This window comes from Phyllostomus hastatus, unplaced genomic scaffold, assembly GCF_019186645.2.
Source record: "Phyllostomus hastatus isolate PE091 unplaced genomic scaffold, TTU_PhHast_1.1 phas_contig_150, whole genome shotgun sequence".
NCBI lineage: Eukaryota > Metazoa > Chordata > Mammalia > Chiroptera > Phyllostomidae > Phyllostomus > Phyllostomus hastatus.
Genome location: NW_025333611.1, coordinates 39,527,468 through 39,585,354, shown reverse-complemented (window position 1 = coordinate 39,585,354; position 57,887 = coordinate 39,527,468). Strand labels below are relative to the sequence as shown.

The 57,887-nt window shown below is 45.2% G+C and overlaps 1 protein-coding gene across 5 annotated transcripts; it reads right to left on the bottom strand.

Moving 5' to 3' along the window:
* Positions 1 to 4,239: 4,239 nt before the first annotated feature.
* On the bottom strand, positions 4,240 to 52,538 carry MAPK9 (mitogen-activated protein kinase 9). 5 transcript variants are annotated; one of them, XM_045820830.1, is made up of 12 exons: positions 52,312 to 52,538; positions 35,666 to 35,834; positions 30,609 to 30,738; positions 27,717 to 27,775; positions 25,115 to 25,253; positions 20,193 to 20,358; positions 19,206 to 19,277; positions 14,792 to 14,974; positions 13,466 to 13,590; positions 9,646 to 9,709; positions 8,395 to 8,466; positions 4,240 to 7,070 (listed from the first exon to the last, which is right to left on the bottom strand). In XM_045820830.1, exons 2-12 carry the CDS (start codon positions 35,785 to 35,787, stop codon positions 6,928 to 6,930), a joined length of 1,275 nt encoding a protein of 424 aa, XP_045676786.1. In that variant the 5' UTR covers positions 35,788 to 35,834; positions 52,312 to 52,538; the 3' UTR covers positions 4,240 to 6,927. The 5 variants fall into 5 exon arrangements, with proteins under 5 accessions (XP_045676786.1, XP_045676794.1, XP_045676779.1 ...); XM_045820838.1 differs by lacking the exon at positions 19,206 to 19,277 and adding an exon at positions 18,805 to 18,876 and having other exon boundaries at positions 4,240 to 7,075; positions 52,312 to 52,536; XM_045820823.1 differs by lacking the exon at positions 19,206 to 19,277 and adding an exon at positions 18,805 to 18,876 and having other exon boundaries at positions 52,312 to 52,535.
* Between the last annotated feature and the right edge of the window lie 5,349 nt (positions 52,539 to 57,887).

The window sequence follows — 57,887 nt, the reverse complement described above, 5'->3', positions numbered from 1 at the left end:
TGCAGGGCCCACCTGGCACCACACACCGCTGCTACGACATCATCGCCTCCATTTTCTGTGCCGCACTGCACACCTCGTGGCTGTTCCGTGACCGCCAATCTGCACTTCCTGCTCCCTTCCCCTTTTCACCCACCCCCAACCCCAATCTGGCAACCATCTCTTCGTTCTCTGTACCTATGAGTTTGTTTTGTTTGTTCATTTATGCTGTTCTTTAGATTCACACATGTGAAATATGGTAGCTGTCTTTCTCTGACTGATTTATTTCATGTAGCATACTGCCCTCAGGTCCATCTGTGCCGTCACAAACGGTAGGATTTCATTCTCTTTTACGGCCAAGTTGCATTCAGCTGTATTGTGAGTATGCACCAAGCCTTCTCTGCCCACCGCTCTCCTGATGGGCTGGCTCTTGGGTCTTCTTCCATTCAGCCATCCTATGTCTTTTGATTGGAGCATTTAATCTATCGACATTTAAAATGATTGTTGATAGGTATGTAGTTATTGCCACTTACTTATTTGTATTTTTATTTCTTCTTCCTCCTCTTCTTTTTCAAGAAGTCCCTTTGACATCTCCTGTACTGCTGGTCTGGTGGTGATGAGCTTCTGTAGCTTTATCTCATCTGGGAACTAGGCAAGTTTTCTAGGGCTCTGGGGGCTTTTTCATATGAGAGGGTTGGAACAACTTTGAGTTTAATCTAGAGACTGGAAGCTTTGGAGCTTACCTTTCCAACTAATGTCTTAAACCCTGTCTCATAAGATGGGTCCGACTCACTCTGTTTCACGCAAAGGAGACACCTGGGACTCAGGGGTGGAAGTTGTGGGAGCCACATTTCAATTCAAGGAAGAACTTTCTAACAGCCAAAACACCAGAAGGTTTAGTGGGAAGGGCATCCCCTGATAAAAGAAAGCCGTCTGAGCAGAGGCCAGGTGACCACTGCAGGTAGGGCCCTGCCCTGAATAGGGTGTGAGCCAGAGGACTCCTCCATCTGTCCTCACTCTCTGTGACATCTAAGTGTGTAAGTAAAATTAATTTTAAAGCACGCTTATAAAAATTCTGAGAAAGTCACAGGGCGGTTGTAGGAGAAGGGGAGTCAACACTTTAAAACAGGGATTTGGGTGTTGGGAGAGAGGGACGGCTACATGCGAAAAAAAAAAAAGAAACTTGACCACTAACTTACACCACACACAAAAATAAACTCAGGATGGATAAAAAACTTAAATATGTCCTGACACCATAAAAGTCCTAGAGGAGAACATAGGCAGGAAAACTTCATATTCCACACAGCAAATTTTCACCAATACGTCCCCTAGAGCAGGGGACATAAAGGAAAGAATAAACAAATGGGATCTCATCAAAATAAAAAGATTCTGCGTGGCTAAAGAAAACAGTATTAAAATAAAGAGAACCAACCGTATGTGAAAACATATTTGCCAATGATACCTCAGACAAAAGTTTGATCTGCAAAATATATAAAGAACTCACATAGCTCCACTCCAGGAAGACAAACAATCCAATTAAAAAATGGGCAAAGGACTTGAAAAGGCCCTTCTCTAAGGAGGACATACAAAGGGCCCAGGGATATATGAAAAGATGCTCAGCATCACTAGCCATCAGAGATGCAAATTAAAACTGCAGTGAGATACCATTTCATACCTGTCACAATGGCCATCATAAACAAATCAACAAACCACAAGTGCTGGAGAGGATGTGGAGAAAAGGGAACCCTAGTGCACTGTTGGTGGGAATGCAGACTGATGCAGCCACTGTCGAAAACAGTATGGAATTTCCTCAAAAAATTAAAAATAGAACTGCCTTTTGACCCAGCAATTCCACTGCTGGGATTATACCCTAAGAACCCTGAAACACCAATTCAAGAGAACCTATGCACCACAATGTTCACAGCAGCAGAATTTCCAATAGCCAAGTGCTGAAAACAGCCTAAGTGCCCATCAGTAAATGAGTGAATCAAAAAACTGTGGTGCATTTACACAATGGAATTCTACACAGCAGAAAGAAAGAAGGAGCTCCGACCCTTCACAACAGCATGGATGGAACTAGAGAGCATTATGCTGAGTGAAATAAGGCAGGTGGTAAAAGACAAATACTGTATGATCTCACCTATAAGTGGAACCTAATCAACAAAACAAACAAGCGAGCAAAACAGAACCAGAGACATGGAAATAAAGAACAAACTGACAGTGTCAGAGGGGAGGAGGAGGTGGATAATGGGGAAAGAAGGGGAAGGGCCAAGTCAAAGACCATGTATAAAGGACCTGTGGATAAAGACAACAGGGGAGGAGGGAGACTGAATGTGGGAGGTGGAGGTGGGTAGGGCAGGGAGAGTATTAGGGGAAAAGTGAGGACAACTATAACTGAACAATAAAAAAAAGTTAAAGAAATAAAATAGGGATTTAAATCAAGAGTTTATTTCAAAGCTTCATATGTGATGACTTCATTTAAAAAAATTTTTTTGATTCTCACCTGAGGATAGTGATTTTCGAAAGAGAGGAAAGGGAAAGGGGGAAGAGAGAGGGGGATGTGAGAAACATTGATCAGTTACTTCCCAATATACCCCACTGGGGATTGAATGAGCAACCTAGGTATGTGCCTTGACGGGGAATTGAACCCACAGCCTTTTGGTGTATGAGACTATGCTCCAGCCAACTGAGCCACCTGGACAGGGCCGTTAAGTACTTGTTGAAAAGAAGAGAATCACTTCATTCTGTGTTTCCAGGACTGTGAATTCAAGCCTCTATCATGTACTATGTTCCAGTAGGAAGGAATGATGGAAAGGACCCACATCACGACAGCTAAGCCCTTACATCCTCTTTCTGACCAGTTCTGGAGCTCCAAGAGAGGATGCCCTGTTCATACCCAGCACCGGTGTGCAGCTGTTGGTGCTCGCATGCACAGAAAGGCCCCATGCCCTCCCGCAGGCTCTGCTCCTGCTCAGCACACAGGTCTCGGGCTGCCGCTTGTAGGAAGGCACTCTAACCAGGCACCCCCATGTGCCAGGATTCTTCAGGAAATTGCCAAAGTTCTGTGCTCATGGCATTGACCTAGGAAGTGGGTCTGAGTTTTCCGCAGTGTCTCCAAGGTGTTTGTGCCTCAAGGAAGAGTGAGATGGACACTGCAGCCCCCTCTCAGGGCTGTGGCCTTCTTGCTCTGTGTGCCGCGGTGGGGTGGTGGGGGCAGGACAGTTAGAGAATGGATTCAGAATTTCCCCCAACTCTAGAGCACCAAGGCAGAGAAACCGGGGTTGCAGACACCCTTGCTGGTAAGGACCCTGGGCCCCGGAGCTCGGTCTTTCAGACTGTGAAGGGCTGTGTGGCCGAGGGCCTTGAGGGCAGAGCAAATGACAAGTTCCCAATGGCTTGGCAGGCCTGTTCCTCTAGAGCCTGGTTTTGTGAAGCCTCCAGCAGATGGGAGTGACCATTCTGTCACTATTATGATCAATTGACCAGGTTTCCTGATCAAAAACGAACATCAGAGAACTGCCTTACTGTCAAAGGTAGCCTCATGCTCAGATCACCCAAGTAGGCACTGGATGAACCTTCAGGCGTGCATCCAGATGTTGTGAAACATGGCCCCTCCCCTATCCCTGCCCCCCTGCCCCTGCTGACAGGTAGCATTTCAGTCAGTTAAGAAAAAGTATTTCAGTCCTGTCTACAATGAAAATGGGAAGGGGGTAAGATAGAGAACTAGATAGAACCCAGGCCAGTTTCAAGAGCAGTGCTTGCCTTCTGCAGAGCTTGTGAGAGTAAGATCGAGGCTGGCCCGTCTGGAAGGACCCCAGCCCTGTTAAGCAGAGGAAAGAGAGTGAGCGGCGGAGGGCTGTTCCGCTCCTGTGGTTTTAAGCAGCGAACATCCTCCAGTGCCTTGGAACCCACGGCGAATCTGAGCGCTCGCCCAGTGCACGGGACACAGCACCCGGGCGCCAGGGCTGGTCCACGGTGTCTCCGGGCTCCACCTCGTGAGCAGACAAGCGCACCGTGGCTCTGATTGTTTGCTTTTGGAATGCTTGCTTTTGAAAACTCATACCAGGGAATCTGCGGGCTACTTCCAGTAAGACATCTAACAGAAATGTTTTATCTTTCAGTTTAAAAACAGTTGCCTGTGTGACTGAAATGTCGACACTCCATCATCCACCTGTGATCATATTAAATGTGTCGTCAGAGATGGCGACGTAGAAATGTGGTCGACTGCCATTTAAACACACGCAAAGTAGACATGCCATACACTTCTCTTTTAAAATGTATCTGTATTATTTTCACCAATCAAAACACACATAACGCATTTCATTAGAAAACATCAGGCGACATTACTTTTGAGATATAGTATCTGAAAGGTCACATTTGTATCTCCTGCTGGCATGAAGCTTCAGAGGCACTGCCTGGGTGACAAAGCAGAAGACCCCTCCTTGCCCCCACACTCAGCCTTTCCTTCACTCAGGCTCTCCTGGGTGGGGGGCCCCAGCTGCAGGCAAGGGCCCTGCTGAGGGTGCCTGGACCCAGCTCTGCAGCTCTCGTTTGCATCCCAAAGAGAAGACCAGAGCTGGGTGAGCCTCTCCAGATCCCAGCTGATTAGCCATGAGTAGCATGTGTTTCTAGAATGCTCTCTCTCTGGAACCTGCACTGGAAGTCAAGACCCAACAAAGTCAAGGCAGGCATTTTGGTTTCGACCAAAAACAAACGAAACAAAACCTAGTCCAAATTCCAGGCTAGTGACAAATTACCAGGCTTATAAAAATATGGGTCCAAAATAGTTACTTCCAGGGTTGTGCACAATATAAATTATAAAAATGAATTGGAGAAGACTGAGCATGTTTCAGTTCTCATCCACATCAGTGTTCACCCTGAGCGCTGCCCGCACCCCGGCCCACCTCGCTGGCTCACTTGGGAGTGAGGGCTCTGCCATAGGGAGGCGCTCCCGCAGGACTCTGCGGTCCTCTCAGTGGTCTCAGCAGGAGACCCGTCCGCACAGATGCGGGCCCCACCACGGAGCACACAGAGGAATGGATGCCTGAGCGGGAAGCCTGTCTGCGGGGTGCCTGGTGAGGGGGGCCCCCTGCACCCTCAGCACAGGGAGCTGCATCAACATAGCTTAGGGCACACAGTACATTTAAAAACCTCTCCCCTTTCTTTGTTTTTCTTTTTCAAGATAGATTTACTACAGCTTTTAAAAAGAATGTAGGTCACAAACAAGGCCATTTTAAGATGCTTTTATATGCGTAGTAATAGCTTTCTTCACTATACCATCAGGCCTCCCAAAACAAAATCATCCCAAATCCCACAAAAGTTGCTTCTGCCTCGGTCGAAGTTAGTATTTCCTTCCTGTACCTGAATGTGTCTAAATCTCAAAATATAAAACTATTATTTCAATATTACATTTGCTCATCAAAGGTTCCATTTCCCAGTGATAAGGCCAACCAATAAGATACAACTGGTGCAGAGAGAATCATATATTTTAGATAATATTTATAAGCTTTCCCTCCTCAAAACAATCCTACAGGATGTTGACCCAACAGCTTCCAAAATAACTGAACATAAGACATGAACCTGAAACAGAATAAGCTCAAGGGGAAGCACCAAGCACACAGGGAACCGGCCGTGACCCCGGCAGCTCCACTTCTGCAGCGACACCTGGATCCTCAGCATCCCAGTGAACTGTCCTGCCCACACGCACAGTCTGAAAGTATCCATTTCAGGTGAGCAGTTTAAATCGGGGATATTTAGCAGTTAATCACTACTCTTTCAGGCATCTGCCCCACACCCCCATGAAGAGTTTTCCCAGAACACTCGGGATTTCCCCGAGGGCAAGGCGTGGCCACCACGTGGGGAACCACCATCAGGCACCAGGTCCGTCTGGTTCCTCAGACAGACCTGGGGAGGCTGACTCTCACACACAGGTAAAGGAGAACACAGCCTGTGACGTCATGCACACCGGGAGTAACGACGTAGGCAGGGACCTGCTGGGCTGCGGGCAGAGCAAGCACTCCTGGAGGTGCCCGGGGTGGCCTTCAGGGATCACTGTAAAACTCTGCTCTAAGGCAGGCAATGGGTTCCCGGAGCTATCTGCCATCATATTATTGAAATGGTGGCTAATACAGTGAATTTCTAGGTAGCATTTTAAGTTAGTAGTAAGTCCAGAAGACCCAGAGAAGAGAGTTAGGGAGAGTAACATTTAAAGGTACACATGTCTTGCACAGCACAGACCAAAGCTTGAAATGTTATCATGCAGTCAAGCTGAAGGGCAGCCCCAGCCTCAGACGCCTTGGCGAGAGCAGAGCAGAGTGCACCCAGGTGTCATGGTTTCAGCAGAGATCACTCTGAGCCCCAAACATGACACACTTTTTAAAAGTTCTATTTTTTATTTATTAAATAGATTTAATTATATTCCTTCTGAAATACAAAAGATAGAATAAATCATACCATAAAAGGTGAGATATGATAATAAGATGGTGGCCAATTAATACATGTACATCTATTTTTTTTCTGGACAGAGTGCCAAGTACTTAAGAGGATTAAGAGATAATTCTAGAAGCAGCACTACCTGGAAGACTATTGGGCATTTAAATACTGATTTCCAAAGTGACAGATGGCAAGTCGGAGCAAGCATTTGTGGTCACATGCATAGAAGTCCCAACAGTGACTGAGGATGAGAAATCGTCACGATGATCACCATACGACTTAAAAAAAAATTCATCCACTCTAATGGCTCACCTGAAATGACCGTGAACAAAATCTCTTCAGACACAACCTGCTTCAACCCTAGGCAGGCGATGCTATGAGGACTAGACAGGGCAGGGCCCCGGGTTTCTCACATGCAGAACACGGACTGTGTCTATTTGGTTCCATCAGCTTCTGGGCACCACAGGCCCACGGAGGCGAGAGTTCCTCACGGACGACGGGCTCGCCGTGCCTTCCGCATCATCGACACCCTTCGAGGGGCCCCGTGGAGGCGTCGAGGCTGCTGTCGGTGTCGGAGGCCAGCGTCTGCTCGGTGGACATGGACGAGATGTCGTTGATGGAGGATGACTGGGAAGGCGTGGCGGCGCTGCTTACGGCTGCATCTGTGCTAAGAAAAGCAAACGTAATGAAACCTGGCGCACGACCCTGCGGCAGAGTCAGGCAGTGCGGCCTGGGCACTCCCTGCTCCGTCCTGGGCGTCCGTGTCCATGGGAAGTCAGTCAGTCAGCTGCACGTCTGGAGCGTTTCCTGGAGTCTGTCCCGAGGCCCGGAATCTCAAACACCCCTGTCTTTCCCTGCGACACACCCCTTTTCTCCCCTGTGGCCAAGCATCATCTATGTCCTCCTATGTAATCATGTTAACTACTTAACAGCACCTGCTGGTTTAAAGAGGGTGTTAAAGAAAATCGCTGAATTTACTCTAAAATTATCAATATCTCAAAAGGCTTAAGCCCAAATAGGATTCAAACACAATCGGACATTTTAATAATAATTTCAAACACTTAATCCAAGGAAAACAGCATCAACCTTTGAAGAATTCTTCTGCAATAACAACACCTTCTAAAAGAAGGGCTGTATACAAATAAAAAAGGAAAAATGCAATGGCCTCTTGTTCATTTTATTTTTGTTTTAGAAATCTGCAAAACTGACATTTCGAGGCACACGAAATGATCCCGTTTCCTCTCTCCACATTCTGGTCTGGTCTGGGCACAAGTAAAACTCCCAGGCTGCAGAGGCCGGTGTCTCCAGCCTGAAAAGTGGGCTCAGCTCACAGGAGGCTCCTAGCTCCGTGCTGGAGTTGCAGGACCACCACCGGAGGTCAGGCGGGTCAGGCTGAACGAAAGCGTCAGTGTGCGGAGCGCACAGCACACGTGGGCCAGGAGCGGGGTTGAGGGAGCAGCTCTGGCTGCAGAATCCCAGTGACCAAGCAGGCAGCACCCTGTGCACAGGCATGAATACCACACACTTGCTGTCCCCGGAGCCACACAGTCGCCTCGCTGCCTGTCAGCTGCTCCCACTGGGAAGCTCAAGGGCAAATGGGGTAACTATGTGAACAATTTTCTCAAAAGAAAACCAATTCCACTGTACCTATGTTCACATTGATTTTCTTGTTTAGCTGGATGGGGCCAGTACAAAGTGGGCCATGCACACAGTAAAGGCTTTAAACTGTTTCCTCATCTACAAGTGGAGGGGCGGCAGCTGCTGCGAGGATGAACAGTAAGGTTTGTAACAAGGTTTGCTCACTGCCTGGCCGCTCAGAACAGTGTCAGCCGCCACCCCAAGGGCAAACCCAAATGGGGGAGCCTGACTCACAGAAGGAATTTTCAAGTCCAGTGCTGCTCAACCTGGCCCCCACACACTGCCACTCTCTGCAGAAGCTGTCCAGGGGGAGGACAATGTGCTCACACTCTGAAAGCGAGGACTAACCTGAAGGCTGATCTTTGACAACGCCATTCTTGCTTCTTTCTTCCCAGTCCATCACTTCTTTGTAAATCAGCTCTGCAAACACAAGTGCAAGAGAAAGGCTCTGTCAGCTTCCCCACGTTGCTGAGCCCCGCCCCCAGGTCCCTGGGAGCCACTCCTGGGCACTGTGCAGTGCCACTTTTCATTGTGACACATAGTCCGTTCATAAAGGTAGTTCACCTGGACCAAACTATCCATGTTTTGATCAATTATATCTTTTCAACCAAACAATATTAAGGCCACCAAAAACGTAGGTGGTTCTGGGTCCACAGAGGGGTTTTACACGGCAGGGGGAGGGAGAGAGAACGAGCAAGATGGCTTTCACAGAGCATCTCTGAGTGTTGGATGTTCTCACCTCCATTTGCACGTTTCTCTCCATTGTTACTGTGGTTTCTTCTCCACCCCTGACCAGAATCCACAGGGGCTGGATGCCTCTACAGACCGGCCAGAAATTAATCCAAATACCTAACTTTTTTCTTGGCTTCAACCTGTTTTCCTCAGTTTTCATTTATGAGAAAAACAATCACTAGTAAGTAAGCTATTAGGGGTCCTTGAAAGTTCAGTCTTCGTGAACTGACAGGAGCCAGGCTTCTGCACACAGCTCGGGGCACAGGCCCTGCTGAGAGTGGGTACAGTCACAGGCCCCCTGGCCCCTGGGAGGGAGGCCCCAGGAGGGGCTGCTACCGCTTCTGTGTGACCACAGCTCTCAGTTACCCCGACTCTCATCTTCAATGAAAAATTCTCTTTATTGCTGGTTTGCTTGGTTAATCTTATACTGGTAATAAAAATTATTTGCATATCTGTGATCCCCAATTTTGCCCAAATTGTATTTTAAAACACGCATCCAACTCCATGACGTAGGAATGCAGCAGAAGCTCCGTGCAGGCCCCAGGGAAGGCCCCTCATCTGCCTCTCGGGGACATGTAAATATGGGTTCCTCAACATTTTGCAACACGTTATCAAGGTAAGTGAGTTATCATTACTGCATTTAGTTTACAAACCAGGATTTGCTCATGTCAGGTCATGTGAAAAAGCCCTATTTTTCTCTTCTGAAGCCAATAATAAACAGCTCTTCTTTAACTCTGTTACTTTCAAGCTCTTTCTCCTGGGGAGCAAGGAGACAGAGGCTGGTGGCCTGAAAAGTGAAAGCTCCCCCTTCACAGGGCTTCAGGGCGTGTCCTAGGTAAGGGTCAAAATTAGTAAGCTCACCCTTACCTTTCCACTCTTCAATTGCATGTTCTCTTTCTTCCAACTGGGCATCATAAATTTGAGGTGGTGGCTAAAAATTAAATTCATGTAAAGTCAACAGTTTGCAAAATAATGAGGCATGAAGAAAAGGCAGAATCACTTGGAAGATTTCTCATATATTTATGACATGATATGTATTTTGCTGTGTATGATGTGCATTTTTTGCCCAAATTTTTGAGGTGGAAATAAGTATCCACATTATACATGGGTAGTACTAACTCCCATAATTATGAATTATACATGGGAATCACCATATTTGGCAGTGTATAATGCACACTCACATTTTTGGCCCAAACTTCCAAGAAAAATCTTTCATTTTAATTTTTTAATGTAATTATTTATTTATTTATATTTGGAAGCAAAACCATTATCATATTTCAGGGTATTATTTTGCATATGGATATTGCTACTGCTTCCTAGAATTATACTTTGAACATATTAGCATAAGTAAAAGAATTAAAACCATTTATATAGATACAGAATTAACACTAGCCATGTATAATGCACATCCTTATTTTTCCCCAAAAAATTTGGATAAAGAAGTGTGCATTAGGACTTCCAGCAAGATGGAGGCATAGGTGGACACACCGTACCTCCATGCACAACCAAGATTTGAACAACAACAATTTAGAGGCAGAATAACACCCAGAACTGACAGAGAATTTATCTGAATGGAAGTCGGACAGCCAAGAAGTTGAAGTAGACCCGTTCATTCAGACTGGTAGGAGGAGCGGAGACGAGCGTGGGTCGCAGCTCGCGGAGTGCAGGGAGAGCTGGGCACCTAAGGCAACTGGGAGCTCATAAGCCATCTGGGGCATGCAGCGGGTGGACCCTGAGTACCAAGCGGCAGCTGGCGGACCCAGTGAGGCTGTGATTGTGGACCAGGGCAGAGCGCACAGCCCAGGATCCCAGGGAAGGGACTGAGATCCCAGGAGAGTGGGGCTGCCGCCATTGTTCCCTCCCGCCCCCACCCCCGCCCCTGCCCCCACATACAACGTCACAATCTAGCGACTGGGGTGCCCACCCCGGTGAACACCTAAGGCTCCGCCCCTCACCGTAACAAGAGCGATCAGACCGGAAAAAAAAGAGAGAGCAATGGCTCAAATAGAGGAACAAATCAGTGCCCCAGAACTCATCCTTTTGAGCGACCAAGAAATAGCTAACCTATCAGATGAACAGTTCAAAACACTGGTGATCAGGAAGCTCACAGAATTGGTTGATTTTGGGCGCAAATTAGATGAAAAAAATGCAGGTTACCATAAAAGAGATGAAGGAAGATGCACGGAGAACCAACAGTGATAAGAAGGAAACTGGGACTCAAAACAATAGAGTGGACCAGAAGGAAGAAAAAAGAAACCAAACAGGAAATAATGAAGAAATAAGAATTCAAAAAAACGAGGCGAAGCTTAGGAACCTCCAGGACATCTTTAAACGTTTCAACATCCGAATTATAGGGGTACCAGAAGGGGAAGAGGAAAAGCAACAGATTAAGCACGTATTTGAACAAATAATAAAGGAGAACTTCCCCATTCTGGCAAAGGAGATAGACTTCTAGTAAATCCAGGAAGCTCAGAGAGCCCCAAAGAAGTTGGACCCAAGAAGAAACACACCAAGGCACATCATAATTATATTAGTCAAGGTAAAAACGAAGGAGAGAATCCTAGAAGCAGCAAGAGATAAGGGGACAGTAACCTACAAAGGAGTTCCCATCAGACTGTCAGCTGATTTCTCAAAAGGGACCTTATAGGCAAGAAGGGGCTGGAAAGAAATATTCCAAGTCATGAAAGACAAGGACCTATATCCCAGATTACTCTATCCAGCAAAGCTTTCATTTAGAATGGAAGGGCAGATAAAGTGCTTCTCAGATAAGGTCAAGTTAAAGGAATTCATCATCACCAAGCCCTTATTTTATGAAATGTTAAAGGGACTTATCTAAGAAAAGAAGATAAAGAAAAAACATGTATAGTAAAAGGACAGCAAACTCACAATTATTAACAACCATACCTAAAGCAAAACCAAAAGAAACTAAGCAAACAACTAGAACAGGAACAGAACCACAGAAATGGAGATCACATGGAGGGTTAGCAATAGGGGAGTGGGAGGAGGAGAGAGGGGGAAAGGTACAGAGAAAAGCATAGATTGCATAGAAAGCATAGATTGTAGGATGAAAATAGATAGGGGGAGGGTAAGGATAGTATGGGAAATGTAGAAGCTAAAGAACTTATAAGTATGACACATGGACATGAACTAAAGGGGGGAATGTGGGTGGGAGAGGGTATACAGGGGGGAAAATGGGACAACTGTAATAGCATAATCAATAAAATATATTAAAAAAAAAGAAGTGTGCTTTATACATGGCAAAATATGGTAGTTTCTTTCAAATGTGGCTCATGATAGGTTTCTTCATAAGGGTGATATATAAGTTTTAGAATCAAAGTACCACATTTTGCTGTATATAATGAACTGATGCATATAACGTGCACCCACGTGTTTGGCCCAAACTTTCAGGAAAAAAAGTCTTTTAATTTTTAAATTCAATTATTTATTTATTTATGTTTAGAAACAAAACCGATGATCATATTCCAGGGTGTACTTACTTTGCATATGAATATCGTTATTGCTTTCTAGAGTTACACTTTTAATACATATGCATAAATAATCAAAAACATCTAAATTTTTTTTTAGTTTATTTTATTTTTAGACAGAGAGGAAGGGAGGGAGAAAGAAAGGGAGAGAGACATCAATGTATGGTTGCCTCTTGTGCACTCTTTCTGTGGACCTGGCCTGCCACTCAGGCATGTGCCCTGACTGAGAATTGAACCAGTGACCCTTTGGTTCGCATGTCCATGTTCAATCCACTGAGCCACACCAGTTAGGGCTAAGAACATTTATATAGATATGGAATTAGTACTAGCCATGTATAATGCTCATCCTTATTTTTCCCTCAAAAATTTGGGCAAAAAAGTGTGCATTACACACAGCAAAATAATTTTTAAAAATTACCCAAAAAATGGAGTTATTATGGTCCTCTAAATACTCACATGACCTAAAACACTCTAAATATAGCTGCCCCAATGCAGCTATAAAATGAGCCCTCACAGCTGCTTCCTGCCGACCGGCCGGGACAGTGCTGCGACGGGACACGCGGCAGGTGGAACGCGCAGGCCAGACGTAGTCCTCCGGGCAGAACTCCGAGCTCAACCCCTGCCTATGCGCACTGCTCCAAAATGTGCTTAAAAGTCAGACGTTGATGTATCAGACTTTGTTCACATAAAACACTGTTTGAAATGGTGATTGGATCCGTAGGCCCAGACACACAAATGTGTACTACGTGACTCATAGTAACAAACCACCCATAGCAGAGCGCCTCCGGGAGGGCACAGGAGCACCTGTGCAGAACACAGCACCCCCCCCCACCAGCCCCCACACCGCCCCCTGCCCAGGAGCCCTGGGAGGGACAAGCACACCAGGACTTTCCACAGGTTTCCTAGCCTGACTGGGGCCTAAACCAGATGATGGGACCAAAACCAGGTGCACAATGGAGGCTTAGAGATGGCGACGTGATGACCACATGTCAGCCCTGCAACCAAGAACATGATAGTACTGCCACAGCACAAGCTTGTGCGCTCCTGAGGAACTCGGAGCTGCGGCCCCAGAACGAGTGTCCTAAAGGGCTGTGGCTCCTGTCACATGGCCTCTTTGTGGTCCTCTGGAACCCAGGACTTGCTGTCCTGACTTGGCCATTCCAGACCCTGCCTGCCCCCGCCACCCACAGTTGCTCGCTCACCGCTTCTGCTTCAGCGGGGTCGTACCACACGGCGATGTAGGGGTGGCGCAAGGCCTCGTCCACAGAGATTCTCCTGTCAGGGTCTATCACGAGCATTTTTGACAGCAGATCTCTGGCTTGACTTGCTAGAGTGAAAGAGAGTGAAAACAAATGATAGGATTAGTAACTAATGCTATTTATCTGAAAACTGCACAATAATGAACTTCATATGACAGCACAGATAGAACAAAGATACATTAACTCTGATAGTTTCTTGATTGGTTCAAGATCAACAGAGCCTTTTTCTTTAAGAAGAAGCGAAGCAGTCCTGGCTGGTGTGGCTCAGTGGACTGTTTGCCGGCCTGCAAACCAAACGGTTTCGGGTTCAATTCCCAGTCAGGGCACAAGCCTGGGTTGTGGGCCAGGTCCCCAGCAGGGAGCACATGAGAGGCAACCACATACTGATGTTTCTTTCCCTCTCTCCAAAAATAAATAAATGAACTCTTAAAAAAAAAAAGGATAAGTGGAGTGGCCCCTTTCACAGGAAACTGGGCTTTCAAATGTGATTTCAGCCACCGGACCTGGATGAGGACAGGGCCCCGCGCTGCGTGGCCCAGGCCAGGGCGCGCCGGCGAGCACTTCCTTCCGATGTAGAACAGACCTTACAAGCCACACAATAACCTCACGCTCACACAGTACAGAACACTTCACAGATGCCTCTGCTCTGCCTACCTGTACACAATGTTGTCAATATTCACTTTTAAAAATATCTAGAGATTACTACAATAATTAGAAAAACCCAACAAGTTCAATAACTTAGTTACATTCGAGGCTCATGTAGGTTCTGGCCATTGAAGTTGACACAGGCAAAGGAGAGATGGGACTTTTCTGGCTGAGGGGCAGGTAACCTTGATGTGGAGAGGAATACACCCATTCTCCCTTAAATTACATTTCAGTGATGGACACAGAAGGGAAGAGCTTTTTTTATTGGAAGTACTACCATATGGTTTCTGACTTTTCAACTGGGCTAGATCTTTAGTTGAGTATTCTGTAAACCTGAAAACTTGCAAAGTACCAATCGCTGTAATTAACATATGAGCCTTTCAGGCTGGTGGGAGTATTTTTATTTTGGCCAAAGGCTTTAGTTAAACCATTTTATTGAGGACAAAACTGCTAGGTTGTGGAGCTTTCTCTCTGCAACACCCTTGTGCTGGCCTGTAAATGGCTTTTACTCGAGGGTTTCAAATGCTGTGTCTCCCAATGTTCCTAGGTTTTAGAACACAAACATGGAAAATGAAAGCTTCACCCAGGTTATGAAAATTAGTACAAGAAAAGAGGATCTCTTACTTTTAATTTTGTCTCGTTCCGATTCTGATGGGAATATCCAATCTGGGAAGAGTTCTTCAAATTTGATTCCTGGATACTTTGGTCTGTTTTCTACATAATTCCTCACTGTCGGCTGGAGTTTCTTCATGAAATCTGCAGATGGCGTTCCTAACTGCTCAATCACTTTATTCCACTGATCAATATCTGAGGAGTCTCTTGAGGAAAATACAACTGAAATGCCTTATATTCCCATTATATGAAGTAGCATCATTCAAAGAAAAATCAATTATATTTATACCCGCCAACAAGTAAGTAACTAGACCACCTCTATTGGGTCACTTTAAAGTAATATTCAAATAAGGTTTGAGTGTCCAAGTTGAGATCATTAAAAAAAAAAAAAAAGAAACTCTCACACTCTGCATCTTTATTAAATCAACACAATGAGGTCTACACGTCTTCCCATTCCAGGTCAAATTAGTTATCTTGTAACCAAAGAATAACTATGACAGAAATGCTTATACATGAAATTAGACTGTAATTACATATGCAAGGTGAAATCAGTTTTCATACTAAAGGAGACCTATGGGATCCCTTGGCTCACAGCTGGAGAAGCAGAACCCTCGGACGCAGGGTTCACACCTGCTGCTTAGCTACCATTCCCACATGCACAAAAAAACAAACAAGCAAGAGTTGTCTGTACCTGTATCTCTAACTCCCAGCCTTTTTCTATCTTAAGAAAGTCCTCTTGTCAGCCTTTTCTCCCGTCACTCCTTGAAAGCTAGCCTATCAAGGCTGCCAGTGACCACCCCTTATGCCTCACCTTTCTGCCTGCGTCACGTGGCTCCCCTCAGTACCTCTAACCCCCCACCACCTCTCAGGCCCCCTCTCTGGGAGGGGCCTGTGCTTCCTTTCCCACTCCTCTTCTTTTTGCCACCCCAGGGCATGACCCCTTTCTTCTCTCTCTCTCTCTCTCTCTCTCTCTCTCTCTCTCTCTCTCTCTCTCTCTCTCTCTCTCTCTCTCTCTCTCTCTCCCTCAGCCCTCCTTCCACACCAGCATCTTGGCTTTAGTCAGCACAGCAGACTGACCACCCCTGTTTATTACTCCATCCCTTGCCTCCTTCCTGAGCTCAGCTCTTGACATCTCCAGGGTCTGACAGATGTCTCAGACCCCAACAAGGCTCTCCCGAAGGGCTGACCTTCAAAATGCATGCAGTGTTTTAGCCCTCTCCGTCCCCACCGCCCCCCCCCATCCTGGTGGTCTCCCTGCTTCAGCCCTTGACCTTGCAGGTCTCACCCTCACCTCAGCAGCTGGGCCACCCTGTCCAACTGAAAGTCAGATGGAAGCCTAGGAATGGGTGGGCACTCAATAAATAGCTACTGGATCTGTGGTCAGCAGTTGGAGCAGGGCAAGGATGATGGGCCAGGTACAGAAGGTCACCAGGGTGGAAAGCCCTGGATACCTAGCAACAGGCAAAACTGGGAAAGCAGGGACCTCATCCCCATAGTGGCCTTTCCTCCCCTGGAATGTCACTGGTCCCCTGACCTCTCCTTCCCTGGCATGTCACCAGTGATGCAGGTTAGACCCCTTAGTATGGGAATGAACAAGGAGGCCAAAGAACAGCCCTTCAGCAGTGAGCCCCCAGGACGGTGAGGTTTTGACTCCCATCAAATGCATCAAATGCATTTTGGTCTTGGTTGTGTTTCAGCTCCAGCCCAGAAAAGCAGGAAACCAGACAAGCGACACCATCACTACCTCAGGAGCCCCTGCCCTGGCACCATCCAGTCAGTGGAGACCACGACCCTGAAAGGACACACCTGGACACTGATGACTGTTGTATTGGCATCGTCCCCAGGACCTCTCCTAAAATCTCCACCCTTAAAAGCCCTGAGGATGGAGCACCCAGAATGCTTGCTGTCCCTCCTTGGAACTCCTGGCATCTCTCCCCTCCCTGCCTCTTCCCCCCAGGTGGCTACCTTTACTTTCTCTGGCCTAAGCTCCAAGGGCCCTTCTTTTGCCTCTGTAACTTGTTTCCTGAGTGCATTTCTTCTATTGCTCACTCCTTCTACCTCTGTGACTCTCTAACTACACGTTCTCTTACAGTTCCAGTTGTGGCTCTGAATTCTTTCCCAGCCAGAACTCAAGGACCGAGGATGCTGAACCAAGGTCAGGTCTGACCCTGCTGGTACAACACCTGGAGCCGCTCTCGCTGCTGCCAGCAGATTCATGATGAAGGGCCATGTCTACAGAGTTCAGGGGGCTGGATAACGGGAGGACAGTCCTGATCGGCCTGGCTGATGTCCTGGGTGTGTGAAGGCGCCACTGTGCTCTTGTTACACCACAGAGAGGCCAGGGCTCAGAGTGGCCTTGACTCCTCAAGGATGCAGACAGCGTGTGGGAGCCTGGCTAAAGCTTCCTCTTTTTCACAGGCCACGTTAGCACAGGAGCTCCTTTTGACCCCAAGTCATGAATATAAAATAATCTTGAAAATTGTAATCTGGTTTCCAGGATCTTTTTCTATCCTAGTAGTAATTCTTAATCTAATGTATGAAAAATTGGCAAAGTTATCTTTGGAAATTATGTCAATCTCCATGTATGTTCTGAGAATGACATTGGGTGACCTTACATATATAACTATTAATTACTGACACTGCAAGATATTGATATGTAAAACAAGAATTTTAAATTATTAATGTACCCAAAAGTACCCATATTTTTCATTTTTATACTTTCTGAAAAGCACATTTCTTAATACTAAAAGAAAAGGCACAAAATGAATAAGAATTGAGACAACCTGAATGTTAAATAGATACTTCCATATTATGTATCTTTAGAATATGTCAACTTATCCCTTTTTAATTGACTTTATTTGCAAAATAAAGCCCTCCTTACAGTTTGAAACAAACTAGTGTAGGGTAGGCTACGGAAAACTGTAGAAAATTTACTAGAACAAAATAAATTGCTGTATTCAATGTCACATAAAATCTGTGATGTGGAAAATGTAAAGGAAGGTAAATAAAATCACAGAAACAAAATCTTTTCATTCCAAATTTGTGTTGTGAAGAATTTATAATACAAGAAAACCACCCTCATGAAATTATAAAAAACTAAAATTACTTTAGCAAAATACAAACATTTACTACACAGCTTGATTTCCTTTAAAAATAACCATCAATTGGCAATGAACTGAGATGCTTAAAGCTTTCATTAGGAAAAAAAAAAACAAAACAAAACCCAAAGACTAATGAAAATAATAAGTGGTGAGAACACAAATAAAAAAGGACGTATGTGAAGAACAATGTTTGAGTAAAAAATATTAACGATGGAAGAATATGAGGAATATGAGGAAAGAAAGCTATTACATTACCTACTCTACTTTATGCCATGTCATTAATACAATTTCCTGACCACAGAATAAGTTAATCTTTTGTATTTTATATTTATTTAGACTTCCCAGTATCTCACAAAATAACTTGCTAAAGGATCTTTTAAAAATTTCTATAAAATGTCAGCAAAGTCACAAACAAGAAAATTCACCACATATTGCTCCTCACAAACTTTTGCTTTAATCTTTTTCATTTAGGTTGTGAGTAGTGTGCTTCAGTTCTCTGGGGGAAAGTATTTTAAGTACATAGATAATTAACAAAATGGTATATTAATTTAATAACACAGTAATACTAGCCTATTAGATTTAGATAGCAACTTGCCTAGTTAAATTAATTGAATGAACTACATAAACAGTATTTGCATTTATATCAGAATACATTCATCAAACAATAAATAAGTTTCGAATAAGCTACTTTTGATAAAATTAAGAGCCAATTTTAACTGGTTTAACTTAACTCCAAACCTCAATAAAATCATTGGAGGTAGTCAAGTGAAAAAGGAAATGCCAAGGAGAGCCATTTGGTTTGTGATGCCAACTGAACAAGCACGATAAAGCCCCCATGAGCCCAGTCTGGACTTGGGACAGTCTCCTCCAAGCGCTGCCCGCGGGTTTAAGGGAAGCACGGCGGGGAGGTCCCAGGAAGGATACGGTCAGTGCCTTGGAATATCACACAACCTTTCACCAGCTCGCCCATGATGCACCCCACTGACCAGATGTCAACTGAAAATAAAATGAAATGATGAAATTATAAAGTGCCATGAACAAAGCAAAGGTGAGGAAAAGGAACTCGAACAGTGCGCTGAACACACAAATGTGGAAGAACCAATCACTAAGGGTGAACGTCACACGGCGGGAATGTCGTCGGCATCCAGTGGAGCCGTTGGTGCGCAGCGACGTGGGGTTTCAGAGCCGAAGATTCCGAAACTTTATAGCTTAAAAAGCGACCAAGACTCTAGGACCAAGCAGTGCTTGTCCACCCAAAGACACTTCAGGCCACACCCACGCTGCCCAGCCCTGCGGCCAAGGCAGGGTCTCTCCGTGAAGGATACAGTCTCTTCCTGGGAACAGGACTTTATGGAGGACCATTTCTGCCATGATGCACCCGACAGACCAGATGTCCACTACCAAACACCAGGTGATTAAAACCAGCAGCAGGCCCATACCTCTTTCCTCAGAGCCCCTCCCACACAAACACAGACCCCGCTGGTTAAGGGAGCTTTTGAAAACACCCCACACCTCCCAAAAGACCTTTTCTCAGTCGCCTGTTGGCGTCAGTGGGGCCTCACAGAGGCAGGCTTGCCTTCCTGGGGCCGGCTTTCCTCTGCCTGCCCAGGCCTTAGGCAGCGGGCAGAGGCTGTTTGGTGCCCCTGCTGCTGGGTGGGGTGCGGGGGAAGGTGTCCAGGAATCTTCTCTCCCTTTCACAGGAAACAAGAGAAGCCCACAGAGCAGGGTCTCTCACAGTGGGTATGCAGGTTACAGAACAGCTAAGTCAACCTGAAGCAAAACTCACTTCACGATTCAGGCAAACGTTCAACTTTCTTTCTTTTTGACAAATTCATGAAAAGCTAGGTTTGAAAGAGATCTGATATTGCTAAAATAAGTTTTGATGTCAAAAACCCCATGATTTTATGCACAAAGAACATGTATTATTCTGTTTAGGTCAAGTTTGAAGATAAGCAAAACCGATCAATGGTGCTAGAAATTAGGGTGAAGGTTTCCCTTGGGGCTGAGACCTGGGGGACTTGGGGGGGGGGTGCTGGCCTGTGGCTGCGTTCCCACGGAGTACATATGGGAAGTCTGTAGACTTTCCTGTAAGTATGTTACACTTTGATAAACACTCAAAAGCACCAACTTCAAAAGTGAGTGACTTTAACTAATGTAAAAAAAAAATTATTTGTTACACGTGGACTATGATAATCTGTGGGTAACCCAGGCCCCACTTGGTATTTCACGCAACTCACAGGGAAGAGACAGAACCAGGACAACCAGCCCAGTCTGGAGATGCCTTGGCCTCTTTTGGCTCCATGCGCACTTACCGTTCTCCTTGTAGCCCATGCCCAGGATGACTTCAGGTGCCCGGTAGTACCGTGTCACCACATATGGGGTCATCATGAAGTTGGTGCACGCCGTCCGTGCCAGGCCGAAGTCCAGGATCTTCAGGGTGCAGTCTGACTTGACAACGATGTTGCTAGGTTTCAAGTCCTGGGACAGAAATGGTTTAAATGAATAAAGTGAATCAAAGCACGTAAACAAACCACCTCACATGGGCACAGACCGAGGGGTTTCTGACTACTGAAGTGCCTGACGGTGCTGCTGGGAGGAAGGAAGTGGGACAGAACCCTGGCCTTTGGGAACAATTTGGGAAAATCCTACTCTCCAACTGAAACGAATACATGTACACCTAAAGAGGTCAGATGGTAGCCCTCACCCCCATGTGGAAACCTTAATGATCTATCTTTGCTTAAAACCTTGTTAGGTGGAGCTGGCTGGGCTGAGAGCCCAGGGTCCGTAAGGCATGGGGCTGCCAGTGGGTAGGAGCTGTGCCACCCTGGTTCTGGATAGCAAGCATGGTGAACCTGGCAGCCATGGGGAGCACTGGCTCCTGAGCAGGAGGAGTAGAGGGCAGTGAGAGATGGGTATCTCCTCCAGTTCAAAACCGTGATCAGCCCATTTTGTGGAAAGTGCAGTTTAACAGCAGGCCCAGTACCCAATGCCAGAACTCCATTCAAGGGATACCCCCAGCACGGACAGATGAGCTGGGAAGGATGTGCCAGTGGGCGGCTGCTGGACCGGCTACGCCCCAGCACCAAGCAGCAGTGCTGTGATGGCGGCTGGTCCAACAGCTGCTGCAGCACTGGTAAGCGCTGTGTTTCTTGCTGCTGAAGCCGACCAAGCAACTCATCAGGGAGTGCCTCCTCAGCCTCAGCTGGCAGCCTCAGAACCTCCTCGTGGTCACTGAAGATCACCCTGAACTGCTTGGCTAAATGCAGAACCTCACCCCAGGGCGGGCAGCACAAACACCCCTACAGGGGCCCCACAGTGAAGAATTGCATGGAGAGAGCGCTCCCTGGCTCTCTTGTGCTGGGTGCAGACCTGCTGCATGCATGACCTGAGCCCTTGCAGCCTGAAGCCAGGCCTCAGCAGGCACTGGTCCCTTGGGAGAAGAGGGAGGCGTCATGTGGAGACCTTGGCTTTGGCCACTTCTTGGGTTGTACACTTTGGCTTCACTCCCTACCAGGCTTTCCCAGTTGGGGCTGGCATGTAAAGCAGCTTGGAAACACAAGCGAGTGGATCACATTTGAAAAAAAACTTCAGGCCAGGTGTGTGAAGGGGCCGGCACGCTGGGTGCCTCCACCATGCAGCTGCTTGGGGACCTGCGGTCACTTGTGTGCTCATCGGGGCCCTGCCCCGCAGAGTTACTCACTGGGCTTCTTTGGGGTGGTAGGGAGATGATGACGCTTTATACAGGAAAATGCCTCGCCTTGCCAGTCGCCTATATTCAAGGCAACTGTCTTGTGTTTTTGAGGGTCATGAGTTCAGTCGTCCCTTCCCCCAAATACAATGTTTGGCCTCTTGAAATGTGCCTGTTCTCTCAAAGTAGCTGTTTTGGGTTTTGTTTTGAGTCTTCAGCAGTGGGCCCTGAACATTGTATGCTGACATCTACAACTGTCTAAAATCTCAAAGATACTGTTCCATTCTAACCCAGAGCCAAGCTTCCAGTAGCGGGCACCACATGCTCTCAGATTTCTTTTCTGGGGGTATTGGGGACACTTGTAAACCTATATGTGAGCCCCATTTTAAACAGAAATTCTGACTTAGTTGTCCTGGAAGATTTCATTCTTGTCACCTAGAAAAACTGAAATCAACTGTCCAGATATGGGACTCAGACTCAAGACCTGTTGGTATGAGGCCCAGGGAGGGCATGAGTGAGGGGCACAGCCTGTGAAAAGCATTGACTGGTCACCATGATGAAAACCACAATGTGGGCTCTGATCCAAACCCAGCTACACTGTAACTACTGGGAGGTGGGGGGACTGACTGGTAAGGGTTACGGTCAGTAAAAGAAAGTCACATCAGTAACCTTAAGCTCCAAATTTTTTAAAAAGTCAACAAATAGAGATCTAATCATATTAATTCAAGATATGGAGATAAACACTAAAACAACAGCTAAAGGAAGTGAAAGAGCTTGCTTCTGGGGACTTTGCTCTTTTTTTTAAAATAAACATTTGTAGAATTATTTGATCCTTGATTAAAATAAAAAACAAATCAACCAGGTAATTCAGCGAGTTGCAGGACAATTATGTACAAGATGAACCTGTTTTCGAAATATAAGCTAAGAAAGACATAAGTATAATCAGATACATTGGTTTCAGCTTTCACAGGAAGTCTGCATCCACAGGAAGTGAGGAAGGAAACACCCCACCTGGCACAGGTTACCTTCAGGTGGCAGTGGAGTGCTTAAGGATTCCCATTTCTTTTAATTTTTCAAATCATGTAAAGTAAAAAGTGGTGGGATTATGGTTTATTTTTAAATAACTAAAATTTATGCAGAGTGTAAAGTCATCTTACTGAGCAAAACTGAAATTGTGTATCTGTGTGTGTGGAACTGACTGAAAGTGTGAGCCTGTGTGCCAGGTACTGACTGAGAGTGTGAGCCTGTGTGCATGGCACTGACTGAAAGTGTGAGCCTGTATGCACGGTACTGACTGAAAGTGTGAGACTGTGTGCATGGTACTGACTAAAAGTGTGTGCCTGTGAGCATGGTACTGACTGAAAGTGTGAGACTGTGCATGGTACTGACTGAAAGTGTGAGACTGTGTGCATGGCACTGACTGAAAGTGTGAGACTGTGCATGGTACTGACTGAAAGTGTGAGACTGTGTGCATGGCACTGACTAAAAGTATGAGACTGTGTGCATGGCACTGACTAAAAGTGTGAGCCTGAGTGCCTGGTGCTGTACCCAGACAAAGGATGGGGTGGGTTAGCAGTATAAACGTTAAACGCACTTTCTTCCCTCTCAGTACCTGGAAGTGGGGTGAGGTGGGCACACAGGGCGTTTCAGTTTTGTTTTATCTACCCTTCCCACATGAGCATGGGGCACTTTTGCAGGTGGGGAGCCTGGCAAGCGTCAGAGTGTGAGCAGGATGGAGAGCTGGCCCACAGAACCATCTGCTCAGGTCTTCTCAGGTTTCCGTGCACCACCTTTGGACTGTAGCTGCCCTCTGGCCAGCAGCTGTGGGCCTGAGCTACAGGGTCTGCACATCCCCTAACACCGGCCCCTGTTGGCTGTAGCTCTCTTACCAGGTCCCAGCACTGGACAATGGTGCTGTCCTACAAATCTCCGGGCTCGAGGGGGAGGAGAAAAGGCAAACCCTTGCCCTTTATAAAATTAGTAAGACTTAACATAATAATCTGGGCACTTATTCCAAAGTATCAATTTAATATAAAATGTACTTAAGAGATATTAAGAATTCTTTAATTTGTATAAATGTCTATGAAAATTTTAGGAAGAGAAATACAAAGTACGCTGGGAAATCATTTTTTTTTAATTTTTAAGATTTTATTTATTTATTTTTAGAGAGGGAAGGGAGGGAGATAGAGACAGAGATAGAGAGAGAAACATCAATGTGTGGTTGCTGAGGGTCATGGCCTGCAACCCAGGCATGTGCCCTGGCTGGGAATCGAACCTGGGACACTTTGGTTCCCAGCCCACGCTCAATCCACTGAGCTACGCCAGCCAGGGCTGGGAAATCATTTTTAATAAAAAAAATGTATTATTTTGAATGCAGATTCAACAGAATTTGTATTATTCTAACTGAACACTTGGTGGCAGCAGAGGCTTCATTTTACATAACGGTTCACCAGTCAGGAGCCAAGTGCTCATCAGTGAGTCTTCCAGGACTGGACAGGCCCTGGGAGGACCAGGGATGCCTCCCCAACGCTGGCCTCATGCTGCAGACCTGAGGATCATGATAAGGTCAAGGGCTAGGCCCTCTCTGAGTGGGTGGGCTCTGTCACCATGGAGACCTCCATTCAGCAGCTGTGATGGGACCAACCTTCCTGGCACCTAATGGACCTACTACACCATTGAAAATCTCTCTTTTTTTCTATATGGATAGGTTTCATTGTTCTTGTCTATCTTTCTCTGTATACAGATTTAGTTCCAAGAAATGACAATTTCTTGATGTTGAAACATAATATCTAAAGAATCCATGAACAAAATTAGTATGGTAATAATTTAGAGAATGCTATATATGATTCCAATAAAATTACATTGTTTCCACCTTTAATCTCACTCAACATTTTGTTTCAAACTTCTATCATGGTGCTCTGCTTATACAGCAGTCCAAGTCAAAAAAATAAAAACTCATACAACCAGCTTAGAGAATTCCATTGTATCTCCCTGGTTTTTAACTGTTACTTCCTGACAGTACAGGCAACTCTGTCATCCAACGCCAGTCTTAGTCCACTCAAGAGGCCCACGCAGGTGGATGCTGGAGTGGCAGAATGTTTCAATAGAAGAAACATATTTGGGCCATAATTTATGTAAGATTTCTCAAATACCTATATTATTTACTACTTGGCTTCTAAATTTCCCTATCCCAAATCTAAACCCTTGATTCATTAAAAATGGGATTTCAAATACAGCAAAAACAGTAATAGGTGAGTATGGGTAAACAGTATGTGGGAGTTCTTTGTCCTATTTTTCTGCAGCATGAAGATGAGCACCTGCCGCTGGCTTGCATTTAATGTGGCCCACATGGGCCCAGGCCAACCAGGTGAACACAGATGTGTTCTGATCTCAACAATGTTTGGAAACTCAACACAATCCTACAGTTTATGTGGCTTTTCAACATTGACATATTTTTTAAAAATATTAAGTTCTTTTGTACTTGGAAGATTCTGACAACAAAATGATTGTGATTTAAAAAAAAATGAATATGGCATCATTACTTACTCGATGAATGATACCGGCTGAATGGAGGTGTTTAATACCACAGAGCATCTGGTAAAGAAGGTAGGACATTCTTTCGTGGTCCAACTCCATATGAATAACCTGACATAAGTTAGCATCCATTAATTCCATAACCAGATACCTGAGGGGGAAAAAGAGCAGCCATGTACACATAAAAATCATCCAAAATTCCTTTATGGCTATTAAACCAGAATTTTTATGAAACAGTAATAGCTTACCTCCTAGTCAACACACTGGCTAAAGTAAAATAACTTTTCTCTAAACATTTTATAAGGTATCTTGAAAAGAAGAACTGTATAATGGAACTTCATAAAACTTTTTTTCAAAAAAAAAAACACAACTAGCAATGCAATGTCTTTCAAGTTAAAAACATTTTTTATGTCATAGTAAATTGAATCTCACACGTCCAAATTCTCCTACACCTTAACTTTTTTTACTATGTAATCATTCTTACCAATATAGAAACCTGCTGTTATTTCTCTCATATTAAGAAAACCTAATCCCTGGAGATGTAGAAGGAATAGTCAATAATATTGTAACAGATATAGTGCCAGGTGGGTACTGGACTTATCAGGGGATAACTTCCTAAGTTATGTAATGTCTAATCATGGTGTTGTACACCTGAAGCTAACATGATACTGTATATTATCAATAATAGGGAAATAAATTAATTTTAAAAAGCTTGACCTCACTTTCCCCAGAAGCTACTCTGCCCTACTTTTTTATTCCCTTTGTAAGCATAACTCCCCAAAGAGGTGTCTATGCTCACCATTTCCAATTCTCCTCCCATTTTCCCTTCATCCCACTTTGATCAAACTTTTGCCCCTCACTCTGCTGAAACCTTCCTCAAGACTCCCAGGGACTTCCACGTTGCTAAGTACTGGCTGGCAGCACCTTTCTCCTCCCCCACGTCTTAATTGTGGCATGCCGGGGCTTGATGCTCGGCCTCCCTATCTGTCACAGACTCAGCAATCTCCTCTGGCCTCTGGTCTCAAGGTTTTAAATACCATCTACAGACCACCAACTATACATTCTTACCTTCAACTCACACCTCTCTCCAGGCTCATTTATCTAACTGCCCACTTCACGGTTCCACGTGAGTGTCCAACAGATACCTCGACATCCTGTCCAGAGCTGAGCTCCTGAGTGCATCCTGAATGTGCTCTCCCTGCAGCCTTCCCCATCTCGGTTGAGAGCATTTTCATCCATTAGATCGGTCTGAAGCTCCAGGGGCCATCCTCAGCGCCTCTCACTCTCTCACCACGCGTCCTCTCTCTGAGTGAGTGCTGAGGTTCCACCTTCCGAACACTTTCAGCACCCAGTCTCGCCCCTTGACCCACATTAGTAACCCTCTGGTCTAAACGAAGCCACCATGGCCTCTCACCCGAATTGCTGCAATCACTGCCCAACTGGTCGTCTGTGTCCCTACAACTTATGGCGGGTTCTCAAAACCCAGAAACCAAAGTTATTCTTTAAAAACAGAAGTCAGATAAGCTCCTCCCTCTGCTGACAGTCTTACTTACTTGCCTTTGAATAAAAGGAAATCCTTCCAGGGGCCTAGAAGGCCAACAGTGCCTGGCTCCATCCCTTCTCATCCTCTCCTCTGCTCCCTGCGCTCCAGCCCACTGGCTGCCTGCTGTTCTCAGAACACATCAGGCATGCTCCTACTTCTGCTCCTTTGCACTGCCTATTCTCCCATCTCAAGTCCATCTTCCCTTAACTATCTGCAGGACTAACCTCTTTACCTTCTCCAAGGCTTTCTTCAAATGCCACCAATCCAGTGAGGTCTTTCCCCAAGCCCTCTTCCTTAAAACTCCAATCTGACTCTTAACCCCCAGCACTCTGGGTCTCCTGACCCAGCTCCACCTTTTCCTCAGCACTGCCAGTCCCAGTGTGTGACATTGTGACATCGTCCCTGTCTCCATACTTCTTATGGTGATTGATTCTCTCTCTTCCTTTGCATTCCTGCATGCTTGAGGAAGGAGGGTGACCACCAGCAATTCTTAAGTAATAAAAGGGATTTTTTTCTTGTTTTGGTCACTAAAATATGCCAAGTCTAAGACAGTGCAAACACAGGGCTGGCCATCAAATATTTGTTGGATGAGTGAATACACCAATAACTTTAGAATAAATTCATATTTCATTGTTAGTAATTCTATTTCAGATTTTAGAGATGCACAATATTTAATGACTTAACCATTTTAAATAATAATTGTAAACACCTGAACCCTACAATCCTGGCTTTTGAGGAACTGGAGAAAAACATTTTTATATTTCAGTAAAGCAAATTAGTGGCATTAATAGTCATTGTCTGCTTTGAAGAATTGTTTCTAGTCATCCCTTATCTGTTAAGGAGAGGATAACCATACAGGTGCAGACAGTTGAAGATTATTATTCATTTCCCTAATAGTTCTCTTCCACAGAGAAAAGTGGCTAAGATAGCATTAGAAATGTACTGTTGTCCAAAGTAAAAAAAGAAAACAAGAGAAGTTACTTTCATAAGTAAAAAAAGCAGCTACTGTGTTTTCTAAATATTCAGTCTTTGACACTAGTGCATTACTGAAAAAAAAAAAGGGATACTTACACATCTTGAAATTCTTCAAGAGTTTTTTGTGGTGTAAACACATTTAACAAACTAATTATCTGAAAAGAAAAAATTAGTTAAACCTCAGAATATCTGAAGACTCTAAAAGTTAAGTTTAACATATCAAAACTGGAAAAATTACAGCAGGGCTTAGTATTTGTTATTATTGTCATTGTTTTTACCAAAAACATTCTATTACATGGTATTTGAAAAAACTTAGACAATTAGGATTCTCACCTTGGAAATAAGATGTACTTTTAATCAAATCACTTTTGTGTGTCCCTAATTTATTATTTTATTATTAAGAATTTATTATTAAGAATTGTAACACTTAATGTCTTTCTAACTCTGAACATAAAGTAGAAATTATGGGCAGAAAAACACAAAATAAAGCAATATGCTAACTCTGAAAATTTAAATACTATATGCAAATTTCTAAAAAGTTTTGAAATATGAAGGCTAAGCTCGCATCTCTGGTATGAGAAAGATGAAATGCCTCAGAACATGCCAGAAGCGGCCCCAATGCAGGCTTTGGTGCCAGCAGTGCGATGCTGCTTGGGCATCAAATGTGCATCCTCTTGGGCATTAAATGTGCATCCTCAGTCATTTCAAATGACCATGGGAGAGAGAAATCATTCAGTACATAGAATTGGGGTGGCTGGCTAGCCAAGGAAAAAGTATAACTGGATCTACACTTCAATCTTTCTTTACACCAAGATAAACTTGGAATGGAACAAAGATTTAAGCCTAAATCACAAAAGCATAAAATGTGGATAAACATTTCTGTAATCCTGGTATAGAAAAGCCTTTTGTCAGCATGACAGGAAACCTAAGAGATCTGATTCTATTAACCAACCCAACAAAAATAAAATTGGTAGGGCAAAAGCATCCTAAGTAAGGTCAAATGGAAAAGAAAAAGTGAGGGTCAATGAGTTGACCCACACAAAGATCTATAGTGCCTACGGAAGAGGCCAACAGCCCAAGAGAAAAATGGACGAAGGCCATGGAAAACAAATTCTCAAGAAATGAAAATAAATGGAAAGAAATTTAACCTCACAAATAAAACATGTCTTTGGTCATCTGGCAGACTGTTAAACCATATGTGGTAACACTCTCAAGGAAAGCACACAGCTGACAGTCTTCCTTGAGGTGAATTTGCCAGCATGGATTGAAGTCAGAAGTGTGCGTACTCTTGGACTCAGCACTCTTGGTCAAGAAATTCAGCTGGATGAGTGTGTAAAGATGCATGTGAGGGGATACTCACTGCTGCAGCACTGTTTACAACAGGGAAAAACTGGACACGACCTACATCGCCAGTAACAGGTGATTGGTTAAATAAATGATGGTGCATCTGTACCAGGCAGTCATTTAAAAAATGGTTTCTGTCTATGTTCATTAATGTATGTGAGACCCAGTGGCATTCCATGGGGGAAGAGGCAAGATGCACAGTCATGGAGCTGGTCTTGTTCATGTGTGTGGGAGCTCACATGTGCACCAGGAGCTGGTCTTGTTCATGTGTGTAGGAGTTCACATGTGCATAAGGATGCTCACCAAAGTGTCAATGACAGGGGTCTGTGCGGGGTGGAAGTCAAGGGTTTTGCTTTCTTGTTTACAGGGTTTGAACTGTTAAAAAATAATAACCATATTTTTGTAACCTGAAAACAATTTTTTAAAAATAGATAAGTAAAATAAAACATGCTTCAGAGAAATTAAAAACAAACTGAAAGCACCGACTCAAAACAATGAACCTACCTCAGTTTGGTACACCACAAAGACCCAGCATAAATGTTAAAACGTTAAGAGCAATCTCAATCACCCTCCACAATAAAAAGAGGTCACATGGGGGGATCTTCAAGGGCCCTTCCTGGCTTGACATTTCACGACTTTATAACATGATAAGGTTATGAAAGAATGCTCAGAGACCAGAACATAAAGTGTGCTCGAGTACCTCATTTCCTATAGACACCTTTTCTCCTTGAAATGTACGGTGCTGCCCTGGCTGGTGGGGCTCAGTAGACTGTGAACTAAAGGCTCACCAGTTCAATTCCCAGTCAGGGTACATGCCTGGGTTGTGTGCCAGGTCCCCAGTAGGGGGCGCTCGAGAGGCAGCCACACACTGACGTTTCTCTTTCTCCCTTCCTCTCTAAAAGTAAATAAATAACCTAAAAAAGACAATAAAGTATTTAAAACAAACAAACAAGCAAACAAACAAATAAAGGGTACAGTGCTTTGATTTCTGCAGAGATGCCAAGCACAGCTAATCTTGAATATAATGTCATCTAATAACATTTATTTAAAACTGAAATATCTGTAGGTAAAAAGCTACTTACAGAATAATGCTTTTCTAAAAAAATATTTGTTGTTTCTTAGTTTGCTAGGTCAACACTGATGCCATTTAATAGAAACAGAGCCAGAGACAGCTTAGTGGCTACAGGGCTGACTGACATTCCTATCCCTGCTGAGTGACCTAAATTCCTACAGACCATGGTGCCTCTTGCAGACTGCAATTTCCCCAATGTTGAGAAGAATTTTATCAATAAAATATAACCATTTAAATAGTTATTTTTTAAAAAGATTTTATTTACTTATTTTCAGAGAGAGGAGAAGGGAGGGAGAGAAACATCGATGTGTGAGAAAAACAATAATCTGTTGCCTCCTAGACTTCCCCCACTAGGGACCTGGCCTGAAACCCGGGCATGTGCCCTGACTGGGACTTAAACTGGTGACCTTTTGGTTTGCAGGCCAGTGCTCAATCTGCTAAGCCACACCAGCCAGGGCTAAATAGTTATTTTTATCACTAAGTTACCCTAGGTCTGGACTCAATGTGACCCACAGGATTATCACACCACTAACAACATTCACGTATATTGAAGAAGCACAGATGTAACTCACATTTTTATGATTGACACATTTTAGGAGCACGAGTTCACGATAAGCTCTCTTTGCATGAGTTTGATTTTGAAAAGGCCGGCTTAGCTTCTTGACTGCAACATTTATCCCAAGAACTGTATCAAAAGCAGCACTATAATTAGGAAATATAACAAGCAATCCATTAGAATGATTATGAAAATACAGCAATGCAATATGTACAAAGTATGATCTTTTTTAATGAGTAACAAATAAAGAAAAATCTTTCTGCTTGTTTCCACCCGAGGGACTCCTACTCATGGAGAGCCAGGTGAGCTGGCTCAGGGTGTGGGGCAGACTGGCGTTCTGCAGAGACGGGGCGTGGCAGCCGCAGTTAGGACAGGGTTCGGCAATCCTGCGCATGCTGGCTTCTCACTGTATTAGTTGGGGTCACTATATTCAGAATCAAGTAATTTAATGCAGAGCATGTAACAACAATTAAGAAATGAAATCTTCAGTTTAAATATGCCAGTAAATTAGAACAAAGCTCCAGGTTATCACAGGATAAACTATATTTCAGAATATCACAGCGGAGGGAATGGTTGAGCTCATGGAAGAAAACAATAAATTTAAATTTTGACTGAGTGTGTTTTTCCCAGAAAGAATCTAAAAAGAAAACAGAGGCCAAAAATCTCAGCTCATGGTAAACTCCAAGATACAAAATCCCTAATGTAAGCAATTGCTACATATAAAATTCCATGAGAAACTGCCTTGTACTAGTATAATAAAAATAGAATCTTCTGGAACCTGTTTCTACCACCTCTAGTTCCTAGTTGAAACTGGTTCATTTTCCTCCAGAAAGAGGAAAGACAGACAGAAAAAACTGAGTGGACCAACTGCACATTTTGTTCTAAGTTCAAATGAGTTCTAATAGCACCATTCAAGTTACTTTACTATCTTTTGGCTACCCATCAGGGGCTGCAAGCTGCTAAAGACCACCTGAAACATGAGCGACATTTAAAGTTCTGTTTCTATTTCTTTATCCTATTCAGTTTACAATATGGCTCACACTTACTCAATTTTTGAATAGTGTGTTTTCCCCAGAATTCCCTAACTTAACTCAACCTGCTTTTAAATTGAAGGCTGAAGCATTTGGTTAAGAATGGTTAGAAACTTCATGAACCCTGGAATCATTTTTCCTCTAATTCAGTTCACATTATGTGTACATGTTTACACATATGTAAATTCATATGCCCATATATAAATGCATCATTCACATGAATTATAAAATGTTAAAGAAAAATCTATTTGTGAAACAAATCCTTAATTAATGTACATGTATACACATGTATTTGCACCTATATTTCTCAGGCTCAGGAATGTGACAAAAGACACATCTTTTTTGGTCTCAACAGTTTCTGTCCAAAATAAGCCAAATGGATCAACTCTGAGCAGCTGAGCAGACACATCACTACTCCTCGCTTCCACTTCAGCAGTGACTACCATCCCGGTTTTACTTCTTGCAGTTACCGCTAAGTTCCAAAGAACACACTTTATCACTATTTCTTCATCTATCAGTTTTAGAAATTGTCTACTCATTCCCCATTATAAAAACAGAGAATTCAGTCACTTACTGGAAACCTCAACTCCTCCCAGTTCTTCGCTCTCATGTCATTTTTAACTCTCCCTCGGTTACCCAGGTAACTTTAAATTACATGCCCAAACTTCTGTCCCATCAGCTTCCAAAGTACCCTCTTGACTCCCCAGTGTAATTAAGCCTTCCGTGTTTCTCACTTAGGACGTGACAATACTAATAAAAAAGTCATTTAAATGAAAATAGGAGTATGAAGAGTTAAGTAAAATTATTGCAAATATTCTGTCAATACATAACAAGCTGCTACAAGAAAATCACATTATTTTATACATAATATAGCATGAAAATATCATTATATATAATAGTATAGTATTAGGAGTTATATAGCTATTAAAAATGACAAATATCCTTAGTTTAAGGTAACTTCCAGTTTATTTTATTTTTTTAATAATTTTTATGGAGGTGAGATTCACAGACATAAAATTAACCATTTTAAAGTGAACAATTCAGTGCTGTTTGGTACATTCACAATCTTGTACAATCAATCACCATGTCAATGTGATTCCAAAAAAGTCTCACCACCCCAATGGAAACCCCACGCCCAGTAAGCAGATGCTCCCCAGGACTCCTTCCCTCCTGCCCTCGTGGACTACCGGTCTGTGTCTGTCTCCACAGATTCCCTCCTTTGGATATTTCACACCAATGGACTCAGGCCACTTTCCGTGTCTGGCTCCTTTCACTTGGCAGGTTTTTGAGGACCACCCATGTTGTAGCATGGATCAGGGCTTCCTTCCTTCCTGTGACTAATCTTCCATGTATGTATATTACACACTCTGTGTGTCCACTCATCCACTGATGGACACTTGGGCTTTTTTTCGCCTTTCGGCTACTGCAAATAAACATCTGTGTAAAAGTCTTTGTTTAAACAATTGTTTTTAATTCTTTTGGGTATTTATCTAGGAGTATTTAACAGGCCATATGGTAATTCTATGTTTGACCTGTCAAGGAACCTCAAAATGTTTTCCACAAGTGGCTGCACCAGTCTACATCCTCACCAGCAATGTACAGGGTTCTAATTTCTTCCCATCTTTGTCAACAGTTGTTATTTGGGTTTTGATTATGGTCATCCTGGTGGGTGTGAAGCCGTGTCCCATTGTGGTTTTGATTTGGATCTCCCAAATGATTAACAACTAGACACCTTTTGAGGTGTTTATTGGCCATTAGTGTGTCTTCTTCTCGGGGAGCGGAGAAAGGCCTATTCAAATCCTTTGCCTTTTTTTTTTTTTTACTGTGTTTTTCTTTTTGTTGTTGAGTTGTAAAAGTTCTTTATGTATTTTGGATCCTAGACTCTCATGAGACACCCTATCTGTGAACACTCTCCCATGTTGTAGGTAGTTTTCTTGCTCTCCTGACAGTGTCCTTCAGTGCCCAATTTGATGGAGTCCCATGTGTTTCTTTCATTGCTCGTGCTTTTGGTGCCATTCCTAAGGATCCAAAGTCATGGAGTTTCCCCCTCATGTTTTCTTCTAAGAGTTTTAGGGGTTTTGCTCTGTGTTTAGGTGGCGGCCCATTTTGTGTTAACTTTACCCACGATGTGAGACAGGAGTCCAGCTCCACTCTCTCCCATGTGGGTGTGCAGTTGTCCCGGCACTGTGGCCTGAAGAGACTGTTCTTCTCCCACTGAATAATCTTAGGACCCTTTTTGAAAATAAAACCCATAGGTGTATGGGTTTATTTCTATACTCCTAGCTTTTAAATTTTTAAATAAATTCCTATCTTCCCATCCTATAATTCTACCACTGCTTTTACCAGAGGAGATACAGTTTATAATGGCATATTAGGAACTTTTATGTCTAACTTAGAACTTTGAAATGAGAAATACACATCCATAATGAACACTCATAATTTCATTACTAAACATTCTTTTAAAAATAAATTGTTTATTTCTTTAAAATGAAATAAAATTTCATTAAACATTCTTTAAAAAATAAAAATTCTTTAAAAAAGGGATGGCGCCTAGAAGTAGCAAATGCAAACTGAAAATCAAAACCAATCTGCAAAACAGCATTTTATAAAGTAGCATGTGATTTTATTGTTACTGAAGTCATGTGTTATGACGTCATCAATTTTAACTGCCTATCCTTTGTACAGCCTTTTGTTTTACAATTAATTATGAACTTGTAGTCAGCATCTCAGTGTAGGTGTTACATGAAATGTCCTTGATGTCAGCCTGGCAAAATTAGCTGTGTAAAATTACCATGCAATTCCAAATATGAGATGGATTTAAAACTGAAAGAACGTTTTACCATCTAGGGCCTTTTATTAACATCAAACTGTCCTAACAGGAGCCACCCACTAACTGTACAACCTCTCCAGGCACACTGGGTTTAACATGCCAGAATGGCATGTTATCACTCGAAAGTTAAGATCACCCCTATTTTGGACACAGGCTGGGCATTCCTTCCAAACAGCCTTTCTCCTGCATCAGTTTGCCCAGGGAGGTCTGCACTACCATCTCCTCTTGGCTCGCAGGCCTCCAGCCGCCTAGGCCAAAGAAAACAGCCCGCTTCCCTGACCACATGTCACTACAATAGAGGCTCAGTTCCAACGCAGGTGAATAGTCTCTAAACGCAAGGTCTCTAAGGAAAACAAACCTCTGCTACAATATTCACTGAGTTCTCCTTCACAAGTTCTCTTTCACCTCAAACCCTCTGCTACCAGCTGTAAATACTGAGTGTTTAGCTTCACCACAGTTTCTTTTAGGTGCAAAAACAATTTTGTTTTTATTGACCAAAAAAAACCCCCAAAACCAACAACAACATGTTTTGCCCAGAAAACTAAGGGAGAAGAAGTTTGGGAAGTGCTGATAATGGTAATCCAGAAAACAGGTGAAGACTTTACCTTTAGCTGGCCGGTGATGTCGCGGCAGCTGACTGTCTTACCATGCAAGAGACTAAGGTTCAGGGTCAGACCAAGGGTTCTGACGTCCTGGAGACACCAAGGAAGAGACGGCCAGCCCAACCCCTCACACAGCATCCCTTCCTGGTTAATCCACGGGTGACAATGACACTGACTGGCCTCATCCTGCCAATGAAGAGCAAGGCCCTGCAGTGACGGCGCCTAGAAATGAATAGGAGTGATTGGGGATAAAAGGGGGAGGGGAGAGGTGGCCAGGATGAAGAAATGAATAAAACTCCAAATTTCTGTTACAACTCACTGTCATACCTAGTGCTCTAATATCATAATGGCAGGGGGAATGGAAAAGAAAAGAAACAAAGAAAAACTGCTACCTATTAAATTTATGCAGCATTCTAAGAATTTGGGTCTGTGCCCTACAATCTGACTACACATAACTAGAGGAAGAGGTTGATTCAATTAGGCTCATAAACCTAGAGAAAAGAAAAGAGGATTTTCATCGTCAGCAGTTCTAAATTCTGATGACTTAGTTTTACTTAGTTTTTATTACAAAAACAACTCAATGCACACTATTGAAACAGACAGTACTTACCAAACAATCCCTTGGGCTCCAGAGCCAATGGGTTTCAGCTGCTGGTAACGCTTGAGCACAGTGAAAGTTGAGTCTGCCACTTGCACACTGTAAAACTGACTATCACATTTACTGTCACTCATGATGTAGTGTCATGTGATATTCCAAAGTCTGTACGGTCGTCAGATTCCTTAAAAGAAAAAGAGAATGAATATACTTTCTTCCTGAACTTAGACACATAGCTAGCTTAATAGTGTTTCAAATTTATTGGTATATAAAACCATTTGGCTTTATAAACTGAGTTCATAAACTGAGTTCATAAACTCAGTTGGACCAAGTTCTGAACTTAAGCAACACATGAAAATTTCAAAGAGATTTCCCTAGTACAGGGCCATTATGAAAATTTGAGGCCCTTAATGACCACATTTTATGGAACTAGATTAGAAAATAACCCCCTTTGGAGAAAAGAAATTGCTTTTTAAAAAAAGATTTTATTTATTTATTTTTAGAGAGCAGGGAAAGGGGAGGAGAGAAACATCAGTGTGTGGTCACATCTTGTGTGCCCCCTACTGGGGGCCTGGCATGAAACCCAGGCATGTGCCCTGACTGGGAATTGAACTGGTGACCCTTTGGTTCACAGGCCCACACTCAATCCACTGAGCTACACTAGCCAGGGTGAAAATGCACATTTTTTCTAGCTATGAAGACTATGAGGTCTGTCGGAAAAAGTCCAACCATTGTTAGTCCACTCAACACAACATCAATGTAACCTGCAGCCAAGGAGAGTGGACCAAATGTGGGATGTGTGAACAATGACAACTTCACTGTACTAGTCTGTGGGGGTGGTAGACACCGCTAAGTGAGCATGTCTGTGAGACTGTCATATTCAAAATGACTGAGCAAGTAGAGCAACAAATCTGCACCAAATTTTGCATTAAACTTGAACATCCCTCTGCAGAAATTATTGGGATGAGAGTTTCAGAAGGCTGCAGCTAAGGGCAACTGGTGATTGGCAGCTTTATCACAACAATATGCCTGCTCATGCATTGTGTCTTGAGCAGAGTGTTTTGGCGAAATGTCAAATCACCCAGGTGACTTAACTCACCTATGGCCCAGACTTGGCACCCTGAGACTTCTGGCTTTCCCCCAAACTAAAATCACCTTTTAAAGGGAAGAGATTTCAGACCATCGGTGAGATTCAGGAAAATACACTGGGGCAGCTGATGGCGATTGGAGAACTGTGCGAGGTCCCAAGGTGCCTGCTCTGAAGGGAACAGAGGCATCATTGTCCAATCTACAGTGTTTCTTGTTTCTCGTATCTTCTTCAGTGAATGTCTCTATTTTTCATACTACATGGATGGACACTTCCTGGACAGGCCTTGCATGTCACTATGTGATTCTCATCAGCTGGCTTCCTATGGGACCAGCTTACAAGAAGCTGTCTCAGCCAGAGAGGAGGCGCTGTTTCAAATAAACATGTCTACAATTCCTTCAGAAAAACAAATGGACCAGTCTTCTTTGAAGTCCACAAATGCAGGTTAAAGTGATGAACCAGAAAGCAAGTCCTACATCAGTGTGATGGAAAGGGGGAAGCTGGAGAACAGCAGGCCGTCAGAGGCCTGGGGACGAGGGTATGTCTCGCCTGCTCACAGGAGTGCTCCTGTCTGGTAAGAGTGGTCAGGAGATGTCCATGTCCCTGCACCCACATCACTAGAGGGAGACCAGTAACACGGACGCCATGATATTCACTCATGCAGCCTGAGTATAACCTGGCAGCCTGGGAGCAGCCTTCCCAGACTTTGGGCAGAGGCTGAGAGGCTGAGATGCCCAGTCTGCAGGAGCCCACATGATTTTACATAGAAATCGTCAGGTCACTGCTCTTATTTTCACAGTTCCCTGGCTCTTGTTTGGTAATGTTTACTAAAATGTCAGGATGCTATTTAGGTTTATCCTTTTCTTAAAAAAAGGTCAAGAATTAAATCATATAGTTGAACATTCTATACTGTTTAAAATTATAGAATTTAAATTTTATTCTATTCCACCAGGAAATTCCTGCCTGTTTGCTGTAGGATCTAATATTTAATGTCTACCCACTGAGTAATTTAGAGTGATGTCTAGGATTTCCATTAAACATGAAAGTAAGTTGACTGATGACAAGTCTAAACAAGGAATTTGAATCAAGTGAACAGTCTCTCCAAGTGACCACTGGTTCATGTTCTTACTGTCCTCAAGCAGCGGCTCAGACACAGCTGTCAGCACCACCAGCCTCTGCAAGTGAGAGCCTTGCACCCCGCCAGGTGCACCTTGGGGAGGCCAACCCTGCACACAATGCGATGAGCCACCACACCTCTCATGACACTGCAGTGGACCAAGTCGAGCTGCTGCGGGGAGGGTCCCCGAGCTCCAGGAGGGTGGGGGCAGGCCTGTCTTGCTCACCCAGGCTTCCCACACTCACAGGACACTCAACAGACCTTTGTTGATCTAACCCCTAACATAGTATCTGATGGCTTCCTCATAATGTTGCTCCATTTTACTGGCATCTTGAAAGAATATCCTCTTCTAAAGATTCATTTATTCATATAAGTCCCACTCAACATTTATGGGGTGCCTTTCACAACAAGTCATGTAGGAGATACACAGTAGCAGCTAGGAACCAGTCTTGAAGCAGCATGGAGCTCACAACGGGGAGGGAAGTGTGAGGAGTGCATCTGCTACCCATATTGTAATAAAAGCTACAATGAGGTGAGGCGAGGCCATGAGCAAAACGTAACCAAGTGAAGAGGCTCTACCCACAGGTGGGAGTGTAGAAGACAAGGAAAGCTTCCCCGAGGAGGTGGCATCTGACCTGGACTGTCTCCCCAGAGGCAGACAGTGGAGGCACAGGGCTTGAGCTGACTGCTCAGACATGGTGAACTGCTCAGCTGAGCTAGTCAGGTACAAATACAAAGGTTCAGAGACGGACTTGGCAAAAAGGCAGGCAGCCACTTCGACCTGCTATTTCTCTGCCACACTGTAAGACATCAGTAACGCTGGTCATTCACGAAGCATGTCCTCTGTGGGCAAGGTCCTGTGCCGGAGCAGCTGGTGTGGCTATCCTCAGCGAGCTCACGGAGAGTGCACACTGTGGGCATGCTCGCAAAGAGACATGGGGCCAGAAAAGCCCTAAACCCAGGAGCGTGGAGCAGGAGTTTGGGGTGCAGGAAGAAAAATAGCGTGTGCAGAGAGCTGGAGATGATGCCTCTGAGCATGACAAGTCATTTGAGATTTAGTTTTGCTGGGTAGTGGGGGAAAGAAGCTGGAGAGAGAAAATGAGGCCTGGTCGCCAGGGGCCCAGCCGCTGCTGGGAGCTGCTTGGGCCTGGGCCTGAGGGCTGAGGACTGAGGACTGAGGGCTGTGAAGCCTCCAAAGTACATGAGGCTCGTGCTCTGACCTGCTCTTCAGGGAGCTCCTTTGGGAAGCTGAGCAAGGGGTGGATTTGAGTGGGCAGGACGGAAGACGAAGAGACCTGGCAAAAGTGACTGGGTCTTGGCAGGTGGCGGAAAACAGATGCATGGTCTGGAAGAAGAGTGTACACAGCTCACTGCCCTCAGAGGAGACCGGTGAAATGAGGAGATGCCTTTGGAGGTAGGCAGGAGACCCAGCAGAACCTGTGAGTTCAGCCTTGGGGCCTGAAGCACCTGCGGAACAAGCAGCATGAGAGGCACGGGCTCCTAAGGCACTCCAGGACCCCTCCTCCTTTCTGTGCTTCACTGACAGCAGCTTTCCTGTCCCAGCTGGACGAATGGCTGCCTAGCGAGAGACAGCATCTGGCTGCTTTCCTGGTAGCCAGGTGTGGCCAGTCACTGACTTTTAGCTAATGAGATACAAGCAGAAGCAACGTGCGCCACTTCCAGGCCCTTTTCTAGCAGACAGCTGTGTGCAGACCAGTCTGCCTCTCCTCCCTGCTGATGGCTGGGGGATGAGTGGTCACAGACTGGGAGGCAGAAGTCACAAGCTAGAGCCCCCACCAGTCAGTGTTCCACATGATCTGGTGGCATAGAGACATCCCCACTTCTGGTCTACCTGCCCACACTGAGACTGGCACAAATTGATCCCGACCTTATTGAGCAAGTGGGGGACTCTCTCTGCTATGGCTGTTGTAACAATATTAGGTTAGCTTTCATGAGTTTTGGGAATACATTACATCATTAGGTTCAAGAATTATTAAAATAATTTCATCTCAAGATATAAAATAATTTTAAAATTAAAATAAGTTGTCCTTCTTAGTCAGGAAGAAAAGCGCCTAAGAGAAAACCCATTGGAGCTACCTTCTCTGTCAAACTCCGGCCTCGTGAGCACAAGGGAAAGAACCTCCACATGACCCGAGAAAATGTGTAATTTAGTTATTAATGAAATCAACTCTGCTGCAATTATATTTCAGCAAAATGGATATCAACAGGGTTTTAGAAAGCAGTTTACAAACTGCAAAGTGTAAGAATTCCTCATGCAACCTTGTTGAAACACACTGAAGCTACACTCGCTGCCTCCATGTCCCTCCCTGGACGCTGGTTCTTTACCTCACTCCCAGCAGTGGGCCCTGGGGCCCACCAGGCCAGGAGCACCTCAAGAGCAGGGAGACCCAGTCTTCCCTTTCCTACAGCATCGCTTGATACACTTAAGGAAATGTCCAAGGCCCACAGATGATCCACTGACAAAGGCTTGGGGACATGCCCTGCTCCTGGGTCTCTCCAGACCTGAGTGCTATAAGCAGATGCCCAGAGGGAAGGAGTTAGCATGGCCTTTGCTGAAGGCTCTGGCCCCCGCCTATGGCCTTCCCACTTTCCATGCTGCTTCCTGAATGCTTATTGAATAACATGCTCTCATCCCAAATCTCTATTTCTCTAAGACTGGGGACTCTTGTAGAATCCCCTCCAACTAGAGGAGTAAACTCTACCCAGTCTATAAATACATACTGGTGGGGAGAGACATTGCTACCTGCTTAGAACCTAGAGTAAGAAATGCTATTCTAAAAAAAAAAACTCTCCAGCTCTAATATTCTTCTGAGTATAAGCACTTTAGGTACTATCAACATAATATTGAATCTCTGGCTACTTTTTACAAATTAAAAAAATTGCTCTAACTAAAGCTTGCAGAACATACAGTCCCAGTCTCATGGGAACATCAGCTCTACTCACTGAGTTTTCTCAATGCACATTTCCCAAAGGCCTCTTGGGTGCCAAGCAAGAGGTGGGGGCTGTTGGGAGTGAGCACCAACCAGAAAGTCCCTTCCCTCATGTAGCTATCATACCACATCTAAAGTGCCCTCAGGTCCTGACAGGCTCATGGCAGGAGCCCAGCAGAGTAGTGTAAACAAGTGGATGGAGGTGTGAGTGAGAGGTGGATGTACAGGAAGGCCTCCTGGAGGAGGCAAGATCTGAAAGCAAGTTTGTTCACAGTGTCAACCCAGGCATGAAGATTCTGATACTTTTATAAATGCCAGTGAGAAGTATAAGTTGGTAAAAGATTTTTTTGGAAGGAAAATAGGTAATATCTAATGAAAATTTCAAATGCATATGACTTTTAACCTGGCAACTACAATTCTGCACAGGTATTCAACAAATATGTATACAAATATTCAAAGATGTTTGTGCAAGGATGTTTGCAGCATTTCTTGTGACAGACAAAATATCAGAAATAACCTAATATGTACACTTGGAAAGACTAAACAAATTATGGCATAAAAGTAAAATAAAGCCATTAAAAACAATGGAGGAAATTCAGGTACAGATAAGAAACGATGTCTAAAACACGTAAAAGAAATAAGGTAAGTTAAAGAAGAGCACACAAAGTATCAGTCTGTGGAGAAATACATGTGTGCACCCACACACCACATGCCAGCAAGTGCACAGACACAGTGGGAACGAGACTTTCACTCTTCCCATTATAACTTCCTGGGTTTTTGTTTTTTTTTTTGGTAGCCATGAACATATTTCACATAAAAGAAAAAATAATTAAACAAACACTTACAAATGAAAAGCTGCAGAGTGGCCACTCTGACCTCCACGGGGAGGATGGGCTGGCACAGGGGGTGGGCCAGCTCCTGGCCAGCAGTTGAAATGCTCCCTGCACGGCGTGGGAGGTGCGCAGCACCACCCCACTCTGCAGGTGAGGGCACGGACTGAGAGCTGGAGGGCCGTGGGGCCTCTACTGCAACACTCACTCGTGCTCTTTCCAGCACACTGCTCTCATATTTCCAACTGTGGTTAGAAAGTAGAGCGATGTGCCCGAGGACCTGTCTGAACCAGGCTGAGAGACACAGGGTGTCACCTTTCATCCTGTTGGCTTCACTCCATTTCTGTTGCTGAAGATGACTCAGTCACTCAAAGGCTCGGTTAAACCTTTGATGGCACTGAGCCTTCAGAACACCCAGGACATGCAATATTTAAATTAGCTGTTGTGATTGAAGGCAAATTTCCTCGATAACCCTGTTTCAATAATTGCTAACATTTTAATCAAATTATTCTTTTTTTCCTACTTTTATTCTTTTTTTTAGATTTTTATTTATTTTTTAGAGAAGGGAAGGGAAGGAGAGAAACATCATTGTGTGGTTGCCTCACACTGCCCCTCCCAACTGGGGACCTGGCATGCAACCCAGGCATGTGCCCCGACTGGGAATCGAACCAGTGACCCTTTGCTTCGCAGGCCGGCATTCAATCCACTGAGCCACACCAGCTAGGGCCCTATTTTTATTCTTAGTAAAAATATAACAGTGCCCAAAACACTACATACACCATTTAGATAGACAAATCTGTCCATACAAAAACCTGTGCACAAATGCTCACAGCAGCTGCATTTGCAATTGCTCAGACTGGACATCATCCAGATGTCCGTATGTGTGTGGGTGAATGAATGGTGGAGCGTCATTGCAAACTTCTGAAGGACGCAACAACTTGGGTGGATCTTAAGGGCTATCCATACTTAGCGAAAAAATCCAATCACAAAAGATCCATACTATATGATTCCATTTATACAACATTCTCGAAATGACAAAAGTAGAGCCGTAGAATAGATTAGCAGTTGCCAGGGGTGAGGGGTGGGGGAGGCAGGGAAGAGGGCAGTGTGGTTGCAAAGGGGCAGCACAAGGGGAACCTTTGGGTGATGAAATTGCTCTGTGTGTTGACTGTGGTGTGGTTACACAAATCTCCACGTGGAATGCAGGAATGGGACTGTAAGCGCTCACTGTGCCAATGCCACTTTCCTGGCTTTGGTGTTCATCTTGTTGTGTAAATATACAACCATGGGGGAAACTGGGTGAAGGGACCTCTCTGCACTATTTTTTTTTTTTTTGCAATTTCTGGTGACTCTACATTTCAAGACAAGGAATAAAAAAAGAAAAAACAGATTTGTTAAAAATATGCAGTGGTCACAGTGCTCTTCATTTAAGTTCCCTCAATACTGACCTTAAAAACAAAATTCTAATCCTTAGCACAGCAGAGGAGTCCACAGGCCCTTTGGCCCTCTCTCGACCGGTATCAAACTACATGGACCAGCAGACTAGCTGCCTGTTGTGCACCTTCAGGCCCCTGCCTGAGCTGTTCCATCAGCCTGAAATGATTCCCTACCACTTTGTTCTGGCCAATCTTCATCCTCCTTCACAATCTTGTGCAAGTACCTCCTCCTACAAGTTCTCCCCTCCAGCCTTCCCTTTGGACTGTGTCCAGCACCACCAATGTGAATCTGACACTGAATTGCAAGTCTACTTCTACTCTGTGAGCTCCTTGAGGGGAGAAAATGTGTCTGATTCATTTTTCAGTCCCCTACTGACTATGCTAATGGGTGCCCAGTGAGCATTTATTAAAAGCAAAACAGAGTGAATAAATGGGTAAGGCAGCATGACACAGTGCTTCAGATCAGGATTCTGAAGTCAGAGGTGGATTCCTCCAAAAAAACTGTTATAACTAAAAAACAAATTCAGCACTGTTGGAGGATACAAAATCGATACATAAAAATCTGTTGTTTTCATATACAGTAATAATGAACTACCAGAAAGAGAAATTAACAAAACAACCCCATTTATAACCACATCAAAAAGAATAAAATACCTAGGAATAAATTTAACCAAAAAGGTTAAATACCTATAGTATGTATTACATTAATGAAAGAAATGAAAGATGACACAAAAAAATGAAAAGATATTCCATATTCATGAATTGGAAGAATCAGTATTGTTAAGTAATATCCATACTACCCAAAGCAATCTACAGATTCAATGCAATCCCTATAAAAATTCCAATGGCATTTTTCATGGACATATAACAAATAATCCTAAAATTTGTATGGAACCACCAAAGGCCCTGAATAGCCAAAGCAGTCATGAGGAAGAACAAAGCTGGAGGTATCATGCTCCGATTTTAAAATACATTGCAAAGCTATAGTATTTAAAACAGTATGGTGTCCTGGCCAGTGTGGCTCAGCTGCCTGTAGCGTTGTCCCATAAACTAAAGGTTGCTGGTTTGATCCTGGGTCAGGGCACATAAGTAGCTCGCAGGCTCAGTCTCCAGGAGGGACAACTAATCAATGTTTCTCTGTCACATTGATGTTCCTCCCCTACTCCCACCTTCTCTCTCAATAAGCAGTGAAAAAATGTCCTCAGGTGAGGAAAATCAATAAATCAACCAATAAAAACAGTATGGCATTATCATAAAAAGACATATAAGTCAATGGAACAGAATAGAGAGCCCAGAAATAAATCCACATACATATGGTCAATTAATTTACAACAAAGGAGCCAGGAACACACAATGGGAAAAGGACAGTTTCTTCAACAAATGGTGCTGAGAAAACTGGGCAGCCCCATGCAAAAAAATGAAAACCAATCATTATCTTATACCACACACAAAAATTAACTCAAAGTAGATAAAAGACTTGAATGTAAGACCTGAAACCATAAAAATGTTGTAAAAAAACATAGGCAATAAGCTCCCTGACATAGGTCTTGGAAATAATTTTTGAACCTGACACCAAAACCAAAAAGGAACAAGTGACACTACATCAAATTGAAAAGCTTCTACACAGTAAAGCCATCAACAAATGGAAAAGGCAACCTACTGAATGGGAGGAAATATTTGCAAGTCATGTGTTTGACAAGTGGCTAATATCCTAAATATATAAGGAACTCATAAAATGCAACAGAAAAAACCAACACTCAGATTAAAAATGGGCAGAAGATCTGAACAGACATTTTTCCAGATGTAAAGATGATCAACAGGTATGTGAAACGATACTCAACATCATCAATTATCAAAAACTGCAAATCGAAACCACCATGGGACATCAGATCACACCTGTCAGAGTCGCAAGTATCAGAAAGACAAGAAATAACCAATGTTGGCAAGGATATGGAGAAAAGGGAACCCTTTTGCATTGCCAGTGGAAATGCAAACTGGTCCAGCCACTAAGGAAAAGAATATGGAGGTTCCTCAAAAAAAAAAAAAAAATAGAAATACCCTATGATGAAGTAATTCCACTTCTGGGTATCTATCTAAATAAAATGAAACACTCATTTAAAGATATATATATCCCATATTCACTGGAGCATGATTTACAATAGCCAAGACATGGAAACAACCAAAGTACACATCAGTGGATGAATGGATAAAGAAACAGTGGTATATTTACACAATGGAATACTATTCAGACATAAAAAAGAAGGAAGTCTTGCCATTTGTGACAACATGGACAGACCTCAAGGACATTGTGCTAAGTGAAATAAGTCAGACACAGAAAGACAAATACCATATAATCTTATATGCATAATATAGAAACAAAAGAAATTAGCAAATAAAAAATCCAAGCTTACAGATACAGAGAACATTGGTACATGCCAGAGATGAGGGCTAAGAGATAGAAGAAACAGGTAGGACATCCGATCAAGATTGAGGCACAGGTAAACAAGCTCGCGTCCTTGCACAACTGCATCAAAATTAAACTAACTATAGACCAACCATCACGCGAAACTGTCAGAAATCAAGTTGAATAGAAGTCCGACAACTACAGAATTAAAAAAATAACATCCATCCAGACTGGTAGGAGGGGCACAGATGTAGAATGCGCTGGTCCCACATCCACGTGCGATGGACAAAAATTCAAGAGGGATATCTTGTGAGCAAGGAGTCCTGGCCCCCAGCCCAGAGTTCCAGTGCCAGGGAGATAAGTCCCATAACTTCTGGCTGTAAAAACCAGCAAGGATTAGGCTGGTGGAAGAAACTTTTAGAGTCCCAAGTCGTTCCCCTTAAAGAGCCCACACATGGACTTACTCGGACTCACTCCCTCTGAGCTCCAGCACCAGGGAAGCAGCTTGAAAGGCACCAGTGGCATATGGGGAGGAACTAAAGCATCTGGCATCCAGGTGAGAGCTGGGGGACAGACAGAAAGGTAGGCAGAGGCCACTGTCCCTTTTCTGAACCCTCCCCAAGCAGAGCCACAGAGCTGGCAGGCAGGTGCCATACCTGAGATACCATCAATCTGGCTAACTGTTCACCCCTTCCCAATATCCCCTAAGGCTCCATCTCACCCAATTTATGGCCCACCCTTCCCAATATCACCCCTTCCCAATATCCCCTAAGGCTCCATCTCACCCAATTTATGGCCCACCCAAGCTGTTAACAGTGGCTTTTCTATCTGAATAGCTGGTCCTGGCTCATGCTTCACAACTCCCTAAATCCTCTCAAACAAGAACAGTAGGCCTCAGTGAGACCCCAGGCCCTCTACCTCTTGCAAAGTGGCCCCAGGCCTAGCACTAGCAGCAGCCAGCTGAGAGTCACAGCTGGGCTTTGCCTGAGAATCTCCAAGTCCAGCTCAAGTAGCAGCTATCTGCAAATTGCTTTATAGCCCATGCAGGGTGGCCTTGGGCAGAACACAGGTGGGGGCTGACCTTGGCCTACACCACCCAGGAAACCCCAGAGCCTGTGCACCAGTGAATGGCTACACACCATATCAAAGCACCACCACCTGCCCCTGCACAGCTGATCCTCCACAGAGGACAGAGGTTGGTGGTCAGTGGTCACTGCCAGTCCTTGCAGCTGACTGGTTTGGGTAAATCCTTCCCATTGTCCTGCCAGTAGCAATCAAGGCTCAACTACAAGAGGAGGGTGTACTCAGTCCACATGAAGTGTGCACCTAGAGAAAAAACAATGAAAGAAAACTTCCCTAATCTGGTGAAGGAAATAGCTGTGTAAGCCCAGGAAGCATAGAGAGTCCCAAACAAGACGGATGCAAAGAGGCCCACTCCAAGACACACGATAATTAAAATGCCAAAGGTTAAAGACAAGAAGAACAGAGATAGAATCCTGGATACAAAGAGCATTTTGATGGTTGCCAGATGGGAGAGGGGTGTAGGAGAATGGGTGAAGAGGTGAGGGGATTAAGAAGCACAAATAGGTAGTCACAGAATAGCTATGGGGATGTCAAGTACAGTGTAGGAAATGAAGTAGCCAAAGAACTTACACGTATGACGCATGGACATGAACAGTAGTGGGAGGATTGCCTGAGGGAATGGGGGGTACTGAGTGGAGGGGGGGAAGGGGAAAAACTGGGATAACTCTAATAGCATAATCAATAAAATATAATTAAAATTTTAAAAATTTAAAACAAATTTTAAAAATGAAACAGGTAAAGGGGTCAAAGGTAAAAAGACAAAAATGTACTACTCTCTTCTAAACTATAGTACACAGATGTAACATTTAGAGTGTACATTTCCTACAATAATTATCAAAACAGCTATCTAGATCAGAGTTTATATGTTCTGTAAAAAATTTTAATTGTAGTACATAATACAATAAAAGATATCTACATTAAAGAAAGATTAGTACTCCAGAGCTGGAGGGCAGTGGGTCTGCCACTTACCTGGGTGACTTTGAGCAAGTGGTTACACTCATCTGTGAAACGGGGACACCTGCAGAATCAGCCTCGAAGGACAGCTGGCACGGGGCCTGGCACGGGCTACTGTCCCGGTGTCAGCTGACATTAGCACAGACATTACTACACCCATTACTGCTCCCCAGACACATGTTTGGGTTCTGAAAATGTGAACTAAAATCTGGGAGGTACAAAAGCTGGGGATGTGAATAATACTTGGTCAACACCGTGGAGAAAGACACAACAGATGAGTGGCCATGCACAGAATTCACTTTTCATTCCAGGGTATAGCAGGCGGATGATGCTTCAGGAGCATTTCTGAAGTCATATGCTTCACAACATGTAATAGTGGGCATGTTTCTGAGAGTACAGTTACAAGTTAGTGAAACAGGTTTTGATTCTAGAATCAGGGCTGGTGGATTTATTGCTGGGCTGCACTCTCTTGCCTAGATTCAGAAATCAAACTAGTAGCTTCAGTTGAGATACACAATATTTAAATAGCCTAACAAATTAAGTCACTTACGGTTCTGTAGAAATATATACAGGGTCTGGCACAAATAATGCCCCCTTTTTATTACAAAATCTTTTATTATAAAATCATAAGCATGCAATTCTGTAACATAACAACATCACACTCAAGCACACCATATGACATTTTAGGTGAAATGTTCAAATTTAAACTACAAATTATTACACCCATATTATTACCCTACCGACCACACTCAAGTAAGTCTTAGTTCTGCTGGAATACACACACTTTTTTAGAAAAATAAGTTATTTTAAAAGCAATTTCAGAACCTATTTAACACATAAGAGTCAATATTAATGCCTCATTTTCAAGAAGAAATAATAACTATCTCATTTGTGATCCATTTATCCTTAGAATCTATTTTTACCTGTGTTGAAACATTTTAGAATATGTAGTCTTTGCTTAAGAAAGCTACTAAGGTAAAATTAGCTGGGGTGGTAGTTGGTGGTGGTGGAGTATTTTACAGGATCAAAAAACAACAAACAAAAAAGCAAATTAAATAACATCAAATTTGTTGAATTTCATCTTCAAACGTTTAGTAAACTTCCTTAGCTATGTAATTCTTATGTTAACATGGTGACTACCCTTTCTCAATATTTTTGTATCTACTACTAATTTATACCCAAACATTTTCTAAAGAAGATTGGAGGCATCAGTTAAAAGTATTTGAAGTGTCACTTCAAAGGCCAACATAAAACCAGAGACCCCTAGTTCTTCTTGTAAAAAATGAGTCCTTGATGAGCAAAAGGTATACAAACTCGCCTCCCAAATAATTCACCCTCCAGGGACCCACTGGGTCTAGGACTGAGTGTCGTCACCTGACGACACCCCAGGGAGCCCAGCAGGAGAGCGCACCCACCTAGGAAGGCACCCTGCATCTGGCCAGGCCTCCTCCAGATCCAACTATGAATTTTTGGGAGATACAGAGAAACACATCAAATTACATTGCAGAGACGCAATCAATAAAACCCAACTATGGAAATGCTACAGAATAACCAAATCACTTTACAAACACACTACAAGCAAAACAAACAAAAGAAACAGAGGGGGAATTTACAGGTTAAAAGACACGAAGAGACCTATTAACCAATCATAATATATGGACCTTATCTGGATCCTGATTCCAAAAAACAAAGTATCAAAGAAACTAAAATGCATGGGACAATGGGAAATTTGAATTGACTGGTCATTTGGTTATATTAAGAAATTATTGTTTTTCCAAGCTTAAAATGACCTATTTAGAATTTGCTTGAAAATAATATGATGGGGTGAGGGAGGGTGTAAGTAGCTGAGGTTAGGGATGACACAAGATTGACTAGGAGTTGATAATTGTTGAAGGTGGATACTACTATGTTTTGTGTGTGTGTGTGCGTGTGTGTGTGTGTGTGTGTGTGTGTGTGTTTGAAAGTCCTCATAATAAACTGTTGAAATAAAGACTGATATTGAAATTAGTTCACACAATCATAAAAGGCCCAGTACAAATTTAATTACTCTCAAAATAAAAAGTAAAAATGTCACCTTCTTAACCAGGAATAAAATATCACTACATATTTAGACCAAAAATAGCTGCCCTGCTGCGGAAACAATAGTGTTGAGAAAAAAACATTCTGCCTTAAGCATCATGAAAATAACTGCTTTACTCACTACGACTTGCTGCACCTGGTACTTTTCTTTATCTAGAAAATTAAGTTTATTTTAAATATACAAATTGAAGTGTGCCCTCTAACATTATTTCAGGGGAAGCAAATAAACACATTTTAATCTGTCAACAAGTTATTATTTAAAATCCTAGCATCCTGAAAATTAAATCCTTAAAAAAAAAATTCAAAGCTCTCCAGAGAATACTATGCCAAAATTTTTAACCCTGAAGGAAACAAACATGAAAACAAAAAAGGTTAAATGAAGGAAAACATTATCTAGATCAGATATTATTCTTTCAGAACAAATGAAAAGCCCAAAGAATACTCAGAGCTGAGGGACCCAGAGAGGCTTGCCAATCTAGGGGAGACCTGGACTCAAATTCCACCTCCTAGTTGCTTGCTATGAAGCAGACTTCTGAGACCCTGGGAGCCCTCACTTCCTGTTCTGTAGAAATGGGTTTCATAGCTGACACTCACAGTGACAATGAAATGAGAGTACCTGGACAAACTTGCTCCCCTGGCCCCAGGCTACCTTTCCAGCTCACTGCATCTCTTCCCTCCTGGGTTGCCTGCCCTGGAGATCCACAATCCTGCAATCAAGCTGAATCAGGTCTGTATTTTGCTTGGCTCACAGTATTAAAAAAATGTTTTTAATTAGCTACTGCCAACATTTAAAAATCCAAAGAGTCGAGTTAACAAATTTAGAATTCAGACTTTTTTATCATTTTTAAAATTTACTTTCTTATTTATTAATTTTAGAGAGGAAGGCAGAAAGAAACCTTAATATGTTGTTCTACTTATCGACGCATCATTGGTTTCTTCCTGTATGTGTCCTGACCGGGGATCAAACCCTTAACTTGACATATTGGGATGACACTCTGACCAGCTGAGCTACCCAGCCAGAACCAGAATTCTTCTTAAGAATTGCTGGGTGAGGTCTGGTTCTGCAGGGTTCCCACCCCATCTCTCTTACCACCTGGTCCTGCAGGTTGACTCCCTAGCCCACACTGGCTAAGGTCCTGCCTTCACCCTGCCCTTTCCCACTCTGCCTCTCCCATCCTGGCAAATTTCTCATGGCCCTTCGAGGTCCAACGCTGGCGCCCAGTCCTCTTCTGTGAGTCTCCAGGGCACAGCCCCTCCCCTGAAGCGGGCATCACACTGCCCTGGCACTGTGTGTGTGCACGTCTGCCTTCAAGGCTGGATTCTCAGGCTCTCCGGAGGAAGGGACCCTGTTGCTATTGTATTTCTGTCCCCAAGGTGGAGCAGAAAGCCTGACCTAAATAATGCACAATTCAGTAAATGTCTCCTGAATGTGTAAAAGGAAATTAGAGCTAAAACATTATACAAATGGAAGATTTTTTTATATCACAGCTTGTTCTGAATGTTACCAAATAAAGGGGTCAAGGACATTAAAATGTTTCACAAAATGAGAACAAGCATCCATCTGCTTCCATGTTTCACAAGTTAGTCAGGAGCCATTAAATGAGCAGATAAAGCAAAGACAAGAGGCAGGCAGGCTCATTCATTCATCCTCTAAACTGAAGTCTTGAGCACTTACTGTGTGCTTCTAGGCACCTCGCGGGGGGAGGGGGGGCGGGGGGGGGGCAGAGCATTTTGGACAAACCAGACAACTACCTGCTACATCCTAGTATGGGAGACAATATAAATAGGCAAATAAAGAGTATCAGAGTGAATGCTGGGGAAAAAATGAAACAAAATAACGATCGAACGACTAAGGGATGAAAGAGGGTGGTCGAGGAAGGCCTTGTGTTAAATGAGACTTGTGACCAGAGGAAGAGACAGAAGCAGACAGCTGCGCAAAGAACCCGGAGGCAACTGCGAGCCCCGCAGACCGCAAGTGAGAAGGTCGGAAGGTAAACAAACGGGGGCTGCGTGTTCCAGGCAGGTGAAAGGACGCGGGGCACATGGGAGCGGGGCTCCGGGCAAGGGAGCGGAGGGGAGGTGGGCAGGGCCGCTCTGGGCACTGGGTGAGCAATGACGAGGTGCAGGAGGAGCGCGAAGGCCGGGGACCCTGGGCGGGTGCGCGGGGGGGCTTCCGCCACACTCATGCCAGGTGGAGGCTGTCTCCCGCCCAGTTCTCCTCATGCGGGCACCGGCTCCCGCCCAGGCGCTTTCCCACACCTTCGTACAGCCCGACAACAGCCATATCCAAAAGGGCAGGCATTTCCCCGCTTTCCCGAGGGGGAAATCGAGGAACAGCGAGGGTCAGTGCCACGGCCAAGGTCGCGGGAACCAGACCCCCCAGTCGTGAGCATCCCAGCTTGGGGTGCCTCTGCGTGCCCAGAATCCCGAGAGGTGGCTCCCACAGAACCCTGCAGGTCCGCGCGGCCAAGCCAGGCCAGGGAGCGGGCCCGCGGCCCGGGACTGCTGCCCGCCGGCGGGCGGGGGCGCCTGCGGCAGCCCTGAAGGCAGGGGCGTCGGCCCGGCCGCCCGCGCCCCCGAAGCCCGGTGCCCGCAGAGCCCAGTCCCCAGGCGCGACACCCTCGGCACCGCGGCCGCGCGGCCCTCCCACCGCCCCTCCCCGGCGGGGCGGGGCGCTGCCCGAGCGGCCCCCGCCGGGCCTAGTTCGCTGCCGGGCTCACCTCGCCTCCAGCCGCTGCACCAGAGGAAAGGGAGGGAGGGCGGACTGGCGGCGCTGGCGGCTCCTGCCGGGAGCTCGGCCGGCCGCCCCGCCCGCTCCGCCCCGCTGCCGCCGCAGCTCCCGCCGCCGCAGTGGGTGTGAGGGGCGCCGGGGCGCTTCGACCCTTCCGGTCCGGCTCCCTTCGCCGCCGCCGCCGCCGCGGTTCCCAGCCTGAGCGATCTGAATGCCGACCAATCAGCGCGCAGGAATCCGGCCTGGCGCGGCCAATAGCACCTGGGGGCGGGCCGCGACGGAGCAGCGGGCGGAGCCTTGGACTAGGTGCGGGTTGGGAGGCCGCGGGCACTGCTTGGAGCTCCCGCTGGATTAGCGGTGCCCCACGGGTCCCGCGGCGCGGCTGCCGGATGCGGAGCTGGCGGAGGGGCGGGCCGATAGGATGGACAGAGGGACCTCGAGGCTGCAGGTGCAAACTGGCAGCGGCGAGGCGGCCTAGACGGGGGCGGAGCCGGCCCGTTGTAGGGGAGAGACGGGAGTCTCGCAGCCCGGGACCCGGGCTAGCGCTGGTCCCCGGGAGGCGGAGGCTGGGCGGCGAGGGAGTGGGGAGCAGAGGTGGGGCCTGGGACTCCGCTGCTCGCCAGAATGGGAGTGTAGGAGTGCTGCCAGAAGTCGGGGAAGGGAAGGGGTTGCCAAGGAAATGGTCCTGTGCAGACGAATGTCCCCTCTCGGCCGGTGGCAGAGGGGAGGAGATGACAAGCTGGTGTGCTGCGACAAAGTCAAACCAGTCCCAGACAAGGACGGGGTCGTAACTGGGGGGAAGGGAGTGCAATACCGAGGGCCCCCTAGGATCTGGGGTCGGTTGACATTGACCTTTTGAGGCACATCCCGCAGCCCTCCGGCCCCTCGGTCAGGTTCCAGCAGGCCTAGGGTCGTCTGAAATTGGGGAGAAGCCAGGGTGGTAGGTGTTGCCTGATCGTTTGGATAAGCACCGAAGGAAGAGAGGCTAGGAGGCTGGACACATAGCGGGGGGCAGGGAGCGGAGAAGTCCTTGAATGGGGAAGAGGGATGTGGGGCAGGAGCAGCTGTCACAGGGAGCCTGGGCCTGCAGGCTGGCCAGGGTGGCAGCCAAATGGGGGAAAGGGGCAGGACCCTGCTTACGGGGAGGTCAGAGGGCAGGAGAGTATGGAAGGTAGCGGCAAAATTTGGGGAGGGCGGCAAACCAGTGACCCAGAGCCAGGCGGTGGGGTTCCAGAGCTTCAGCTGAGGGGTGGGGTGGAGGAAGGGCTCCAGCGTGCTGTCCCTCTTAGACTACCGGCCTCCGGGCCACCGTGGCCACCAGAGGGAGTTTCCTGAAATTGAGTGTGGCCTCCTTCCTGCTTGAAATTGTAGTTCCTGAGTGTGGCCACTTGGTGGCCTCCTGCCCATACCAGTCCTCCCCTCAGTCTCGCCTGCCACCTGCTCCAGGTACACAACAGAAAACAAGGAAGCAAAATTTCACCATCAAGGCTTATGAGTAACTCATGAAGTCTGGCTGTCAGGGGTGTGGTTTTACCAGGGAGCACACCCATTCCCAGATGTACTCCAGCCCTGAGCTTACAGCACTCACCCCATGCAGAGTGAGCACCAAAAATCATTACTCACACACCCACACACCACCCCCCCCCCCCCGCTGTACCTATCTCATGTTGAGTTTTCTGAAAGGATTCCATTTTTTTTGTTTGACTCATGAAATGCAGTGAACAGAACTGAGGTGAAAAGATGGGCCCCGGTCCGTGGTTGGAAGAGTGCACACAATTCTGTCTGAGTCTGACAAGTGAGCGGATCCTGTTGCAACTGTCATGTGAATTATGAGGAGGACACGTGAGCACTACTGACAGCCAAGCTCACCTGCTAGGTGAGGAGAAGCAGCTGAGGAGGCCTCAGGCAGGAGGAAGCCCCAGCTGAAGCTGGAAAGCCGACAGGAGAATGCTGGGCCAGTAGTTTAGGTGGGGAGGGCACTCAGACTCAAAGGTTCAGAAGTGAGGACCTGCGTGCTGTGTTTGGGGACCACGCATCATCTGGTCTTGCTGGAGATGGGAGAGTTATGAGGACCTGGAGTGGGGTGGACGGCACTGAGCTGGCTTTAGCTCCCTGATAGGCCTTGTTTAGCCCAGATAGTTTTTTACTTGCCAACTCTTAAAAATTGGGAGCTGTCACCTGAAAAGTCTCAATTTTTTTTTCACTTGCATAGTTAGAATGGAACATGGGGCCTACATCCCCAGAGGGCAGTGGTCAGCTGGAACTCAGTGGCTGCTGCCCTTGAGAAGCTCCCAGCTCACCACAGTCCCCATCATTCCTTATTACGTACCCCTAGCTACAACTTGACTCATCACCTACCTGCTGGCCCTTGGGGGCCCTGGCTGTGGAGGTAAAGGACAGCTGTTGAGCAGTGTTAAGAAAGGAAGTGAGTGATGTGGGTTATTTTGGAAAGATTACTATGACACATGAAGTTACGGGTATAAGGAGCACACAACACCAGTTAGGGAGCTATTGCTATGGCACTTGTCAGACAAGGTGAGGCCGTGACAGCAGGTGTCAAGAGGAAGGAACTGATTTTAAAATGATTTCAAGACTTTAGGGAAATGCAAATCAAAATCACAGTGAGTGACACTATGTGACCACTAGTATGGCTGTAATAAAAAAGACAGATGTTATCAAGTGGTGGTGATGCAGAACCCTTGAAAGTCTCATACACTGTTGGTGGGAAAGCAAAATGGTATATCCACTTTGAAAAACTGTGGCAGTTTCATAATGTTAAACATACACCAGTTATACCACCCAGCTATCCTATGCCTGGGTGTGTACCTGAGAGAAAAGTGTCTGTGCAAAGAGTTATATGTGAATGTTCATAGCAGCTTTATTTAAAATAGTCAAAAACTAGAAATGACCTGTACATCCATAATCTAGTGAGTGGATGAACTGTGGTACAGCTGTCCAGTGGGCTGTTACCTAGCAACATGAAACACAGGCCTGCTGACAAGAATACAAATGGATAAGTAGCAGAAACATCATGCTAAGTGAAAGCAGCCAACATAAGGCTGCATAGTCTGTGAGTCCACTTATTTCTATGATGCTCTGGAAAAGCAAAATCAGATCAATGGTTGCCAAAAGTCAAGTGAGGGGAGGGAAATGACTAGCAGGGGCCACATGGGAGTTTTCTGGGATGATGAGTGTGCTCTATATTCTAATTATAATGGTGGTAATACTTAGTTGTCAAAACTCAGTATTGTATACCTAAAAGGGTGACTTTTAATGCATGTAAATTATACTAAAATGATGTAAAGAAAAAGTCTGTTTTAGAGGTGGAATTGTCAAGTGTTTGAGGTAGGGTGAGGGAGGAGGTGGGTGAGGAAGGGTGTCATGCCCCCTGGCTTCATTTCCAGAGTGGGAGCTCCGCCCTTGGCCTGCTCACCCTCCTTCCCAGGTGAAGACTCTGTCAAGCCTGCATCCCAGCTGCCTACCCACCTCCCCCTTTCCCATCACCTTCAGCCCTGTGGTCCTGGCTGTGTACCCTTTGGGATGAGGGCCACCAGCTCTTTCCTCCTCCTGATACCTCACTGTCTCTCCCCTGCCCTTGACTTGGCTCCTCAATTGCCCAGTGTCAGACACTGCCCACCTCCCCACTCACATGGGTGTCCACCAGGGAGAAGAGAGTGCGGGGCAAAGGAAGGGCCCTATCTTGACTCTAGGGGAAGGGAGCACCAGGGCACCGGGGCTGATAGGTGTCCAAGGCTCCAGTCTCATCATCGCCCTGACCTGGCCTGGGTTCCCATGGAGCTTTCCACTCAGTTGTGCTCTTCTGGGCAAGGCATTTGCCTCTCCCAGACTTGGCTTTGTGGGCAGTGGTCTCAGCCTGAGGGGATGCTGCAAGGGCTCCAGGGGAGGCACAGATCATGTATACAGTGGGGTGCCTTCCTGCTGGCCTTCTCCAGCCCCTTCCCCCTCAAGTCATGATTGTCAGTTATGTTATAGAAGGGGCCACACTGCACTTAGACCAATGGGGACAATAACTGAGAGGTTCCTTGCATAGGATGGAGTGGGGTAGGGTGGGGTCAGGGGTGGAGCTGGCCTCAGGACTGCAGGCTAGAGGACCAGGCTGGGGCCTTGGAAGTCACTGGCAAAATATCTGTGACGTCCCACTCTTCTATGTGTTGTCTTCCTTCGCCCTCTGTCTTCAGCTCTTCTGCCACCCAAGGGGGTTGGGCCCCACTGTCCCAAATTTCATTTGAAAACCCCTAGAGGAGGGCTCCTGTGGCTCTCCTGGGCAGGGCTCCCATTCCTGGGCCTGGCAGTCAGGCTCAGGTGAGGATGTGGCATGAGAAAGGGCAGAAACAGTTGGGAAAGGCAGAAGTCTCGGGGTTATTCTTTGTGATAAAAAAGGATGTCCAGACATTTATGAGAAACCTGGACATTGCAGTGGCTTTTTTTCAGGTGGCTGAGAAGGTAGTGGACATTCAGACTGAACTGAACGTGCTCACCATCCTTCAAAATAAGGAGAGGGTCAGGTTGGAGAAACTGGCAAAAAGAAGCTACCACGACTCTGCAAGAATCTCAGTCTGGGTTGTAAGACGCCCATGGAGGCCATCAAGGGCACCGGCATGGGCAAGTCATGTCCCTCGCTAGTCTGAGGGCACGCCCTGTCTGGTGTGGTGACCACAGGAAGATGCAGAAGACCATGGTCACCTGCCAAGACGACTTCCACTGCATCCAAAAGTACAACCACTTTAAGAAGTGCCACAAGAACATGTCAGTCCACCTGCCTCAGAGATGCCCAGATCGGTGACATGGTCACAGTGGGTGCATGCCAGCCCCTGAGCCTAACCATGTGCATCAACATGCCCAAGGTCACCAGGGTGGCTGGCACCGAGAGGCAACTCCAGGAGTGCTGAGACTGGATACCTGCCCATGCCCCAGACAAAGCACAGTCATTTTCCCAGTCAAAAAGAGGGGGAAAGAGAGAGTGAGTCTGAACCAGGGGCACAGCCTAGGGCCTGGGGCCGGCAGTGGGGCGGTCCTATGGCTGAATGCTGCCCACAGTGGCTCTCAGCCCCTCCTCCAGGCAGCTCACGGAGCACCAGCCCTGGGCCCTTGCTCTTCTCTGGAAGTCAGACCAGCCTTAAAACCTACAGGAAAGTCCTGTTTCTCCCTGCCCCAACCCTCAAAAAAACCCTAGGCTCTCCCAGATTGCCCAGCAGTGAATCTCAGTATCAACAGGCTGCACTGTATGCCCAGAACTACCCCACCACCTTGAATCTGACCGAACACCCCAAGGTCATGTGGCAAAGAAAACCAAAACAAATCTGGAAAACAGCATCTGTAAAGAAACAGACTATATGGAGAGGAAAATTCCCAAAGGAAAAAAATATATATCATTGCAGGCTTCAGGGAGAATGAAAAAATACTACATCTTTGAAACAAGAAACAGCCATTGAAAAAATTATTCAGCACACAAATTATGTCCTTGCTGTCTCAGCTGAGATGGCCCAGAAGCAATGACACTCTAGTAGCAAAAGCTCGCCTCGAGCCCAGGTCTGGTCTCCAGTA

Excerpts from the sequence above, each read along its gene's own strand:
- MAPK9 (XM_045820830.1), bottom strand. The coding sequence starts at position 35,787 with ATGAGTGACAGTAAATGTGATAGTCAGTTTTACAGTGTGCAAGTGGCA. Across the intron at positions 25,254-27,716 it reads CTTGAAGAATTTCAAGATGT|GTATCTGGTTATGGAATTAA; the intron begins GTAAGTATCCCT and ends TTTCCCCCTCAG. Across the intron at positions 14,975-19,205 it reads CCTGTTCCCAGGAAGAGACT|ATATTGATCAGTGGAATAAA; the intron begins GTATCCTTCACG and ends GAGACTCCTCAG.